Source organism: Neovison vison, chromosome 1, assembly GCF_020171115.1.
Source record: "Neovison vison isolate M4711 chromosome 1, ASM_NN_V1, whole genome shotgun sequence".
In the NCBI taxonomy this organism is placed as follows: domain Eukaryota; kingdom Metazoa; phylum Chordata; class Mammalia; order Carnivora; family Mustelidae; genus Neogale; species Neogale vison.
Window position 1 is genome coordinate 275,003,404 of NC_058091.1, and position 69,303 is coordinate 275,072,706.

Below are 69,303 nucleotides of genomic sequence, written 5' to 3' on the forward strand. Positions count from 1 at the left end.
ATGGCGCTATGAACATTTGTATACAAGTTTTTGTGTGGGGGTGTATGTTTTCATTTCTCTTGTGTAGATATCTAGGAGCAGAATTAATGGGTCACATGGTAACTCAGTGTTTACCTTTTTGAGAAATTATCAAATTGTTTTTCAAAGTTGTTGAACTATATTATTTTTTTAAAGTGAACTCTGTCCCCAGCATGGTGCTCGAACTCACGGCCCTGAGATCAAGAGTCTCATGCTCTACGGACTGAACCAGCCAGGCACTCGGCTGCACCATTTTACATTCCCACCAGCAATAATGACAGTTCCACTTTTTCCACAGCTTGGTAACACGTGTTATTATCTTTTTGATGATAGCCATCATAGTGGGTATGAAGTGGCCCTTCACTGAAGCCTTGATTTGCTTTTTCCTGGTGACTAGCAATGGGGAGCATCTTCCCACGCACTTATTGGCCATTTCCACATCTTTGGAGAAAAATCTGAAATCCTTCGCCCGTTTGGAATTAAGTTGTCTTGTGACTCTTGAGTTCCAACACCTCTTTCTATATTCTGGACATTAGATCCTTATCAGATATGTAACTTGTAAGTATTTTCTTCTATTTTATGTGCTGACTTTTCACTTTCTTAATAGTGATCTTTGAAGCACACACACTATTTTTCTTTGGCACTTATCTTTTAAGAAACGTCTTTCAAGGGATGCCTGGGTGGCTCAGTAGGTTAAGCGGCTGCCTTCAGCTCAGGTCATGATCTCAGGGTCCTGGGATAGAGCACCGCATCGGGCTCTCTGCTCAGTGGGGAGCCTGCTTCTCCCTCTCCCTCTGCCTGCTGCTCTGCCTACTTGTGCTCTCTCTCCATTTCTCTAAAAAATAAATAAAATCTTAAAAAAAAAAAAGAAATGAAACAAGATGGGATCTGGAGGGAGAAAAACCATAAGTAACTCTTTTTTTTTTTAAAGATTTTATTTATTTATTTGCCAGAGACAGAGGGAGAGAGAGCGAGTGAGCACAGGCAGACAGAGCGTCAGGCAGAGGCAGAGGGAGAAGCAGGCTCCCTGCTGAGCAAGGAGCCCGATGTGGGACTCGATCCTAGGACCCTGGGATCATGACCTGAGCCGAAGGCAGCTGCTTAACCAACTGAGCCACCCAGGCGTCCCCATAAGTAACTCTTAATCTCACAAAAAAAACTGAGGGTTGCTGGGGGCAGGGGAGGGAGAGGGGGATGGGCTTATGGACATTGGGGAGGGTATGTGCTATGGTGAGTGCTGTGAAGTGTGTAAACCTGGCAATTCACAGACCTGTACCTCTGGGGATAAAAATATATTATGTGTTTATAAAAATTTTTTTTAAAAATTAAAAAAAAGGAAATAAAAAAAGAAATGTCTTTCAAAAGTCTTACTTTAAAAATAGCTTTATTGAGTTATAATTGACACATACTAAATTTTACATATTAGTGTGCACAATCTGGCAAGCTTTGACATATGCATACATCATGAAAATAGCTCTACAATCAAGATAATGCCCCACAGTTTCTTTCTGCCCCTTAGTCCTCCTTCCTTTTTGTCCCTTCCTGTGCCATCCGACCTCCATCCTCATCTCTTTTCTTACTGTATATTAGTTTGCATTTCCTAGAATTTTATCTAAATGGAATCACATAGTATATACTCTTTTGTTCTGGCTTCTTTCGTATAGCATAATTATTTTGAGATTCATCCAGGTAGTAAGAGTATCAATAGTTCATTCCTTTTTATTGCTAAGCAGTATGCCATTGTATGGATAAATCACAGTTTATCTAGTCACCTGTGGATGGACATTTGGGTTGTTTCCAGTTTGGGGCTGTTATGAACATTTGTGCTGAAGTTTGTTTGGATACATGATTTCACTGGTCTTGGTTATCTAGAAAATACCTGCTAAATATTTGAGTAACAGTTTCATTTCTTGAGCATCTCTGGTAGTACCAGGCTCTGGGCTAAATGCTTATTTAATCTAACATCTCTGCAAGGTTAGTGTTAATAGTCCTTCCTTTCCAAAGACTATAACCAGTACAGACAGGTCAAGGGGCTGGCTCAGGTCATGGGTCTAGGGTCTTTCTGACTTGGGATTTGAACTCGGATCTGGTGCTTTGAAGGCCATGTCTGCTTTTTCCCCCTCCCCTCAAAATATTTACACCATCTCCCTTTATTCTTGAAATCTAAGACTCATTGAATCTTCGAACCACAAAGTTTTTTTTTTTTAATTTTTTAAAAAAGATTTAATTTACTCATTCACGAGAGACAGAAAGAGAGAGGCAGAGGCAGAGAGAGAAGCAGACTCCTCTTGCAGCAGGAGCCTGATGCAGGACTCAATCCTAGGACCTGGGGCCACCACCCGAGCTGAACGCAGATGCCCAACCAACTGAGCCACCCAGGTGCCCAAACTACAACGTTTTTAAATTAAAAACTACTATAAATTACTAAAAACAATTAATGTAAATTTTGAAATACACAAAAGACATAAAGATTAATAAAACAAATATGGTAGGTAAGCCACAAGATAGTAAGAAATGAAACCTTGCCAACGTTAAATCTTCCTCGGGTACCCTTCCCGGGCCCTCTGCAGAGGCCCCCACTGCCCTGAATTTGAACCACATGGTTTGGACTTCATGCGTAAGAGTAGAGTGGTTAAAACCAGGGATTCCCCACTTCTTGGATGCCTGATCCTGAGCAAGCACAGAGCCTCTCAAAGCCGCGGTATCCCTACCTATAAATGTCCCTACCTATATATATGAAATATAAACGGCCTCAAAGGGTCACTGTAGAGATTCAATGAAACAAACCATGTAAAACAATTAATACGGTGCCTGGCACAAAGGAAGGTTTAGTAAGTGGCAGCAAATGTCAGTACCAGAGCCTTAGAACCGTGGACGTGGGTTCATAAAATCCTCAAGTTAGAAGGGAGCATGGGGAACATGGAGCTCATCACCCCCCCCAACACTTCTGCACCCACTCATCAGTGGGGGAGCAGGGGAGACAAAGGCATTTTCTGTTTCAAAGTGATTTCCTGTCTAGGGAGTGAATGTTTGCCTATTTCTCACAATATCCAAAGTGCCTTGTGAATCCACAGGTCTGCCCAGAAACAAGTGATGAGGGCCCTGAGCAGCCAATGGAAGTATGCTGGCCTTTCTACCTGTCTGGGGAGCCCCCGCCTCCCCATCCTGCCCTGTTTAAGGCAGCTTTGCCCAAGTGGGGGGTATTTCCAGCTTTGTGGTTTTCACTTCCACTTTTACCAGGTGGGCGGAGTAGCCTCCGGTGGACAAATCAGATTCCTCCTCAGCTCCAGCTTCAAGAGGTAAGCTAGGCATTCAGGGTCCCAGACACCCAGGCAGCGGTGGAGGCAGCAGCAGCAGCAGGAGCAGCAGGAAGTGTGGGGAAGTCCAGAGGCCAGAACCATGGAAGACCAGCGCGACCTCATCTCCAACCATGAGCAGCTGCCCATGCTGGGCCAGCGCCCCAGTGCCCCAGAGAGGTACGTGTGAGCTGCAGGAGAGAGCACACAAATCCTGGACCACACAGACAGGCCTGGGTGCTGCAGGGGGAGCACTGGACAGGGAGCCATGGGGGATGGGTCCAGGCCCTGACTCTGGGTGGTTTTCAGCAAGTCTCTGGCCTGCTCTGGGCTTTTGTCCTCCCTTCTGTAAAATGGGGGCGCTTCTCCAGGGCAGGGGTTTTAAATTTCTTTGCATGATACACTTTTGTTCTCAAAATCTCAAGACAGCCGCAAATTCTCCCCCTAGACTTTCACACAGTATCAGCGGCTTCACAAACTGCCTGAAGGTGAACTGTGAATCCTGGGTTAGAAACCTTGGACTAGATTTGGAAAATGTTATGGATCCAGAGTTTCTCAAAGAGGATGGTAGAAGCTGCTCATCACAGTGGAGTTTCTCCCTAATCACCACAGATAGGTGTATGCGTTTGTATCAGGGAAGTGTAGTTGCCGGTGTTTGTAGAGTAGATGGACATGTCTGCCATTACCGGAGAGATGCTGGGAGGAGGCAGGAAAAGACAAGGGTGGGGGAGGGCTTCTGGCTATATTTTTAGAAGGGACTGAAGGTTGACATGGGTCATGCCCTGCCTGTGTCCCTCTCCCTTGTAGCAAGGGGCCAGCGCAACCATCCAGGGGACCCCAGGACCCCTTTCCCAGCCCCAGCATTGTTTCAGCCAGGTGTTTCCCTGAAAAAGAAAGAAAGGAAGGAAGAAAAGAAGAAAGAAGAAAGAAAGAAAAGAAAAGAAAAAGAAAGAAAGAAAGAAAGAAAGTTAGAATGCAGCTATGCAGCTACCCCATAGCCCTACTCTCCCCAGTCTTCAAAAAGTAATTTGCAAATTCGGGTAATTGGCTGTCTCAGTCTGTAGAGCATGTGACTCTTAATCTCAGGGTTGTGAGTTTGAGCCCCATGTTGGACGTAGAGATGACTTAAACATCTTAAAAAAAAAAAAAGTAGTTTACAAATTATAGGGACTCAGAGCTGTGATGTCAGCTGTTGCCAGGCAGAAAGGGCTTTGGGAGAGACACTCAGAGATATCATGAGGAACTGCATTCTAGGGGACAGGGGTGACCAGATATAGACCATAGAGCATGGCTGTGAAAATCCCAAAGAATCCCAGGGCTAGGAGGGCTGACTCTCCTGTGAGGGCTAGATTCTGGTCTAAGTTCTGCTGTTGTCATATGTGACTTAGACAAATTGCTACTTCTCTTTGGGTCTCAGTAATAGTAAAAGCAATGATGATACTAGACATGATAATAGTTCCCTTTCACTGACCACCTATCCCCAGTCCTCAGCCAGGGTAATTTCTATGATGAGTTATGTGCTAAATCCAACCCTAACTCTTATAAGTCCAGTACTTTTATTAGCCCCTTTTTACATAAGAGAAAATTGAGACGTTGTTAGGCTTTATTAGTTAGCAGCTTACCGAGTTATGACAGCTAGTGAGTATTGGAGTCAGAATTTGAATCCAGGACTAGCCTGATTTCAAAGTGTGAGCTGGCTCTGCCGTCTGGCCTCCTTGTAGAGGCAGGACTTGCAGAGAGGGCTGGGAGGGCCACCCAGTAAGTTGCAGACCTTGCAAGCTCAGTGTACAGAGAGGGTGCCCCCTCCTCAAATCCTTGCCTGGTTTCCCTTTCCTTCAGGGACTGCTTCTAAAAATGGCCCCGGTCCTGTGTGCTTGGTCCATTCCAGCTTGAGGTCTGTTCCTCAGACCCCTTTGTGAACTCTTCTGCCTCGCAACATTTGTATCATGGTTCCTGCTAGCTCTGGTTGGCTCCTGATTTCAGCCAATTATTATTATTATTTTTCATTCAAGAAGGAGGCAATGGAAAGAAGGAAATGAAGAGAGTGGTGGCAAGAGTTGGCAGTCAGCCAGAACCAGGGTATCCACATTCAAGAGGCAAAAAGAGGAAGAAAACCAGATGCTAAAGTTAACTATTAACTCCTCTGAGAATACTCAGTGCTAATTGTCCCTAGGTATGGAGCCAAGAGCTTTACTCTCATGATTTCTTTTTTTTTTTGTCTTGCGACTTTATTTATTTGAGAGAGAGAGAGTGCGTGACAGAGAGAAAAGGAGAACAGGCTCAGGGAACCCTACGACAACATGGGACTCAATCCCACTACCCTGGGATCATGACCTGAGCCAAAGACAGAGCCTTAACCTGCTGAGCCACCCAGGTGCTCCTACTCTCATGATCTTATTTTATGTAGCAAGTCTTTAAGTAGCTATTCCTTCCTCAGGTTCCTCAGAGGGGTTGACTTGCCCCTGCTCCCTGAACTAAGGGGGTGGCAGAGCCAGGATTCTACGCCGGGTCTCATCTCCAACATGACCCTGTAGATTCTTTGGCCTTCGGAGAAACTGAGGTTCAGAGAAGGTACAGTGGAAGGAAGAACTGGGACTGGATTGCGTGTGGGGTTGTGGAAGGGGTGAGCATGGAGACGAGCTGGAGAACTTGAACCAGGCAAGACCCAGCCTTGGGTGGACGTTCACAGAAGCCAGGCCACCCCTGTATCTGGTAAAGGCCAAGAAGCAGTACTTGTTTTCCACTCCTGTCTGGTCTCCTCCTTTTCCCCACGCGGGGTTTTTGCTTTCTCCTAACAGAACAGCAATCTTTTGGGCTGGACCTTGGCCCAGAACATGCAGAGGACTGGCAAGCAAAGAGCCAATGAAAATGAACTATATATGTGATGTCATGAGTTACTAGGCAGAAGGGTCTCCTGGAGTTTCCTAAACTGTCCTTGTTGGTTCCCAGAGTAAGCAGGGTACAGTGACAGACTGACAGTTTCTAGTGGGGTTCTGGTAGTCCCACCCAGTGAGGTGGGAGAAAACGGGCCAGGAGCTCTCAGGGTCCTGAGGCAGAATCCTTACGTTCCCTAAACTGTGACATGTTCATGTGCTCCCAAAACGAAGCCCAACAGCTCCAAGGACTATCTGAGGTCTGGCCACCCCGCCCTGTGCAGCCAATTCATTTAGAGAATGTGAGACACTCTCCCAGTCACACAGGCTCAGGCACCGTACTCCTACTGAAATCTATCCTGGTGGATAGTGCCATCTGAAATATGTAGGTGGTCACAGCTCTTACCTCAAAGAAGAAACCACCAAATCCTAGAATTGTGCAGGTGAGAGGCACCCACATGGCAAGCCCAGACAATGGCAGAGACTTGCTTAAAGCCAAGGAGAGTGTGGGGCAGAGGATGTGGCCCCAGAGGGGGTGGTCTGACTCTGCTCCTGTCTGACTTCGTCCACTGGCCCCAGCCTGCTCCTAAAATGTCAAGGCTTTGGGGCGCCTGGGTGGCTCAGTGGGTTAAGCCACTGCCTTCAGCTCAGGTCATGGTCTCAGGGTCTTGCGATGGAGCCCCACATCGGGCTCTCTGCTCAGCGGGGAGCCTGCTTCCTCCTCTCTCTCTGGGCCTGCCTCTCTGCCTACTTGTGATCTCTCTCTGTCAAATAAATAATAAAAAAAAAAAATCTTTAAATAAATAAATAAAATGTCAAGGCTTCACTTCTCGTTTTCAGGTGGGCCACATGCTCTGCTGTCCAGGGCCCACTTCCTTCCCTTTTCTCTGATTTCACTGCAGGGGTTGGGTAGGTAGGGGGGTGAAAACCCCCTTCCCCTTGAGGGCAGTCCTGATCATCAGGAGACCCCCTCAGAAAGAACCCAGGGAGACCCTCTATGGTAAGTCCTTGTTGCACAGGTGGGACTGAGGCCCAGAAAGGACAAGGCACTTGCCTCTGGCTCTTCCCCAGTCATCCTAGGTCCAGAGGCAGTGCTAGGATTTCTGCAGGGCTGTAGGAGGAGCAAAGGTAGGAACTGTGGGGCCGGGGCATGTCTTCAAGCTGGACAAGTGTCCATAGGCACTTGTTGTTTGTGCTTAACGTGTGTTAGGGGTAGCTGAGGGGGTGGCAGAGCTAACGGAAATGGGGGGCATTCCCCTGCTCTCAGTCAGTCCTTGGGCCAGCCACCTCTGTGGACCCTGCCCTGACCTATCTCCTTCCCCCCAACAGCAAGTGCAGTCGAGGAGCTCTGTACACAGGCTTTTCTGTCCTGGTGGCTCTGCTCCTGGCTGGCCAGGCCACCACTGCCTACTTCCTGTACCAGCAGCAGGGCCGGCTGGACAAGCTGACCGTCACCTCACAGAACCTGCAGCTGGAGAATCTGCGCATGAAGCTTCCCAAACGTGCGTGCGCCACCTCCATCCTGACCTCTCCCACCCACCATCCTTCCCTCAAGACCCCATCCCTGCCCCCAGCTGGGCCCACTCTCTTCTCCTTCGGGTCTGGGATTCGAGCCCCTTCTCGCTAGGTTGGAGATCTCAGTCCCCAAGACGAGTATCCTCTTCCCTGGGCACCGGGACCACACCCATACTCTACCTCCTGTCCCCACAGCTCCCAAGCCTTTGCACAAGATGAGGGTTGCCACCCCCATGCTGATGCAGGCGCTGCCCATGCCAGACCTGCTCCAGGAGGTAAGGACGACCTTAGGGCAGTAGAACAGGGAGGTGTCATCTAGCATGGGGAGGGCAGTGCTGAGGGACAGGGGCCGACAGCTGAGCAGCAAAAGCCCAGTCAAGGGGGAGGAAAGAGCCTCATCAATCCATCCCTGGGATGTTTACGAAAGGCTTCTTGTTTCCCAGCGCATCTCACAGCCGCCTCCCTTTTGTCATAAGTGGGTGATGTTTCTGTCACAAAAAAATCCGCTGCCCACAGTGCCCTGGGCAGAAAAGCTTATGCAGATCCGACCACTAAGGACGTTGATGCAGTGAAGTGACTTGTTTGAGCTCTCCTACTTGGGCTCCTACTCGTGGGGTGGTGGAGACAGGCCTGTTCCTGTGGGGCACCTGGAACTCCCGCCTCTTACCCAGACCTGGAGCGTTGGCTCTGTTTCAGGGCCCCTCCTCTGTGGGTCAGTACTGGTGACTCCCTTTTCTTTCCTTCCACAGCCCTTGCAGAATGCCACCAAGTATGGCAATATGACACAGGACCACGTGATGCATGTGCTTCTGGTGAGTGCCTGGCCATGGCCCTGCCTCCCCACCCAGGTTCCCCTGACACTGTGATCCAGGGCCTGCACCATTCTGGACTCACTGGACTAGCGAAAGAATGCCAGTGTGGCCCTTCAGCATCATCTGTAGTCTAGCCCTGCCGTCCACTTTTTTGAGTGTTTGAGATGGAGGATCGATCTGAGGCCCAAAGCCCGGAAGTGACTTGCTCAAGATGCCCGTTTTTCCTTCCCAAGTTTCTGCTGCATGTCTACTCTGTACCAGGCACTATGCAAGGCTCTGGGCTCACACTGGGAAGAAATCAGACTCTGCTTTCGACCCCACAGGGGTCCCAGGCTAACATGGCAGATAGACAAGTGACTAGGTGATAAGGGACAGGCAGGAGAAAGCAGCAGAGGACCCAAATGAGTCGGGGGAGTGGAGGGGAGTGTTGAGGAAGGGAGACCTGGAGGATGGGTAGGGGTCTGCAAGGAGTGGAAGACTGGGGGTTATGGGTAGGACCAGGCCTGGAACCGGGGTCTCTGAACTCCCGGCCCTGGGCTCGTACAGCTGTGCAGCTGGAAGGCCCTTGCTGCCTCCCCTGTCCTTGGCTCCATTATGGCAGAGGTCCAGGGAGGTGGGTGGCATGTTTCACCTTGTCTGCCAGAGAGCTTTTTAGACCTTCCTTCCTGTCTTGCTACCCCACAGGAGACCGACCCCCTGAAGGTATACCCGAAGCTGAAGGGGAGCTTCCCAGAGAACCTGAAACACCTTAAGAACACCATGGGGCCCCTGGACTGGAAGGTCAGCAGCCACCCCCTGCGCTGGCTCCCTCCTCATCCCTGACATCTAGGACAGGGCTGGGAGAGGCTCCACGAGGGCTGGGCCGGGGAGGCCAACCTTAGAAGCTAGAGGTAGGGCGCCAGCACCAACAAAGCCATAGCCATGAAGAGGGCTTGGAGCTGAGGAACCACCTTGACCAAACTCCATGGGTCTCTAAGCAGGAACTCAGCTACAGCTGGACTCGGCTGCTGGGTCCCTCTTGGACCTTCCACATCTGTCCCCAGGGGCAAAGTCGGGCAGGGTTGGAGGAAGCTATGGAGCTTGACCCCTTGCCTCGATCCTGTCAGGTCTTTGAGAGCTGGATGTATCAGTGGCTCCTATTCGAAATGAGCAAGAACTCCCTGGAGAATAAGCCTGAGGTTCCACTAAAAGGTATGCAGAGCGCGAGCCTTGGGATGCCAGGGCTTCTGGAAGCTCCCTCGATGCTCTCTGGGAGCTGCAGAGGTTAGGACCTAGAGCACTCCCAGATCCAAGCCCTGGCACTCTCCCAGTCTCTAACTCCCCCTCCTGTCTCTCCTGCCTATTCCTTCTGGGCTTGGCTGCTCCTCTGCACTCCCCTTAGAGGATGACCTCCGTCGTGGGGGACGGCACTGCACACATGGGCCTGGAGCAAAATGACTCGACACATCCCATCACGTATCGTCACAGTGACCTTCTCCACTCGACCCTGCACAGGCTCTCATGAGGGGGCTGGGGCAGGGCTCATGAGCCCAGCTGCAGAGAGGCCTCCCCGAGCTCACACAGCCAGTATGGGCCGGACGATTTTCTAAACCTAGATTTGTAGAAGGCACCTTTGATGCCATTGTGACCAATTCCCAGCTGATGTCTGAAGCCCTCTACAACGTGCTCAAAGAAAGCCCCATTTGCACTCAGATAACTCAGTAACAGAGGCTCAGACTTCCCGAGATGCCCATTGCTTTTCTCAGAAATAAGAATCATAGGAGCAATTCCAAACTTTAATAGGCATTGAGTGTCCGAAGAAATCACCAAGTTCTAGGATAAGTGTGCCACATGGCCATTCACATCCTCTTCGATCTCACACCTTGTTGGTTCAGGCCTCAGTTTCCCCCAACGGTGCCAGGGGTAGAGTGAGCACAGCCACCTGGGCAGAAGGCATTAGGCCCACAGCAGCGGTATGTGGATTCTGCTGAGACTCTGGCCCAGGGTCTGCTCACTTACTGTGTCTTCATCATGCCTGTCGCTTCAGCACTGACCCAGTGCCAGGAGGAGGTCAGCCGCGTCCCCGCCGTCCACCCTGGCACATTCAGGCCCCAGTGCGACAAGAACGGCAACTATAAGCCGCTCCAGTGCTATGGGAGCACCGGCTACTGCTGGTGTGTCTTCCCCAACGGCACCGAGGTCCCCCACACCAGGAGCCGTGGGCACCGTAACTGCAGGGGTAAGCAGTGCCCACTCAGCCAGGGAGTGCCCAAGGAGCAGAAGGGCCGAGAAGGCTGAGCGTGAGAAGGGCCTCCTGGCACACCTGGGACAGCCCCCCAGCTGCCCCCTTATCCACCTACCATGCACTCCTCAGCTGTTTGTCCATTGGTCCTTCCTTTCCTTACATCCACTCATCTACTCACTCACCTGTCCTTCTGTCCTTCTTCTGTGAATGTCACACAGCTGGCCATGGCCCATGGTGCACCCAGGGGTCCTACAGGTCTGCCCATCTCATGTCATCTCTCCCTTCCTGGGCCTGCCCTGAGCACACCCAGCAACAGTCCTGCCTCCACCAGGCATGAGGCCGGTGGCCGGGCTGGGAAGGAGGACCCTGGCCCCTCGCCAATGGGTGTGGGAGGCTGGACTGTCAAGTGACACATGGCCTTGCTGCTCCCTTGCAGAGCCACTGGACATGGAAGACCTGTCATCCGGGCTGGGTATGACCAAGCAGGACCTGGGTCAAGGTAAGGGCCCCTGTAGGGGTCACCCGGGCTCCAGCAGCTTATCCCCCTGGAGGCCGAATCCCTCAGGGCCGGCGGGTCGGCATAGCAGAACCGTGGGCTGTCCTCCAACCTCCCCGGGACATCCTTTTCACACCTGACGATCACCGTTAGGGCCCGTAGGGGTGGAGACTCCTCAGCTCTGAGATCCCAGGATGCTGAGAAGGGGCAGGGACGACAGGGGACCCCAAACCTAACCTGCTGCTTCTTCTCTGTAGTGGCCGTGTGAGAAGAGCAGATGCTGACGCCAGCACACAGCCCGCCCTGCATGGCCACTGCCTCCTTGCTCCCCTCCATCCCCCAACCCTAGCCCCTCTTCTCCTTCTCTCACGCACTGCTCCCACACTCACTGTCTCCCACTCTGCGCTGCCTTGCGGGACACCCTGGCTCCTGGCTCTCCATCATCCTTAGATACCAGTCACGTCAGGGAACACAGATTTAATGATGCAGGAGGGCCCTGTGGCCCAACCCCCCATCAATCAGCAGGAACATGTGGCCCAAGGCGGTAGACTAGGAGGTACGTGCTATGGGAGCTTCAGCCTCCAACATGGGAGCCCCAAGATCCAGGCGCACGGATGACATGGAGGGTGCACGGAGAAGAGACAGTGCTCCCCCACACCCAACATGTCTGCCCTTTTGACCTTGCCTTTCTAGCCTGTTTAGCTGGGGGAAAGAGCCACCCTTCCCCTCTCCAGCAGCACACCCAGAAGAACCAGCCTCTTTACAACACCCCCACCCTGCCCACCCCTTCCCTGTGTGCAGCCAAGCTTATCACTGGCCCTCAAGGCCACAGCTCTGAGAATAAAAGGTAGTAAGTAGGACACTTCTGGCTCCTGATTGTTGTTGGGATCTGGCTCATGGACTCCAAGGAGGTAACCGAGACCTTGAATCCAGTGTTCTGGATGGGAGGGCATAGCCCAGGGAGCCCAACCCCAGATGCCCGTAGGGCCTGGCCAGGCTGCGGGCATGCACTTTGGACACATACGCTCTTGGTTTCCATGGTAACACACAGGCATACTCTACTTCCAAAAAAAAAAAAAAAAAGGCTCTTACCCAGAGTTGTTTAAGTTCAAGTTCCTCTTGGTCCAGCTTCCATTTTTCCCCAGCTCTGTTTTCACTTCCCTACTAAGGACCACGTGAGTGAGGATGGACGGCAGTGACACAGGTGCCAGTGTTGGGACTGCCAGGAAGCAGGGGCTGTGGGGAACCAGGAGCTCATGCCCTATGTAGACCAGACCCCTGTTCTAGGCCAACACACTTAGCAGGGGAGAAAAGCTAATACGGGGCAGGGCCCTGAGAGAAGGGTGCAGACGGATGCCAACCCAAGTCTCTAAGATCTCTGCCCAGCTCTCTCCTCTCCTGCATATCTTCTTCCTCTCATTGGCAGAAGGCTCAAAGCCCTGGAGAGAAAGCTCCCTGTCCCCTGGGGCTCCACACTGCTCTGGGCAACGGCACAGCTGCCCTCACCACATCCTGGAGATGCGTCACCCTGATGTAGCTATGGAGTTCATACATTTCTTGCCTTTGTCATTCTAGAACCTTCGTTACCTGAACACAAGGGTGACTCAATCCTAACTGGTTTACCTGTTCCTACTCTGCCCACGGTCCTACCTCTGGGGACCTGCCTCCTGCTCACACCTGAACTTCCAAAGGTGGTCATCCCCTACTGCCCCTCTTCTACTTCCTGCCTCTGGATCTTGGCCTGCCCCTAACCCAACAACCGTGATGACGTGCGAGGTCCCGCTCAGCAGAGAGGCCACTTTGGAGAGTCTCGTTCTCTGGCGACCTGTCCATTCCACTCACCACAGTGTCCCAGAGCCCTGGTGTGTAGTCAAGAGCCAACCCTGTGCTGTGGTTTGTTCACCTCCAAGTGTCAGCCAGACTCTCCCTTCTAGGAGTAAGTCAACTGCAAAACAGTTGTCGCGGATGCACTGGGAACTCACACCTTTCCTTTAAGCCTTTTATTTTCTGAGTTGTTACAAAAAACCACAAACAAACAGGGAAAACTGACAGAGGACAAAGCCTCTGCATCAGCCAGAGACCAGAGACGTGGAAGGAGCTGTAGGCTGGGCCTTGCTAGGTCTGCAGGGCCCAGAGGTGGAAAGTCCAAGGCCTCTGGGCCTGTTGGGTTTGAAGGGAGAGGGGCAGGTCACTTAAAAAAATATATATATACTGTACACATCTCTAGGAAGCGATCTGTGTCAGGACAGAAGTCAGACGCGGAGTCAGTGAGTGCAAGTCCCCAGAGCTGGACGCTTAGCCGCCACCCCCTCGGACGAGCCTCCCCTCAGGGCTCACTGATCCTCAGGGCTCACTGCTCCGCCAGCGCGGACACAGTGGCTGGCGGGCTTCTTCTGGGGAGGAAGGGGAGTTAAAGATTTAGTTCCAGCCCATGGTGGGCAGAGGGCTGAGGCACGGGGCTGGTCGCCACTTGGCTAGGAAATACCTGGGTGAAGAAAACACATCCAGACGTGAGATTTCCCGACCATTTTTTCCAAAGGGAAAAAAATAAAATCAAAACCTGCAGGGGAGAAGCCTGAGCCACAGCGGGCACTTGCACGGACTGGGTCCCAGGAACGCAGCCAAGTGCTCTGGTGCCCCGCCTCACTCAATCCTCACTGCCAGCCAGGCGGGCTCTGGGTCCCTGCCATTTCCGGGAGGCTGGTGGCTGCTGGGGTCCCATCAGCCCATTCCCCACCACCTGGAAGCACAGCTCCATCGGAATGGCTTATCCTGAGGAAACTGTCTTCCTCCCAATGAGGAATGCTCTCAAATGACAAGAACACAAGGAAGAGGAAGTGGACAGTGGTGGGGAGATTCCGAGCTGTACTTGACCTCAAGCCTTACCCTCCTCTGCAAAGCAGCACTACCCCAGTGCCCATACCCAGGGAGGGTTGTGTTGGTCGCTGCCATCACTATTCTGGATCCTTCTGATTCTGCAGCTCTGATTCCCGGCACCGCCTCACTGGCCCCACTGACCTTGAGGTCCCCGCTCCTTCCCTCTGCCTGGGCCCTGCGACCAGGCCAGATGCTAGAGCTACGCTCCCACCCTCACCAGGAGGGGAGGTCAGCAGGGATCCCTGGGCCCCAAAGCATACCTGTCGCCGCGGGCCCCTCAGACTGTCTGCTCTGCCGTCTTCTTCTGTGAAGAGACAAGCATGAGAGGCTCCTGTGCTTGAAGCAGCGCCCCGCCCACCCCAGAAGCAGATGTGATGGTTCTTTCTTGAGGACTCGCAGCTCTCCCCAGAACAGATACTGGGTATACAGGGGTCCCCAAGGGCAGGGATGGGGCCCCATTTGCCCAGGAGGCTGAAGCCAACAAATGCTCAGCTTTTCTGAACACAGCTGAGGCTCCACTGACCACAGCGAGAACGGACCCGTGTGAGGTGTGGAGGGCCCTCTATTCGGTGATCAGCCTTTGGAACCCATAAAGTGGAGAGGTGTATTTCTGCAGCGGGGACACGATCCTGGCTGGGGGACACGACCCTGGCTGGGATACACAAATCCTGGGGAATGTCTCCTTCCCCTCAGCCTACCTGGCTGGCCTCCCTGCCCCCGACCTCGAGGCTCTCCTTTATCTGTCCCAAGAACATCCTTCTACCTCACAGAAAAAGACGGGACTCCCATGGCTTCTATACACACACACACACACACACACACACACACACACACAAGTCCCTTCCCCTCAGGGTGGCACCTGCCTTCCACCCATCTTCAGTGTGTCACAATTCATAAGCCCCCAACCCCTGGACCCTGAGAACGGCCATGGAGTGGGGACCAGGTCTGGCACACACGAGATGGGGCTGATCACATTCACCCTGGGGACTAGGTCTGGGTCCTTCTCCTGGCTGGAGACCGCTCAATAACTCACGCTACCTTTTTCTTCTTTTTCTTCTGGAATGGCGAGTCAGGGTCTTTGGTTGAGGCCTTTTTTACTTTCTTCTTCTTTTCCTTTTTTTCCTTGTCTTTCTTTTCTAAAGAAACAAAGTAAACCCCCTAAGTAACAGAAGCACTGGTGGTGGGGGGAGGTCAATGTCAAGAGATAGGGCTGGTCTCAAGGGATCCTAGAACCACTCTTTCCAATGCCAGGTCCCCAGTGCTGCCCACACTCTGGGGACCCATCAAAACACAGGCCCCAGGCCTGCAACCACCTGCACTGGTCCGAGTGGCCATGGGCCCGCCTTATGGTTTCGGCCCCATACACGGACCACCTGGACTATTACGATTTTTCTTTTACTCACGTTTTAAAACTTGTACACATTTACTTTAAGAAGTGACATTCTACCGTAACGGGAATATCACCTATGGAGGAGACAAGGCTGGATGAAAGGAGGTTCCACAGCACACAGGGTTTAGCGTGGAGCTCAGGAAGGGCTGGTGACCGTGACTTCCAAGGGGAACCTGCTATCCAGGTGCCTGGGCCACGGAAGCAGGAAGCAGAAGCGCACGGCAAGCCAGCATTGGGGGGTCTGCAAGTAGGCCATGCCCTGTGGCGGACTCTCTGCGTCTCCGGGCGGGCCAGCCCAGGAGCTCCGGGATCCAGCTCTGGCTCTGCCACTACCATCCCCTGGCCCCACACAAACCAGTCGGCAGTCTTTCCCTTCGGTGCTCGCTGCACCCCTGCCCCCGCCCCCCCACGGCATGCTGACTGGAGGCTCTTAGCCTGGGCCCAGGAGTCTGCTCTGGGCTGCGGCTGGCTGGCCACTTACTCTTGTCAGATTTCTTCTCCTTCTTGCTTTTTGGGTTGCCTTGGTCTCCAACCTCAACCTTCAGTGTCCCTGGCTCCCCTTCTGGCTTCTCCTTGGCTCCTCGGGAGCCGGGAGCCTCTTTCTCCTTCTCCTTGATGTTACCACTTGCTCCATCTTTCTTGGCTTTCCCCTTGGGAGTCCTGAGGGCCTTTTCTGGCGAGCCAGCACCCTCCCCACCTCCCCCAGCCACCAGCTGCTTCTTCTTCTTGCTCTTGGGGGCTCTGGCGGCCGTCTGGTCCCCCGACAGCTTCCTCTTGCGGCCCACCCGGCCCTTCCTGCCGGTCTCCTTGGCAGCATCCGCAGCCTTCTTCCTCTCCTGCTCCAGCAGCTCCGTCAGGACCTTCACCACCGAGGCCTGCACCTGGGCCTCATTCAGGGGCCAAGGTTCGCTCAGGAGGCGCCGGCTGATGTCACTCTGCAGTGCCAGCACTGAGGCCTGGGGGTTCCCGGCCTCCTTCTTGGCCTTCCGGGGCTTCTGAGGCGTGGAATTAGCCTCTTTTCTGCCTGTGGAGAAAGGACATGGGGTCACCATCAGGGAGAGCCAGGAAACAGGCTACCGTACAAGGGCCAAGGAGGGGATCTAGGGACACAGTCCACCTCCTCTGACAATGGTACGGACAGGGAAAGGGCGGCCCAACAGTCACTCTGCCCAACCTCTGGCCTCACACCTTTCCAGCAGCCTCTAACTTAGCTTTTTTAACTTAGCTCTTTCGTCTCCTTGCATTCAAGTCAGGCTAGAGATGGAAAAGGACTCCAGAATCTTAAGGAGGGGGCGTGAACTCTATCAACAAAAATGAAAACTCAGATAGGAGGGAGACGGTATTGTCCAGTCAGAAGTCCAGAGATGGGAGACAAGAGACTTGGATTCCAGGTTTGCCTATCACCAGCGCGCTGGGGAACCATGCTCCTCCCACAGCCTCGGTGTCCCCATTTGTAAGATAAGGGCTTAGATGAACAGTGAGGCCTCTGTTCCAAGTCACAGATTCATGGTAAAAGCTGGTCAGAGGACAAGGCAGCTTAGGGGGTGACAGGCATGGTGTATACACACGTGGCAGCTGACTAAGCAGGTTTGCTGCCTGCCAGAGTGACTTCTGGTGCAGCCTTTGTTTAGAATTTTCCACGCCTCTGCTCTCCTTTGATAATTGTGTGCTGACTACACGTGTGAAAAAAACCGACCACAGCCCCCTCTAAAATGTCTCCCTGTAGCACCCGCCTCTCACCAAGAAGGCTGGGGAAGAAAGTGAGCAATGACTCTTCTGCTGACCCAGCAGCGGCGAGCTGCGGCTAAAGCCAAGGCTGGGGCAGTGGGTGCAGGGTGACATGAGCGGTGTCCCACTGCTGCCCCTACCTCCCCAGGTGCCTCAGCAGGTTTCTGCTCCTTCTGGGCCTCACAGACACAAGAGTGCCTATACGCAGGCTCTGAAAGACGCCCGGGGGCTGTGCCCAGGGGCTCGGCCCGGCTCCCCGTCACGGGGCTGGGGGCTGTTCCCAGCAGCAGACAGTGGGCCCCCATCGGGAGCTCACTCAGCTCTGGCCCCAGTGCTGTGGTGGGCTAGGGGAGGTGAAGACGGCAGGAGGCGGAAGGGTCCCCAAGGCAGACGGAGACCCGATTCAGTTGTTTAGTGCTTTTTGGCAAGGACAGGGGGTGCGGGGAGAGGGAAGCTGAGGAGGGCACGGTTCGCGCTGGCAACCTCCTTCCCCACAGCCCACTTCTCAGCTGCCTGTCTGCAAACACCGCAGAACACCCAAGCTGGGGAATGCCCAGGGCTGTCGCAGGCATGCCCATCACAGCTACCTGTTTCTCAGCGCTGGCGAAGTCAGAGTTGGCTGATGTCCCTGGCTGGGGGACCTCAGCAACTCCGGTCTGCCCTCTCAACGCTATGTGACGATTCTGTGTGCCATGCTTTGACACTCCTTGGATGGCTCTACTGTGCCCTGTGTGACTAGACAGAGGTCCAGTGTGGCCAAGGTCCTGTCTAAGGCTTCACAAGAAGTCAGCCCATTACCAGAGGTCTCTGCCATGTGCTAGAGACTTCTCCAAAAGTGGCTCTTGCCTTCTGTCTGAGCTGCCCTGAGTTCCTAGCCCCCATACCACAAGCCCCTTTGTTAGGAAGCAAAGTTAATGGAGACAGAGAACCAAGACCATTTAGGGCAAGGGTCACCCTACGGCTACACCAGAATCCCACAGAGATGGAAACCTGACTTCCAGGCCGTTCCATATCATAGAAGCCAGACACCTGGGTGTGGGGCACCAGGCCTTGGTTGGAGATGCCCCCGCGACAGACAGGACCTTATCGGTAGGCCTGTTCCTAAGGCAGGGAAAGAAGGGGCCCACTGCCTTGTCCCTCCGGGTCCCACTGTCTCTCTCCTGTGGCCCTTGACTCACTTGTTTTAGGGGATACGGCACCTGCTACATGTTGGGGTTCCACTTCCTGCTTGCCGTCTGGGGCATCTTTGGTGGCAGAAGTAGAAGAAGCCGAAGGGTTGAGGTCTGGCTTAGGAGTGGCCTTTGAAGCTTGGGAATTGGCCAGAGTCGGCCCAGGGGTCACATAACCTGAGAGGAGAGACTGAAGAAACCCAGTTTGAACGAGTGAACCAGGCAGAACCCTGCTCCACCCGAGGGCAGAACCTGCCGTGCGGAAGCCATCCCAGGAGCCCTGAAGATCAGGCTGGCTCTCAGGCCCAGGGAGGGGGCGTGTTAGCCCTTTGAATGTACCTCCTGCACTATTTTAATTAATACAGACTTTCACCGGGTACATTTAAGAAGACAATCTCTTACTACTAACGAGAATGGAAAATCACTAGTGCTTGCCGTGTACAAAAGATAACCTTAAAGAAATCCCATCTGTTCTGAAATGTCTTTTTTTCTGGGACTCAGCTAAAACCAAGGCAAGCCTTTTCCACAGGTTCTCGGAGTCCACCCCTCATGGCATGCTAAAACAGAGCCTTGGGGGAGAGAGGGCCCCGCTGTGGGGGACGGCCTCGGCATCACACTGTAGCAGGTGGCCTTCAGCGCCCGCCCCCAGGCCCCCAAGGGGCCAATTCCCTCCCTCACCATTACCTGAGAGGGTGCCACCACCTCGTCCTCGCTGGACTCTGCTGTGGTCTCCTCCACCAAGGTCTCTGTCGTGGAGGGGGCTGGACCTACTGGGGGAGCACAGGCCACCTGTTGGGAGGACCTGGGATGGCCTGAGCCTTCCACTGGTCCCTTACCCTCCTGCCCAGGCTTTACCTGCTCCTATGACTCCCTCCAAGGTCAACGGCTATTTGCAGCCTTCTAAGCAAGACATCTGAATGACAAAACCTTCCGTTCTAATTCCCAACGCCCAACTTATGCTTCCCTGCTTTTCCGTGGGGGAAGCACAATCCTGGGATTTTAGGGGGCCAGCTATGGGAGCCTGATGGTAAAAAGCTGGCAGCAGTCCAACAGTAGGGCTGGAAAGTCTCTGGTATCATCTGGACCAACCACCTCGTATGGCTGTATAGGTGGGGAAACTGAGGCCCAGCATGGGGATGACAGGGCCCAGGCCACAGAACAGCTGGAGATACAGAGCTGAGACCTGAGCCTTGTACTCCACCAGGCCGCCACTCCCCTGCTCTGGGCCCACCTAGCCTTCTCCTCCTGGGTCCCTCACCTAGCCTGGGGGCCGAGGGAGCCATCCGGGGCCCGTTAGCATCCTCCTCGCTCCCTGAGGAGCTGCCGCTGCTGTCATTGCTGTCACTGGAGGTGTCAGAGGCCTTGGCTTTGGTGCGTCCAGTGGGAGTGGCTGTGGCACGCTGGAGCGCAGGGACCTCAGGCTTTCTGACCTTGTTGGTCCCCTTGGCTGGCACAGGGAGTGTTCCCAGAGCATTATCAACCTGATTTGGTAAGAAAAAAAAAGGAAAGAGAAGATAAACTGAAGGGAAATAAACTCGGTGCCTACCGAACACCCCAGTTACCTCCGACATAGGCGCCTGTTAGCTGCTGTGCACCAAGGCCTCACTTAGCACCCCTCCCACAAACGCTCAGCTTGGCAGCAGAGGTCAGGGTGTGTGTGCTAGTCACAGGGCGGGTAAGTGCTGCTGCTGGGATTTGGGCCCCTGTCTGTGCCCTCCCTTCTGTGCTCTGTCATCCAGGGTGACGCCTGGTCCCACCACCACCACCAGGCTCCCAGCTCACCCCACTGGAAGACAGGGTCCTGGCAGCAGGAGGCTGGGCCTCACTGGCTTTCTGGGCAAGGACTTTCAGGGCGGCCTGGGTCAGCGGGAGGTGAGCAGGGCTCCTCTTTGTCACCTGTGGACAGCCACAGGCAGCCCTGAGACTTGCTAGTCCCCAGGATGCCATCTGTGCTAGGCCCAGGTCAGATCCTGGCTGGGGGAGGAGGGGACCTGTACTTGTACAAAGAGCTGCGGGACTGGAGGACGAGACTGAGGGATAGTCAAGACTGATGCCACCATTGGGGCAGGAAACGGGGCCAGGCTTCAGTTATCAGCTGATCATACCGTTCTCAGGGGATCCCCCCAGGGGAGGGAAGCAGCCCGGGTCCTACCCGAGGCCCCCAACTCAATCTGCGCTCGCACTGGGGAACAGTCCCCAGCCTGGTGGCTGCAGCCTCCCCACAGGCCTTCCTGGGGCCCTCCTGCCCCCACACAGACCCCTCCTCAGGGAGACGGACTGGAAAGGAGCTGGGTGGGCTCTCCCCACCCTGGAAACTTCCAGCCCCACCCCCGCATCTCTGCTGCTGTGTGGCCCACAGGGCCCGCACCATGGCCTGTCTGGCCTGACCCCACTCGCCTTACTGCTTCCTCCAGCTCTCCCTGCCCACGCGCTTCCCCAGGGGGCCCCAGCCCGGGTTCCCCGCCTGGAGTACTGGCTTGCCCTGGCCTGGCTGCTTCTCTAGTGTCGATATTGCTGCCTCAGGGAGGCTGCTCCCCCTGTCCTTCCTAAAGCCACTCACCGCCTTATTCTCTAGTTTATACCCAGTTTCTCTTAAAGTACCCACTAGTTGGCGAGTGCTTTACTTTCTGGCTTCCTTGTTTCCTGTCCGGCCCATGAAGGAAGGGACTTTCCCCCATTGCTGTCCCCACCATGGTGTCTCCAGTGCCCGGCGTGCAGACGCACTCGGCAACCCCGCTGGCTGAACGGCGGTGGGCTGCCGGCTGCAGTGACCAGTGACCAGTGTGCAGCTATCCAGCTCCCATGCTCCCAGGAAGCCTCTCTCGGGCCTGAGCTCGAGATGAGCCCCTCTGGGCTAAGGGTGCCCAGCTCCTTCCTGTCCTCTTTGGGGGGTGACATGCAATGGGCTGGGAAAGCTGATCCGCAAGGCCCAGGAGTACAGTGAGGAGTGAAGAGGCCTGGGCCCGGGCCCTGCCTCATCCTGGACGGGCCTCTGCGGTCCTGTCGAGGGGCAGCCCTCAGCTCGTGCGCCACGAGCTGCTAACTCCACCCTGCTCAGGCGGCAGGCTCAGGCCAAGACCCAACAGAAACGCACCGCAAATGGTGAAGGCCAGGAAATCACTGTTATGCCCACTAAGAACAGGCAAGATTTGTTCACAGCACTTCCACACCGGGAGGGAAAAAGAAAACAAACCAGAACTGCAAGGGTGCTGGAAGGGCTGCCGCGGGGCGTGAGCTGCACCCTGGCTCTGCCTGGAGGCCATGCTCCCATGCTACTCCTCCTCCTCAGCCCAGGGGTCTCCAGGAGCCCAGTTGGCAGTGCAGCCAAGCTGGGGAAGGTGCTGGTGGCGAGGGGCGGCTCCTTGCATGGGGCTGGAGGAGAGCAACGGCAGTCCCACCCAGCAGTACCCGTGGAGTGAGGGAGCCCCCCTCGCCCCTGCCAGCTCGCACGGACCACCCCTGCCCACCCAGTACCTGAGCAACGGGTGCCTCCTGTTTCTTGCCTTCTGACATCCGACTAGACACCGCGCCACTGCCGGCCCCCACGGCGTTGGCTCTGACGGCTGGCCTTGGCTGGGCCGTGAGCACACTTGTGCTGGTTCTACTGGCTGAAACAGAGCGGGACGGGGTGCAAGTCAGGGTACACGTCATAATCCCCAATTATCAGCCCTTCCTGGGGACACGGCCCAGTGCTCACGGCACCTGCAGCAGAAGCCTGTCTAATGCCCTCCCCCTCTGGGCGCCTGGGTGGCTCAGTACGTTAAACGTCTGCCTAAGGCTCGGGTTACAATCCTGGGGTCCTGAGATCGAGTCCTGCATTGGGCTCCCTGCTTGGTGGGGAGTCTGCTCCTCCCTCTGTCCCCAGATTCCCCTGCTCATGTTCTCTCTTTCTCTCACAAAAATAAATTTAAAAAAAAGAAAAAAAAAAAGCTCCCTCCCTGAGCCTCACAGGCAGGAGCCATCGCTGGCTCCGTGTTGCAAGCTCAGGGGAATCAGCTGTGGCAGTGACCCCAGGACTTCACCCCGGCTCTTCCCACCCTTCAGTCCTCCACGCCACCGCCCCTCAGCTGGCCGGGCCACCACTCTGAGCAACGCTGGGGAGCCCTGCTACAGAGTGGGACTCTGCATTTAGAAGAGTCTCCGTAAGAATATCATTGTGATCTACAAAGGCTCAGTTCTGTGTGTTCTAGTGCTGCGTGTATGCCCCAAAGCCCACGAACGAAGCCCATAGCTTCCTCCAGCATGGCACTGCCCACGTGAACTATGCTAAGCCCACCCAAAGGACAGCTCTATGGCCAGCAGGAATAACATGGTAAACGCGTAATGTCACCGTCGGTCAGGTAAAAACTATGGCGCATGCATGCACAGTAGGAGCTCACTAAAAACACAGATACAGCCGCAGTTCCTATAAAGTGAACAGTTCTAAAACGGCAGTAATTATTCCAGACAGTGGAATTATAGTGACATCTTTTCCTCGGTGCTATTCTGTACTTAATGAACCTACCCAAACCAAGTCTTATCATCCTTGTGGAGTGTCATAATAACAACATTAGCCATTTTCCTGATGGCAACGGGAGTATCACAGATTCTCAGTCATAGAAACCTCAGACAGGGTCCTGTCTCCCACCGAGAGATGGGATCTTTGCCTATGATGTCTCCTTTGGGATTACCTAACCCTTTGTACATGCCACCAGGACTGGGAGGCTCACTACCACCTCACAGCCCTCTCCCTGTTCATGCAGTCAGTCGTTACGAAGCTTTTCCTCCATTACGTAGAAATCTGCTACCTGTAGCTTCTGGCCACTGGCGTGGGTTCTAGCCCTTGGAGCTGGTACAGAGAAGTCCCGGCAAACTGTCTCTGGAAACAGAGATCAGGACGAACCAATGTCGGGTGCAGAGACCTGGCCTCAGGCCCCTCTGGACCCACAACTGTGTGCCGTGTGACTCAGCCAGCAGCCTCCCCTTTCCGGCCGTGGTGAGGTCTGTGTGTGTGCTGCATGCGTGCACACGTGTGCGTGTGTGCGTGCATGCATGAGCCGGCAGCTCCTGCCCAGTGAGCCTGGCGGCCGCAGCACACAACTCAGCCCTGCATGGGACTCAGCCCTGCACGGCAGGCCTGTGCTCACCAGGAGTGGAACACTGCGTCGCGGGGATCACATCCTCATCCTCACTCCCAGAGGAGGAGCTCCTGGCAGTGCTCTCCGAGGCCCGGGCCTTCCTTGGGGTGTTTATAGCTGGGGCGTGCGTGGCGGTAGCAGCCGGGCCAGCTGGACTACGGTTAGGGTCGACAAAAATCAGAGGGGGTTTAATCACCTTGAAAAACAAAAACAAAACATATCCCCCCAGTGAGTAAAGGCTTGGCCAGGCAAAGGGGAGGGCAGGTGGGGGGCTGCCAATGCAAAGGGTCCAGAGCACTCCGGGCCACCGGGCAGGCGGAGGCCACCCCAGCCGCCCATAGCGCTCTTCGCACGCCCCCGGCCCATGCACCTGCTAAGACCAACATAGCACCTCACAGCCCCTGAGGGGCTGAGCCTGAGCCCCTGAGCCCACAGACCTGGAGCCCTTGAGGTCAGCAGTGCTAGCACTACTGCACAGCTGGGAGAACTAGAAGTCCAGAGAGGAGAGAAGAGTTGCCCAAGGCTGCACACCTTCCCTGAACTAGAGCCAAGCGCAGAAGAGCCATTTCAGCCTGCCTTCCCCTGGCTGACTCCAGGGCCAGACGCTGGCCGAGCCGGGTGCTCTAAGCAGCGTGCCCCCAGCAGCCTGGTTGTCATCCAAGATGCCCCTGCGGAGCTGCGCACAACCAAGCTGCCCCTGCCCCAGGGACACTGGAGTGGCCCACTAAGTTGTGGCCCGGGGTGCCACAAGCCATCTACTCTGAGCCCACATCTTTGGCAAACCAACTGCACAGAGGAAAAGCCAAGGCGAAGATATTAAGGGACCGAACACCATGTGCAGCCCTGTGTGAACTCTTATCCGAACACACCAGAGATAAAGACCGCTGTTCGTGAGACACTCTGGGAAGCGGGAATGCCCAGCGCGCAGGCCAGTTTCTTGGGGTGATGTTGTATGTACGGCGGCTGTCTTCTCAAAGAAAGGAACCTGGGGGTGTTGGGGAAGGAGTGGAGGGTTTGCACAAAGTGGGCCTGGTCACGAGGGCAGCCCTGCTGAGGCTGGGGAAGGCTCGTGGGGGTTCTTCACGCTGTTCTATCTTTGGGCAGGCTTTACAGCCTCCAGCGAGGCAGCACAATAGAGAGAAAGAGGCTGCTCCCTGGGATCCTGTGACCCAGGCCGGGGTCACAGCTCCAGTGGATATGCCCACGGGATGCGAAGTCACTTCACATATTTGGAGCCAGCGAGCCGGATGAGCCCACACCTTCCACCCCCAGAGATCAGAGTCTGTCTGAATTCCATGCCCTCTTTGGCCTGGGAGGCAACACAAGGCAGCCGGAGGAAGCTGCCCAAGGCCAAGGCCTGGGACCCCATCTCACCCATTCATTACCTTTGGGGCCCAGGGTGCGGTGGGAGAGGCACCATGAAAAGTCAAGCAGAGAGGGGCCCGCCCGAGGGTGGGAGTTCTGCTGGGCTGGGGCCCTTCCCACCCTTGCCAAACAGCCTCCCCCGCGGCTGCTCTGATCTGCCACTTCCAGAGCCTGCCTTCCCACATGATGAAAGAGAGAAGGATGGAAAGTGGGAGAAGGCTTACAGTTGAGGGAGGGGGGATCTATATATATGTGAGAAGACAGAGGAACAGATTGTCGGGGACGAAGAGAGGCACCGAACCCACCGAGGCAAACAATAGCGTCTGGGATGTTAAAAGCAGCTCAGCAGCAAAGCCTCCTCCTCCCTGTTGCACCTGCCCACACGGCCTTGGCGCCGTGGGCGGAGCAGGGGGCGTGGCGCTGGAGGGCAGGGACAGGAGGGGTCGGGGCTGAGCCCAGGACCCGACAGCAGTGCAGTGCCAGCGCACCGTTCCAAAGGTGGGCCGTGGGACCCAGGGAATTGAGGAAACCCATCTCTGATCCTACCTCTGCTGGACCTCACCATGTGCGGAGGCCCGTGAGCATTGAAGGCCTCAGTTTCCCACCTGGTAACAGGGCTATTAGTAATCCCAGGCTGGGCTCGCTCACCGAGGGGCTCTGATGTGCTTTGAAACTGCACAGCACAGCACACAGAGGTGACAGATTCACAGGAAGCTGATGCAGCCAGACACTGGCTGAGCCTCCCTGCAGGTGCCGGGTAGCAAGGGCCTCCAGGGGAGGCAGGGACTCCCTTCCTACCACAGAACCAAAGTTGGGGGCCTTTTGTCACAGCTGGGCTCCCCAGCTGTGCCCTCATTCCAGTCTGGGGCCGACTGGGGTTGGGGGGCTGACCAGCCCCGGCTGTTAACTATGGGAATAAGGGACAGAGCTGAGAAGGCACCCAGGAGCTCCTCACAGAACTGCCCGGGGGCTAGTCAGCAGGTCCTGGGCCAGCCCCACACGAAAGGGCTGGGAAATCCCAGTCTCCAGGGGTGGGCCTGGAGCCTCGTGGTTCTCCAGCCCCCAGGGAATGTCACCCCACAGGATGAGAAGGCTGAGGCTCAAGAGAGGGCAAGCGGCCTCACCCAGGGTGACCAGCAAACTCTGCCAGAGCTACACTGGAAGTCCTGGAGCACCAGACAGGAACTCCTTCTGGGACCAACCATGCTGAGGCTCTGACTTAACACTCTAATTCAGTTTTTACGGTCTTTATCTCAGACTGATCCAAAATGTTGAGGGAAGAGCTCAGGTCTTTTTAATATGGTACATACCCTAGCACAGACCCTGGCCTGGGGTTCATTATGCCAGCCCAAGAGGGCGGAGCCACAGACCATCCCCTCTGAGGTCTCTCTCAGCAAAAAAGGCTGGGGTCCATCCGTGCAGGTGGGGAGACTGGGCACAGTGAGGGAGCCTGGGAATGGAGCCACAATAGCCCGCCTCCCAGCCTGAGGCTCTGCCCTCCATGGACACTGATCCCTTTTCTCCAGACCGGACAGTAACAAAAATAGAGGGAAACGTGTAAATGGAGAAGTCCTGACAAATGCATAATAGTGAGACTAATCATGCTCTGCGAGCTGGGGATGAAGGAGCTAAGCAGCCCCTGGCAGGGAGGAGAGGCTGCAGCTTCCTCAGGCTGTGCCGTCTGCCCTGAATCCTCCGAGGGAAACACATGAAATGCCAACTTTTTTCCTGCTTCTTTTTTAACAGGGACTCCAGAACCTTCAGGACTAACACACCAATTAAATGGTTGAGCTTAAGCATGATGTTCATTTTAATTGTGTGGGCCCCCGCATTGCAGGGCGCAGCAGCCCCCTCCCTCCCAGCTGTCCCGATCTGCTCAGAGAAGGAGGTGGCCTCCTAAGGGCGCTGGGACTGCCGGACAGCAAGGCCTGATGGCCCTGCTCTTTCTCTGGTGAAAGGCCAGCGCACGCAGTGCCAGGCCATGGGCATAGTATGGACGGCCTGGATTCAAACGCCAGGTCTGTCCACTTGTTCTGGCCATGGGACACCGGGGTAGGTCACTCAACTTCTCTGAGCCTCACTCCTTCCTCCTTCAAACAGTAATAAAAGGACTACTCTCAGAAGGCTGCGGTGGGGACTGAGCAGGATAACGGAGGATGGAGTTTGGCCCCCAGAAAGTGACCGGTAATGGCAGGTGTAGCTGTTCATCAGGATTCCTGTCACCTGTGCTACAGAGCAGGGAACGGAGCGAGCACCCTGTCACTGGGGGTGGCACGTGGCATCTGACCTCCCTGGTGGGCCAATCAGCACATGGTACGGCAGGTGTACGAGGGAGTGGTTGAGGAGAGGGTCTGGTAACTGTAGGACTCCAGGGACCCTGAGGGGACCTGGTGGAGGCGTCCAGGCAGCTGGGGCTAAAGGACAGGGCACTGCCATCTTCTGGGAGGGCTGGGCTTACACAGAGGCCTGGACTCAGCAAGCTGGGGAGACAAAGTGGGCCTGGTCCCAACCTTTGGGGGTGAGTCTGGGGAAGCTGGCGGGTGCAGCAGAGAATGTGAACGTGCACCACGGGCACCGGAGTGAGATCCCAGATGTGCCCATCGGTTTCCAACAAGCCCCATGGTGAAGGCTTTTGATTCCAAGGAGCAAGCAGGGATATACGGGGAGCAGGGGGCCAGCATCGCCCCTGCCCTGGCTTCTTACAGATCATGAGAATGTGGGGAATGGATTTCACCTCATTGGGCTCTGAGTCCCGATGCCTCCAGTGGGCCACAGCATGGGCCCTCCTGGAACCGGCATGCCCCATCAGGCAGCACGCTGTGATGGACGCCGAAGGGAGGTCTGCCACCCTGCCTGCTGCCAGGGCAGACACCTCGGCCTCAAACGGGGAGGGTGTGCCCGGGGTCATGGAACTGGCAGCTAGGAAAGCCAGCCCGGTTTGGCTCTGAAGCCTGGATGTTCAATGACGTTCTGCGGCCTACCTCCCGGGGTCACCGTGAAGATGAACCGATCAACCAGGAGACTGTGAGGTGCTGTTTAAATGGCAAAGGTCTGCCCTCACTCTCCCCCCACCCCCGGCGCCTGCTACCCTGAGTCTGTGGTGTCCAAAGCGAAGAAGGGCCTACCTGGCTGGATGGCAACTCCTCGTCACTGCTCTCCGAGGACTCCTCTGTGTTCTTCTCTGGGGCTACTGGTGCCAGGGGCTTGCTTCTGGCAGCTTTGGAGATGCCCTCCTTCTGGGGGAACAAGCACGCAGGCAGGGGAGAGGGGGTGTTAGCCAATGGGGAATGCAACTGAGGGACTGGGGTGGGGAAACCCCGGCCAGGGAGCAAGGACTTTCCCATATGCTGGCCGTCCACGGGTGGCAGCATGGCCCCCCTACTACATGCACGGGAGGATAGCGGCTAGCTTGGCATGCCCCGAGGCCCCTGGAAACCCAGGCCTGCACTCTGCCGATGCCCCCTCCAAGGCTGACTCTGAACTTGAAAGGGACGTAGGAGTCAGACCCCACTAAGACCTGAGGACTGGAGTGCTACTGGCCAGGTGTCCAGAGGAGAGGAGACAGCAGTCCAGGACAAGGTTGCAGAGGTGAGCCAGTGGTCCCAGCACGTTCTATCTGTCTGTAACACCCCCAGGTAAAAAAAAAAAAGCAGGAGCCAGCCAGAAGTGTCCCGAGGCTCACCCCCTCCTGCCAGACCAGGCATTAAGGAGAGGGGCTGGCTGGGCAGGAGCCACAGTCGGGGGGCCAGAGGAGGAGAGCACGGAGCAGCAGGCACCAGTGGTGACCAGCTCAGGGGAGCCCAGGGCAGGGGCCAGAGTCCCCCACCCCCTTCGCTACTCAGTCCAGCCAGGCAAAGCGGCAGAGCCACCTACACTGTCCGAGTCCGGTTTCTCAAGAGCAGCTACGAGATCCTGAATTGTATCATCTCCTTTTTAAATGGGTCGACAACACCGCACACAGCAACAGCTGTGCCCCATGCCTTCCTCACTATCAGAAACCCAACTCTGCTCTCCTAGGGCTGGTGGCCCCCTCTCCCAGCCAATCATAGAACCATAGGCCCCTCATCACTGAGCAGGGGAAGCCCATGTCTTAGATCTGGACAAGGGGGTGAGGGGAAGGGAGGTCAGCTAGTGGACGTCCTAGCTCTTCTGGGGACGCTGCGGCCCTGCCATGACAGCAAGTGGAAGATGGAAGAAATCTGGGTCACCCATGAGCCCGAGCTGAAGGAACCACCTCTGGAGCAGCTTTCCCCCAAAGCCTTGTGCTCTGTGAGGTAACCAATCCCCTTTAAGCTCTTGGAATTAGGTTTTCTCTCCCAAATTAGGATGTCCTGATTCAGGAGCACACTTAAAACTTTAAAAACAAACCAAAATACTGCCGTGTTTGAACAGGCCTGGGACCCTTGTGTCTCAGTCTGGCACTTAGGCCCCCACAGACATGGCAAGCAACTAGAAGTGACTACTGCCTACAGGACGGCTGGCCCTGGTGGATCCCGCCTGGCTTCACATTGCCTCCCCTTGGCAAACCCCTGCCCTGGAGTGCCTGGCTCTACTTTTTTGTCTGGTGAACCCCTGGTCTTCCTTTAAGCTCTGCTCAATCATCTCTTCTAGCTGCTAAACACCTGTTCTCCCAGCTCCATTGGACAGAGCACTACCAGAATACTCTCCAATAATCCAGCTACTTCATCTTGCCCCACTGACTATAGGCCCCGTGAGGGCAGGGCCAACACCTTTCATCCCTTTATCTCTGCCAGTGAGAAAGAGTGTTCGTAGTTGGTCTGATGCACTGAAGACAGTGGTCAGTGCTAGAAGCATTTAACAGACTTCTTGGTGCTTGTTTACCTCCTGAAAAAAAAAAAAAAAACCAAACAAACCCAGAAACCTAAGAGAGGAGGAGCTCGGCCTGGCACAGGGATTTCCAGCTTCCCTTAAGAAACAGAGATGTGGCCACACAGAGGTACATTTCCACAAGGTCATAATCGGCTGCTGCAGTTGACAGGGACCATCTTTCTAGTTGGGACCAGAGCTCTCCAGTTTGCCCTGTCTGCCACCACCTTCTACTGCCTCTTTGGACACCAACACTCAATGTCGGCTACGAGGCCATCACACGCACGAGCCCTCTCTGTCCTGGAGTCTGTTTCCCTGAACTTTGGCAGGACGAGGCTACTCCTGCTGCCTTCTGCACAGACAGAAGGGAAACCATCCACAGCAAAGTCGGTTCCTCATTCCCTCCCTCTCCCCACTCCCCAGGCTTCATCCGGCTAAACTTTCCCTGGTATCCCAGGTAAGGGAGGGGACTCCTCTAGCTCCCTGGTGCCTCCTGGTACTTGCATCACAGCCCAAGCCTCAAGATACCCTGTGACATCCTGGTATTCTCAAGCTCATTTACCTTGGCAGGAATTGCTGGTCTCGCCTTCTGTGGGGCTGGCGTGTCTCGGGCTACGGAGGCCTCAGTGGATACAGGAGTGCCCGGGACACCTTTCATCAGGGAGGCCTTGGTTTGGGGGTGCTTTATAGCAGGTTTTGCCTAAAGAGACACAGAGGACGGCTGCTGGGGTAAGGGTCCGGGAGTCATGGCTTTCATCTGGTCTTCTTTCCTCACCTGGCCCTGAACCCAAGTCCTGAGTGTGGAGAGGGCGGTGGCAGCTCAGAGGCCTGGTGTTGCAGCGGCTTCCTCGTTAGGCCTCACCTGGGCTGGCGCCTCCTCCTCGCTGTCAGACTCCTCCTCACTGCTGCTTTCCGAGTCCTCCTCCGGCTTCCCTGCCTGGGTGGCTATGGCTCCTGTCTTCTTGGGAGGGGCCGTTGCAGCCCCTTTCCTGGAGAGCTCCTTGCTGGGGGCTGAGGCAGTTCTGACCTGGGGGCTCTTCCCTGCAGGCTTCACCAGGAGTGAGAGAAACAATTAGGGGAAAGAGCCAAAGGAACTGCAAGAGCTGCTCTCTACTCTCCCCGGGCCTCACCTGAGTGGGGACCTCTCCATCACTGTCCGACTCCTCCTCGCTGCTCTCGGAGTCCTCCTCCTGTGGGCTCTTGACTGGCCCTGGCTGTGCCGGGGCTGCTGTGGCCACTGCCTTTCCCACAGCTGGCATGGACCCCTGGCTCCTGCCTGAGACAGCATTGCTCTGGGGAGTTCTCGCTGGTGGCTTTACCTGCATCGTGAGAAGGTAACGGCATTAGGGAAGGAAGCAGACAGCACAGCTCCATTTAGTAACCACTCACGGTGTGACTGTGCAGAAGTCTGTCCCGCCTGTGCAGAGCCCTGGCTAGGCTGAGCCAACTGCGTGGTCCTCCTTTCCACCCCACCTCTGGCGCCTCCTGGGCTTCTGGACCCACTTGCCTTGGCTGGGGACTCCTGCTTGGCTTGAGCAGCTGCCATGACCCCTTTTCCTAGAGCTGATGCTGCCCCTTTGGCTGAAGCTGCTCTGGTGGGAGCTGGGTTGGCTTTGTTCTGAGGAGTTTTCATAGAGGCCTTCATCTGGAAAGAGAAATGAGAATTACAGAAGGAAGAAGATGAGATGCAGTTAACCAAGAACTCTGATTCTGGAGTCAGATGCTGGACTTTGGATTCTTGCTCCTCCATTTAATAGCTGTGCGAACCTGGGCAAATCACTAACCTATGTGGCCTCAGCTTCCTCCTCTGTAAAATGGGGCTAACAACAATGCCCACCCACAAGGTTATCATGAGGATTAAGTGGGAGAGTCACAATGTTTAGCATGGTTCCTGGCACATAAACTCGTTATTGTGAGCACTTTTCTTAGTGTTAGCTAAGCACAAGCCTACCCAGAGCAGATGTACTTTTCCAGGCTCCCTTTTCAGCTAGGTGGCCGCGAGTTTAACTTCTGACTAACAGAATAGAAGTCAAGTATACAATTCAACTTCTTACACAGTTGAAAACGTGGTCTTCTTCTTTTTTTTTTTTTTAAGATTTTATTTACTTATTTGACAGAGAGAGAGATATCACAAGTAGGCGGAGAGGCAGGCAGAGAGAGAAAGGAGGAAGCAGGCCCTCTGCTGAGCAGACAGCCCGATGTGGGGCTCGATCCCAGGACTCTGGGATCACGACCCTAGCCAAAAGCAGAGGCCTTAACCCACTGAGCCACCCAGCACCCCGAAAACATGGTCTTCTACCTTCCAGCTGGAAGAAATGCTGAGGTAACAGCTGGAGCTCTAGCAGCCATAATAGCATATGAGGCAGGAGCCAGGTACTCAAGATGGCAGAAGAAGATAGAAAATCATGGCTGTCTGAGGTTTTCTTCAGTTTAACCTAATCTTAACTGATATCCAAGGGATCCCCCCAAACTCTCTCGGGGTATCCAAGCAAACACAGACCTAGAAAGATGAGGGCAACAAAGAGTAAAACCTTTGATGGTTAGATTGCAGACAGGACTGTGAAAGCAAACTGGGCTAATGTGAGGTAGAATGAGGAATCTAAGTGTCTCTAGGCCCCTGACTCATTCAGAGATGTCATCTGATCAGTGACTTCCGCATCCACACGAGACCAAGTGAAACTAAGAATCAGTACTTCAAGAAAGAAAGCCCTCTCAAGCACAGACTGTGTCTGGCAAAGGTCAAGGTGCTCATCAGCACAGAAAAGTCATCCAGAGAGGAGCAAGGTCTTTTACATTCACTTAAGAAAACAGACACCAGCACTAAGGTGACCTCACAAGTGTTAATACAGTACGAACTATGACTCAAGAAGCAAAATAAAAAAAACCCTGAATAGACCCATAATAGTTTTTGATATTGACTTAATAATTAAAAAATCTTCCACACACAAAAAATCCAGGCCCACGTATCCTTCCTGGTGAATGCTACTAAGGAAGAAGTAATACCAATCCAACATAAACCCTCAGGAAACAAAGGAGAGAATACTACCAAACCCATTTCACGAGGCCAGTGTCACCCGGATACCAAACCCAGGCCAACACATCACACAAAATCTACAGACTAATATTCCTGACAGATACAGACGCAAAAACTGTAGCAAACCAAATCCAACAACAAAAAAGGAGCAGACAGCATGTCCCAGTGGGATTTATCGCAAGAACGAAGGGTTGATTTAATACCTAAAAATCACATTTATATATTACATTAACAGACGGGAAAAACAAAACAAAACAAAACAAAACAAAACAAAACAGTAAGATCACTTCAAGAGAAGAAAAGCATTTGACAAAAATTCAACTCCAAACCTCATAATAAAAACTCAACAAACTAAGAGCAGAAAAGAACTTCCTTGGGGGCACCTGGCTGGCTCAGTCAGTGGAGCATGGGACTCTCGATCTTGTGGTTGTGAGTTTAAGCCCCACGTTGGGTGTAGAATGTACTAAAAAATAAAATCTTAAAAAGAAAAGAAAAAAGAACTTCCTCATCCTGATAAAAGGCATCTCTGAAAAACTTGGAGCTAAAAAGCTAAAATCATACTAACCAGTGAAAACACTGAATGCTATACCCTAAATGAGAAACAAGGCCAGGCTGGCTGGTCCCACCATTGCTATTCAACATTGTACCTGAGGGTCTAGCCAGTGCAGTAAGGCAAGAAAAAGAAATACACGCTGTCTAGACTGAAGAGGAAAAAGTAAAATTGCCCTTGTTCACAGACAACATACTTTGTATATAGAAAATCCCAAGGAATCTACAAAAGCCAAGAAAACAGGTAAGCAAATGTAATGTCGAAAGATGTAGTATCAACAAGGACGCCTGCGTGACTTAGTTGGTTAAGTGTCTGCCTTCACTTCAGGTCAGGATCCCAGGGTCCTGGGATCGAGTCCTGCATCAGGCTCCTTGCTTAGTAGAGAAGCCCGCTTCTCCCTCTGTCTGCTGCTCCCCCCACTTGTGCTGATGAATAAATAAATAAAATCTTAAAAAAAAGAAAAGAAAAGAAGAAAAAGATGTACAGTTAACATACAACACAAGGTCAGGCCCTAAAGGCATCCTCTCACTTATTCAGCCAATCATCACAGGCCAGCTGGCCATTTCTCCCACCCCTTTCACACAAGGGCTCTCTTCCTACGGCATTTCAATGGCGAATCACCTCCTTTTCTGTCTCTGACACATCTGGTTTTCCAGAACCACTCCTCTCTTTGTTACTTTGTTCTGAACCTCAGCTCTCACATGGACAGCTTCCTTTGAGCTGGCTAGGGTCTCTGAGCAGACCAGAGACTGTGTGACTCACTTGACCCCAGCAGTACTGAGCGTGCAGGACGCACTTGGGGTGCACAGATGGCATTCTGCGAGGGAAGCCATACAAGGATTCTCAGTTCATCCCCACCAGAACCCCGCAACAGAGGCTTGATTATCCTTATCCTTCAGACAAGACTCCTAGCAGAGCTGCCTGTCTCCGCAGAGGCAAGGCAGGCCTCCTGAAGCTAGGGGTAAGGCACCATCTTCTGACAGGGCGTCAGGCTATAAAGTTGGGCCCCTAGAAAGGGATTAGCCGTTTTATTTTGTGCAATGGAAGAAAGTAAGGCCCCAGAACATAATCATGTCTGTGGTTGGAAAAGTCTGGGCCAAGATGCAGCAGAAGGATGTATGAAAGTCAAAGGCTTTTGAGGCAGGCACGCTGGGGCCTAGGCCCAGCTTGGACCCTCCCTGGCTGGGCTGAAGCAGGCCAGCAACTAACTCTTCTAAGCTCTAATTTCCTCCTCCAGAAACCAAAGCGAGCAAACACCCGTCTAATGGTACTGGTGGGAGGCTCAGACACTGAAGCAATGAGCACAGCGAAACTTTCCAGGCACTGGGACGTGTCTGTAGCTTACAAACTGGATAGGAGCTGTTGGGCTCGGACTCCAACAGGGCCTGTACACAGGTCAAAACCTCCCTAGCGGAATCACAGGAACCTGCGTTCCACAAAGCAAAAGGGAGAGGGAAACAAACAAACGAACAAAAATTATAGAAAATGTGTGCTTTGATATAGGGAAAAAAAAGAAATGACTAAAGAGCGACAATTACAAATAATAAGATGGTGAGTGAGAACAGGGCATGAGTGATCTTCACTTTCCCCAACTTCTCTTTTCCAGGCTGGGAGAGACTCCTGAGTCTGCTCCCCATCAGCCTGGCCCCCTCCCAGGGCCGATGAACGAGCCTGCAGTGCGCAGGCCCCCTGCTGGGTGTGCAGGTGAGACCCCATTACCTTCTCAATCCTGCAAAGGCAGATTTCCAATTTGCAGATGAGTAAAACCAAGGTCCTGCGTGGATTCCTCACTTGCTAGGGCATGTTGCTAGGACCTGAACCCAGGCAGTCTGGCTCCAAACCCCCTGCCGTCTGCCCCTGCCCGACCTGCTCCCTCAGGGATCCCACCAAATGCTCTGCTTGGGCAGTTCACTCAGGCCAAGTGCCCTCCCACCCTCTGGGCCTTCATACAGGCTAGTTTCTTTGCCTAGGACACTCTGCTTCACCCGGTCGGCTCTTTCAGTCCACAGTTCCCAATGCCACTTCCTCGGGAGGCCCTCCTTCCTGGAAACCCCTAGATGCCATCACCTGCCATGCTGTTAGCCCACGTACAAGCTCTACTCTCAACCTTGGCACACCATGCTGGAGTAACCTGGGCACACGTCCATGCCCCCACCTACACTGGGCACTCCCGGAGGGAGACAGGACAGTGTCTGGCAGATGGGCTGCTCAACAGAGCCTGTGGAAGGCATAAGGACTCTCAACAGGAGCTCAAAAGGCCACGGGCAAGACCCTGTTGCCTGACAGGTGCAGGAGACAGAGTGAAAAGTGGGGAAGGAGGCTGGGCTGAGGCTGCCCTTGAGGTTTCTGCACACACAGGGGGCGGGGGTGGGGACAAGAACAGCCCAGAAAAGCCTCTCCTCAGCCCCAGGTTCTGGTGTGGGTGGAATGGCCTGGCTCTTCCTTGACCTCACCTGGGCGGGAGCTTTGGTCGCCTCCTCACTGTCGGAGTCCTCCTCACTGCTCTCCGAGGAGTCTTCCGGCAGCTCAGCTTTGACTTTGACTGGGGCCACTGTGAGCCCTGCCTTCCCAGGGGGTGCTGCGGCAGTCCCTTGGCCTGAGGGCCCTTTGGTGGGTGTAGAGGCAGTTTTCACGGTGACACCTTTCCCCACAGGCTTTGCCTGGAATGACAGGGGACAGCAGCGGGTCACAGGTGCCCCAGGGGCCACGTGAGCACTGGCCCTGAGTCAGCTGAATAAACTTGGCCTCACCTGTCCCACGGCTGGGGCAGGAGCGAGGTCCTCCGCACTGTCGGACTCCTCGCTGCTTGAAGAGTCCTCTGGCCCCTGGACGCCCCTGGCCATAGCTGGGGATGAGGCACAGGCTGGAGAAGTTGCTGCTCCCACCTTCCAAGGAGCTGGCGTGCCCACTCGCACTGGGGGGACCTTGGCAGTTGTTGGGGTAATGGGGGTGCCCTTCTTTGGGGAGGCCTTGATCTGGGGTGTTTTCATAGCTGGTTTTGCCTGAGAGGAAGCAGAAGTCAGAAGCTAGAGAAGGAGCCTGAATTCGGAGGCCCCATCTGCTCTGGGGTGGAGCCCCGCTGCCATCCTTCCCCTCTGCTCCCTGGGGAGCTGACTGGTGGGGGTGGTCGGGCTGCACCGAGGCCTCTCCTGAGCCCCACCTGGGCTGGAGCCGGGGCTGCAGGCACCTTCTCATCACTGTCGGACTCCTCACTGCTCTCCGAGTCATCCTTGGACACCTTGGCCTTGCCCTGGGTGGTCACAGACCCTGCCTTCTGAGGGGGCCCCTTGGCAGGACCTGAGGCAGGTCTGACCTGGATCTTCCCAGAGGATTTTGCCTGTAGTGAGACACACATGATCAGGGGAGGGGGCAGACAGCATGGCTATGTGCAAAGACACAGACCGAAAGGGCAAGCAGAGTCAGTGTGTGTGTATGTGGTCTGGGGAAGATGGCTCTTGGCCCTGAGTGGGAGAGAAGAGCCTTATAGGCAGGCGCCTCACCTGGGCCGGCGCCTCTGCCTCGCTGTCTGATTCCTCCTCGCTGCTGCTCTCTGAGTCCTCCTCCTGTTTCCCTACTGGGGTGGCTGACGGCCCCACCTTCTGAGGGGGCCCCTTGACAGGACCCGAGGCAGCTCTGAATTGGGAGTTTTGCCCCAAAGGTTTTGCCTGGGAGTAACAAAAGACGAGATCAGGGCAGGGGCCCACAGGGGACTGTGTGTGAGGGGAGACAGGAGGAGAGGAAGGCAAATGCAGGGCGCAGGGCCCCAGGCAAGGAGCAGGGGACAAGCCAACGGATGGGCTCTCCGAGCGCGGCACCTGTCTCCTCACCTGAGCAGGACTCTTGGCTGGGGGCACAGCTGCTGGGGCCTCCTCCTCGCTGTCAGACTCCTCAGTGCTACTCTCTGCGTCTTCCCCCTTCCCCTTCCCCACCTGGGCGGCTACAGGCCCTGCCTTGCCAGGGGGCAATGCAGGGGCCGCTTTCCTAGGGGACTCCTTGGCAGAAGCTGAGGCACCTTTGACCTGGGGGGTCTTCCCTGAAGACTTCGCCTGGAGGGAGACAAATGGAATCAGGGAAGGGAGTCCAGAGAGTGGACATGAGGAGAAACAAGAGACCAGACAGGGCAGAGGACGCCACACAAACCTGAGGTGAGCTGGGGTGGGGCTCTGAGCATGTCTAGGGCTCTTGCAGATGGCAGAGCAAGTCCTCAGAGGGCCTTCAGGGGAGGGGCTCGGGCTGCATGGACCCTCCCCTCCCAGGCCTCACCTGAAGTGGGGTCTTGGCAGCCGGTGCTTCCTCCTCGCTGTCAGACTCCTCCTCACTGCTGCTGTCTGAGTCCTCCTCTGGCTTCCCGGCCGTGGCCTGTGCAGCTGCAGGACCTGCCTTCCCAGGGGGTGCTGGGGCGGCCCCTTTCCCAGAGGTCCCCTTGACAGGACCCGACGCAGCTCTGACCTGAACAACTGTGTCTGAGGCCTTCGCCTAGTAAAAGAGAAGGGGTGGTTTGTTCCTCTCCTCCTCACCCGCTGGTGGGGACCTCAGGACAAAGTGGAGGCCTTAGCTGGGGCTCAGAAGACGCCGCCACTACTCTCCTCACTCTCTACCTTGACTGGTGCTCAGGGCTGGCCTTATTAGCTTCACTCTCACTTCTGGGGCCTTCCCAGCCCTGCCCGTCCCACTTGGCCACCACTGCCTCCTCCTCTGGGTCCGAGACAGACACCAGTTCCTTCGGCAGTCTTCCCGGATGCCCACACAGGGGTCAGAGCTGCCCTCGGCTGGACTCCTCCATCAGCGGGAGAAGCACAGGCACCAGGTATGGCCTGGCCCACTGCTGCACCCTGTGTGTAACAATTCTCACTCCCATTGCTGCCTCAGGGCCTTGGCACGTGCTGTGCTCCCCACCAGAATGACTTCTGTCTAAATGTCCATGTGCATGCCCCTGCCCCAGCCCTGCTTCAGGTCCTCAAAGTCTCTGTAAGGCTTTCCCTGAGGACTCTATTTTAATTGCCATTCCTACAGCACAGCCCACCTCACCCTCCTCTTAAACACCCAGCTAAGTGAACCTTATTTACTACATCTCCCCAGACCTGCGTGGGGACCGGGACCTCCCCTCCTGGGCCTCACCTGGCCAGCCAAGGGTTGCGGGGCCTTTTCTCACCACTGTCTGATGCTTCCTCCTCCTGGCTCTCCAACCCCATCAGCCTCCCAGCACCCCCTGCTTTCCCTCAGACGATCCAGGAGCCCATGTCCACCTACCCAGGGGAGGGGATGCCAGCAGATGGAAGTTAAAAGGATTCCTGTTAGCTAACAAACCATGATTTGGCCAGAAAAACCAGATGACCAAGCGATTAAAACTTAAATCCCTTCACAACAAGACCAGCTGGCCACATCCATTCATTAGACAGGGAAACTGAGGTAAAGCGGAGTTACTGATAGAGCGGGGTTTAGGACCACCCCCTGGGAAGCAGCCCTTCTAAGCTGCCACTCGGGCAAGACGTGCAATTTCCACGGATGGATGAAGCAAGCCCAACTGTCCTTGCCCCTCAATTTTCACACCCCCACCTCCTGCCCCCCAAACACCAAGGTGAGGCTCATTTGGTGGAGGGGCTGGTCATGCAGCCGTCTGGCCAGCCTCTGGGGGCCATGGAAGAGTCTCTGGCTGCAGGGGGCCCGGGATGCCGAGGGGTAGTCCGCCCCAGGCCTCACCTGACAGGGCGGCTCTGCAGGGGCGCCCTCCTCACTCTCAGACTCCTCTTCGCTGCTCTCGGAGTCCTCTTCTGGCACCTTGGCCTTGGATGGGGTCAGGGCACCTCCTCTGACTTGGGGGGTCACATCCCCTGCTTTCCCAGGTGTTGGGGCTGCTCCTCTTCCGAGAGAGTCCTTGGCAGGCACTGGTGAGGCTTTGACCTGGGGTGGTTTTACTGAAGGTTTCATCTGGAACAAGAAAACGCAATTAGGGAGGAATTACTCCTCTTTGCCTCTGAGGGGTAGGAGAGGCTCTATGGTTTATCAAGATCTTTCCTTGTATCCTCCCATTCTCAACTCCCTGAGACAGACGCCATCTTTACACTCACGTTCCAGAAAAGGACAAGAAGCTCAGGAAGGTTAAGTCATTCAAGATCAAAATGAAGGGCAAAATCATGACTAGCACCATGACTGTGTGGCCTTGGGGGCAGAACCCTCTAACACTATGCTTCCCTGCTGCCTGGCATGCACAGTCCACCCAGCCCAGAGGGGCAGTCTCTCTCCACCGAGAGGCTTACCCCGTCACCCCTTCAACTACAGGATCTGATCATGGTGGCCATCCCAAGGGCCAGGAGGCTAGGATTTGAACTCTGGTCTTGCCAGTCGCTTCCTGGGGCACGTTTCTTTCCACTATGGGCTTTCTTATACTTCTAAAACCCTGACATTTTCAAGGCAGGCAGTACCCTACCTCCACCTCCGTCAACAGAGTTCACCTGACCTTGGGTTCCTGGGGCAGCCATCTCCTCAAGTTGCCATGGCCTCTGGCCTACCAAAGCTGTGAGTCTGGCTGCTGGCTTTCCAGGGCCAGAAGTGGTCCCCTTTCCCGTGGCAGGGCTGGGAGGGATGGGAGCCTGAGGAGCCCTGATGGCTGTATCCAGGTGGCAATGGGATGTGGGGAGCGGCCTTCGGCCAGGCCTGGAGTAGACAGGAGGAAGGTCTCCACCTTCTCTGGGTGAGGCGGGAGACAAGGGAGAAGTACTCTGGGCACCAAACCAACTCGCCCCGCCCAAAATCCTGCTGGTTCTCCCTCCACACGCCCTTTCTAATAGGCGCCCTGGGGCCTGCCATCAGCCTCACAAGCTCACCAGCTGCTTCAACAGTCTTGCTGCTTTCCCTCTGCCCTGTCCTCCAACCCAGGCCACAACCAGCAACCTCCCTCCAACATAAATCAGACCATCTTACCTCCACTCCTGAAACCTTGCAATGGCTTCTCATAGAGCCCAGAGTACAAGCCAACCTCCTCCTGCCCATCCTCCTGGCCTGGCAGCGGACTGTGGCCCCGCCTACTCTGACCCCTCTTCTGTCCCTTGCACCTCATCCACAGTGTCACAGCCTTGTTGCTGCCCCTCGCGGCTCTCTACGTTTCCCCTAGCGACCTGTGACACTGTAGTCAAACTTCCCAGGATGCCTCCATGTACTCTCCATGTCTCTCCTGCCTACCCCTATATCCCCAAGGTGTGGATGCCCCATCAAGAGTGACTTCCTGGTCACAGCTACAAGAGGGGTTAACGCCATAGACCAACACCTGACCATCACTGACCACACACCTAGGCCTGGCATTCACCAGCGGGCCCAGAACCCCTCACCCAACTCACCTGACCATACCACCTGATGGCCGCCCTCCTACCCTGGCCCTTGGCTCGTGCAGCTATTCCTGCTGAAACACTCTTTTTCCTCCCCCACATCCCTTCCTGGTGAGTCCCCTATGCATCAAGGCCCTGCTCCAGTGCCACCTCTCCCAGGAAGCCTCCCTTGTCTCAGACAGGTTGGCGTCTCTCCCTGCCAATCTGAGACCTCTCTCATGCCCAACGTATGACAAGCAGCACCTGGCTCCCCTCCCCAGGCCTCGGCCTTTCCAGCTCCCAGTACATCCAGCTCCCTGATATCATTAATATCAGATATAAGTCAGTATGAAATTGACCAGTTTTTGTGTTTCACAGCACGGAGCTATGGATGTATGCACATACGGACAGCTCTCTGTAGGCTCAGATGCAAAGGGGACAGCTGGAAAGCCACCCGCTAGGATACATATGGGGGAGAAGGGAACCAGGATAGGAGATCAGAAACACTAGAACTGATTTGGCCCCACTGGTGTGTGAAGCTCCGGCCAGGCTGCTGGGAGGGTTAGAGGTTAGACAGCAGCTCCTGAGGACAGTGGCAATTACCTCCACGTAGGTCTCATCGCTCGAGCTGGAGGTCTCCTCGCTGGAGCTGTCAACCTGGTTGGCTGAGGCCAATCCTGAGGGAGGAAGAGGGAGAGGACTGAGGAACTGCCCTTCCAGACTGCCCTCCCCTCGCCAGCGCTCTGCCACGTCAGCCAATGAGAGGCAGGGGCCCTGTGCTCGCTTCTTGCGTGCGGAGCTTCAGCCCCACCTATCCTGAAGCCCCACAGCTGAGGCGCGGGCCACCTATCTCCCCGTGTTCCCACACACTGTGGCCCTGGGAAGGGTCAGAGACCAGGTCCTACTACACACACACCAGCGTCTGATGGCTCGGAGATCTCCTGCCATCATCACACTGAGGCAGGCAGGCAAATGCCTATTGGACATGAGACTTAGGCAAATCCAGACTCTCACTTGAGTCTCAGCCTCTACAGTGGGCCCCAGACCCACCTGAGAACAGTAAACCAGAAAATGCTCCATCACCACCCAGGGCTGCTCCAACTCCCTTGGCAAAGCCTGACCTGTCCCTGTAGTAGACCCTCCCTCATCGAGGTGTGGAGCCCTTACTGCCAAGGAGACACACCTTTAAATTCCAGAAGGTCCCACAGCCTGATAAAGCAGTGCCCGGGGCCTGCTTCCCCAGCCCAAACTCAGGGGGCTAGTTGTCTAGAGGTCAGCACCACTCACCAGGCTTGGCTGTGGTTCCAAGGGCTGGGACGCCACCCTCCTCTTCAGTTTCTGAAACCAGAACGGTATTTGCCGAGGGCTCTGCTGACTTCCTGGGGGACCTCCCAGACAGAAGGTGGGCCACTGCCTTTCCAGAGGCCGGATGTGGTGTGGAGTTCACCATCTTGCTGGCTTTCTTGGTCTTCGCCTACAAAGGACGGGGTGACAGACACGCTGGGTACAGCCTGGTGAATGACGAGCACAGACCTCTTCCCAGCCATGCGACTTTGGGCAAATTCCCTCTCTCCGTCCCTTACTTCATCTCTAAGGTGGGGCTGACAGTGGTACCCGCCCTCATGGAGGCTTGGAGAATGCCCAGTGGCAGTTCCTGGGACACCGGAATTACTTGCTAAGCGGTACTGAGTGGTCTGCTGTGGTTCCTAGCACTACTTGGCATGGCTGAGAGTGCACCCGGCAGTCGGGGACGCGTCCTCAGTTCTCTAACGCTGCCTCCTCCACTACCAGCGCATGGTCTTCCACTCTGAGTGGTTTCAGTCTAGAAAATGAGCTTCGTGCTTTCAGAACCACAGGCGTCTCATTCACTGTGGTGCCCCCCACTGCCTTCCACGGTGCCCGGAAAATAACTGGATGGGTCACGAGTTGTTGGCTGAACAGGCGACTGCAGATATGACGGGGAAAGAAGCTGTTACAGGTGCATGCTGTGCCCATGGGCCCGGAGCAGTGTGCAATGTTTCCACCTTACAGGAAAGGAAACTGAGGCCCAGAGAGGTGAAGGGATGTGCTAGGGTCACACGACTAGTGATAAAGGCTGACATCTGAATCCAAGTCAGACTGTTATCCACAACCCTATCTTTCCCTGACACAGGGGACTGTCCCCTGTAGGGCACTTCACTCCCACAGGCCACAGCTTCAGAGGTGGTCCTACTCACCTTGGCTTTCTCCTTTGCACCCGAAGGCAAAACCGGCCCCGCCGCTGAGGAGTTGGTAGCCGCTGGTCTTGGGGCTGCAAGACAGAAACACCCTCGGGCTGAGCCAGGTGAGCTTTTTCTCACTGAGAACAGACAACAGGTCTCAGCTCACCGGATGGTTCAACTGGTATGGCTGCCTGGTGCTGGCACGAGGACCTGAGGCTGAGCCCAGACTTGTGGGAAAGAGCTCTGGGGTGCAGGAGCCACAGCCAGAAGGAGCAAGAGGGCAGGGGGACATGAAAGCCACAGATCTGCGTCCCCCAGGGAGCCCTGGCTGGCATGAGACACTGGAGCCCCCAGAGCAAAGGGCTGGCTCACACGCGTGCTGCATACTACCTCGACGGCAAGGCCCCACTTCAGGGTGGGCCAGCCCCGCAGGCGACCACGCTATAGCCCGGGTCACTCAGCAGGACAGGGACGGTGGTCAGCCCACCCTTCCTTGGGCCACACAGAAAGCTGCTCAGGATTTCAAGGGTTTCTAGTGGAAAGGCAGCTGAACATGGGCCCAGGAACTGGTCAGATGTTAAGACTTAGAGATTCCTGGTGCTCTTACACCAGGGGGCTGTCTCCCTAGAGCTCAGACAGGACAAGATTTCTAGAGCATGCTGTGAATGCCAGAGGACACTGCGGAGATAAACGACATGGTCTAACTCCCTTCCTGACATTTAACTCCATCTCCCTCTCTTTTTAATTTTAGATGCATTTGTAAGTGGAGAGGAAGTAGAGAGAACCACACAGTACCAACCATTACCAACTTGTGGCCAATGTGATGTCAACCAGCCTCTCTGGCACCCTTCCCCATCAAGTATGATTCTGAAGAGAATGCCAGACATGTACCACGCTGCCCACAAATATTTCCATATGCTTCTCTCAAAGGGACTCGATTACGATTCCGTTATCACAGGAAAATTAATAAAATATCACTAAATAAGACTCACTAAATAAAAATTCATTAATATCAGATATAAGTCGGTATGAAATTGACCAGTTTTTGTGTTTCACAGCACGGAGCTATGGATGTATGCACATACGGACAGCTCTCTGTAGGCTCAGATGCAAAGGGGACAGCTGGAAAGCCACCCGCTAGGATACATATGGGGGAGAAGGGAACCAGGATAGGAGATCAGAAAACCACTCATTTTTCTTCCACATGCTTTTGTATGATTCAAAGTGAACCTGTTCTGCATTTATAATTTTAGAAGATTAAGAAAGATATAAGATATATTCAATACGATCTTGAATATTTTTTAAAACATGCTCAGGAAAAATAAATGGAAGAATAATTTGCCAAATTGTAGGCGGTAGAGTATGGGTAATTTTTTCCCCGTCTTTTTAACCATTTTCATAAATCCTATAACGAACAGTCCACAGTGAATCCTGGATTTCTTTTACAATCGGAAAATATACCTAAAATCAAGAAATTACCTTCTTTGTAAGCAAAACCCAATAACCTTGCAGAGAAAAAGGACGATTCCTCTGTGGAGTTCAGCTATGTTGGTTAAAGCACGAACCGTCCTGAGGACTTGGGGAGAAGGGGCTGGGCAGGCCTCACCGGGTCACCCTGTGAAAGCTCTGAGACCAGAGTGCCCAGGAGAGCCTCCCTGTGCTACCTTGTACTCTTTCAGAATGACAGGAAGCACAGCCCCTCCCCTGGCAGCCCATAGGCCAAACAGAAGGGATGCCTGTCAGCTGCCCTCTGAGATCCTTCTAGCAGCTCTTCTACAAATGTGGGCTTCTTTCCATCTTCATCAGAATCACCCGGGGGGGGGGGGGGCTTGCAACAATGTAGCTGTTGTACCTCAAATGAGACTGTAAGGGCCCAGCTCAGTTTTTGTTCACCACTGGATTCCCGGTATCCGGGACACAATGTTTGGCACGAGAAAGGGCTCAACTAAATACTGCAAGAGGTATGTGAGATGCTTCCAATCTTCTCTCTAAAAGGTCCTGGTCTTCCCAGGGCTCATTGGAGGGGAAGCTGGAGGTGGGCTCTCTCCCCAGAATAACCCAATATTCAAATGCCTGCCCCCCGAAACTGCAGGGCCCTGGGCTGAGCCCCTACAAACACACCGGCCGGAGCTCTCCCAGTGGGCAGGGTGCTTACTGGCTTTGGCGGCTTCAGCTTCTGCCTCCTCCTCCTCCTCCTCTTCCGAGCTCTCCGAGCTGCTAATGGGGTCTGACACTCGGGTTTTCTTAGCCTGCAGCGCTGCATCCTCCTCCGCCTTCCGCTTCTGGCCAACCTCTGAGGTTCTGCAGGACCAAGTGACTGGCTGTACCAACCAGGTGGCAAGGGCACTTCCAGGAGATTTGAAAAGAAAGACATGCCCCCGCCCCACCACCCCCCTGCTCCCCAAGGAAATGTGCACGGAGGGTTTCAGAACATGGTGTAATACACTTGTATTCTGCATTTTTACACATTTCATAAACTATTAGTCTTCAAAATAACCAGGAAAGGTCAATAACATTACATAACAATGGCCAACCATCACTGAGTGTGATGGGCCAGCACCTGTAGGCTGTTCCTAGGACCATCCAGACCCCCCGACTCCTCCAGAACTTGCAGCACCAGCACTGCCCTCTTTCTGGAAGACCCTGCTCAGCTCCTTCCTGTGCTTCAGGCCTCAGCGCCAATATAGACTCCTCAAAGGCCCGCCCCCACCAGTCTCTGCCCTGCCATCCTGTTTCGTTTTCTTCAGAGCACTTTTCTCCCTCCTGCTATTCTCCTGACTTCCTGCCTGACTCCCCAGCTACATCATCAAACCCTGGGGCGGGGAGGGGGTGCCGGAAGGAACCTCTGCTGGCTCACTATGTATCTTCGGCACGTCAGCTTACAGCTAAAAAAGAGGAACAACTGACTTACTCAGGGTCAGAGAGGAGGAATTTTGGAAGTCTGGGGCATGGGCAGGACATGCACCCAGATGGCTGAGCCCCTGCAGTGTACAAGGACCAACTCCTTTGACCTCACCCTCCCATCCCGACAGTGTCACTGTCTGTGCCCTGTGTTCTCCAGCTGGGCTAGCTGTGCTGTCACAGTTTGTGGTCCCCTGTTCCCAGGAAGGCCACTTGTTGGGACTCCCCTGAAATACAGGTTTCACTTATACTTATCAATTCATTCTGCTCCTCTCGCCCCAACAGAATGTAAGTTTCATAAGGGTGGGGATTCTTCTCTAGTTTGTCCCAGGTATATTAAGAACAGTTCTGGTTCATAGTAGCTGCCACTCAATAAATACTGGGCATGGGGGAGGATAAACCTCCAATGGTCAGGTTTGGCACCTTACTTACTATTATTGTATTTTACAGATGAAGACATAGACTCGAGGAAGCCAAGTTTGCCCAAGGTCATACAGCTAGTTCTTGGGTTTGAACTCTGCTGAGAACCATTAGACTAGGCTGCCTCTGGTGGGTGTAAGGTCCTCATTCAGTACCCCTCACCCACAGAAGGGACCAGTGACAACAGGTTCACTGAAGCGGTTCTCTAGGGAAGTGCCAGACACCTGCACACGCCGAAGGGGGTAAGGGAGAGGAAGTGCAGGGAGGGAACTGCACTCTGACCTTACCTTACAGCAGAGGGTAGCTGAGAACCGAGAGCTGACAGGGTCTTCACAGACCTTAGCTCTCCACTGGAAGCTGGGATCTCTTCCACATCATTCTCGCCCTTGCTTACACACCTCTGATGACAGGTAGCCTACCTCATTTCTGGATAGCTCTGATGACCAAGCTCTGATGACCAAGTATTCAGAAGCTGAAGCTTGTCTCCCTAAAGCAGTACCTCTGGGTCGCACTTCAGTCTCTCAGGACCCCAGACAACAGCCCACTTCCTTTGTCCTCAGAGATGTGCATACCTATCACCTGCCCCTTTGCCATCTCTTGTCCATCCTGGACAGTTCAGTATTTTCTATTCATTCAACATGGGACATGACTGCAGGTCCTTCACTCCCCTGGATGACTGTGGTCAGGCCAGTTCACAGAAAGGATGATTACCCCTTCCCTCTCTCTCAAACCATTCCTCTGTTGATATGCCTTTGGATTACCCCTCGCCTTTCCTGTTTCTGCATGTTTCACAGACATTTCACATGCAACATGTCCTTCCTCTCCCTCCAAACTGGGCTTGCTTCTTGCTCCATGCAAGTGCACAGGCCAGGCACCAGGGAGTCAACGAGCCCACCCCTCCAGACCATCCATAGCGCTCGGTCTCATCCCCTAATATTCCTGGAACTGACTGTCTGACTCTACACCCGCTCTGTTATTCCTGTCTCAAGCCCCATCAGCTCTTGCCTGGATGATGGTGTCTACAGCCCAACCAGCCATGCCGTCCTGCAGAGTTATCTCACCACTCTCCACTGCACACTTTCACAGCCCCCACTGCTCTTGGGGCAAACACACCGGCCGGAGACGCAACTTCTCACCACGGACGATGAGGCCTTGCATGGGTCAACTCTGAGAGCCATCCAGCCTCCTCTGCCCTGTGGCTGCAGCCACAGGCCTCAGCCCAGGCAGTTCCTTCTGCCAGGCCCACTCTACCTGCCTCTCCAGACCTACTGCCTCATTCCCTCCCCCACTCTCTGCAGCCCTTACACCAAAGGTCATCACAGGGAAACCTCCCTGAGACCCCTAAATGAGGCCCAGTTAACCTGTTTATGGGGTCTTGGCACCAGGTCCTTTTTCATAATTGTTACTGCCATTTTAATTTTATATTTATTTGTTTCATTCTTTGAGGCCTACATGATTCCAGTGTCAGCTCCAGGAAAGAAGGAACCATGTCTGTCTCACTCACAACAGTTATCTCCATACTTAGAACGGGACCTGGCATTTAGCAGGTAGGTCCTCATGGGACCTTTTGTGCTGGGAAGTATGTCTGCTTGCCCCAGTCAGTACCACTCAAACCTTTCAGAGACAAGGAGGGCAAGTACTTCCAGCTAAAAACTTAAGACAATGTTGTTAGCGAGAGGTAGGTACTCCATAAATGTTTGGTGACTGAATGAGTAACAAGCTGCTGAGAAGCTGTGGTCCTTGGAAGCACTGAACACAGCTCTCAATGTCCTCTCTCACTGTCAGACACCCATAGCTGTGACCTGGCTTCTCAGAGGCAAAGCCAGTGTCCACAGTGGGCCATGTAGACAGACTGCAGATCAGATTAGAAACCTAGCTTATTTCAAGCTGATGGCTTGGGGTGTCCCTAATCCACTCTTCCACCCCGTCAGACTTACTGTTGCCAGTGAGTATAGATGTCCATAAGGGTTACAGGCTGAGTCAGGAAACTTTTCTGCAGAGAAGTAAAGAGAAAGCAGCAATTAACTCCCAGCACAGTATGAGTCCTCCTTGGGCCCAACTCTCCACGACCTCATGGGAGACCTTTTGTGCTGGGAAGTATGTCTGCTTGCCCCAGTCAGTACCACTCAAACCTTTCAGAGACAAGGAGGGCAAGTACTTCCAGCTAAAAACTTAAGACAATGTTGTTAGCGAGAGGTACCTCTGAAAGACTGGAGTAAGAATGTTCCAGGCTAGCATCTATCCAGCAGCCCCGAACCTTCCAGGCACTCTCCAAGCTTAGAGGTCACAAGACAGAGTTTTTTCCACCCCCAGCCTTTCAAGAGTCTCTGAAAGGCCAGGTGGGTCAACGTTCCCAGGGCAGTACAAACCACAGCCCAGACATCCAAGGTGTCCTGTGGCATTTCCGCGGTCCACTCCTCTGCTGGGAAGAGACTGATGCCAGTCCTTGGTAGAAGCAGAGGGAACCGGGTGGAATCCAGCCCTCTGGAGCCAAGGCCAGATGGCCCACTCTGTAAATGTCAAGAACCCAGGGTGTCAAGTGCCCCAGAGAGGTCAAGTGAGCAATGTGAGGTGAGGGAAGCATCAGGAATCCGGGCAGAATGGCCAAGAGGCTGCATCTAGAGTCAGGTAGAGCTCCTCCACTAATTGGCTGAGCTAATCTCTTCACCTCATCAGACTCTGGGCTACTTCTTTATAACACAGGGATAAGAGCAGAATCCCCCTAGCAGGACGCTATCAGGCCTGAACAAGATATTCTAGTCAGTGTCCAGCACAGGGGCTGGTAACACACAGACTCCAATTGTCAATTTCACTCTGCTCTGCCCAAGGCACACTTGTCTCCTTACTGGCCCTCAAAAGTGCTGCTATTCTTTCTGCCTGGAATGCTCTTTCCTGATAACTACATAGCTCAGTCCCTCACTTCCTTAAGGTCTCTGTCCTCTCAGAGGTGAAATGTCACCTTCCCAGTGGGGCTTCCTGATCACCCTATTTATAACTGAGCCCTGATATTCCTTATCCTCCTTGCCTGCCTTAGTTTTATAGTTAATACCTATGATCACTGAACACACTGTATCATTAACTTTTTTTTTTTCAAATATTTGTCATCTGTCTGCTCCTGCTACATTGAGCTACATTGTATGCTCAGGATACTTTGGCCTAGACAAATGCCCCAGTGAAGATGGGTACTATCTCTTACCCCACTTACCTGTTAAGTGATCTACATGGAGTAGAAAGGCAATCAAGGTCCAAAGAGGGTTGAGAAAAGCTTGGATAAAGTCTTGGCCCATCACTCTTTAGGGAGATCCCAGAAGCAAGCATCAGAACCAGAGCCCACACCACAGCCAAAGGCAAGACTAATCAGGCCAATATCCACCAGCTTAAAAAGCTCCAGTGACTTACCACTGATCTTCAGATGAAGACCAAACCAACTACAGCAGGGCTCTAGCCGGCTCCCTACCCCCTCTGTCACCTTGCACTTCACACTTCAGCCACAGCGGACTTTCCAGAGGCCAGTACAAATGCAAAAAGTTCCCTCCCACCACAGGGCATTAGCACCTCTGCCTGGAATATCCACCTCCCTTCTCTCAGGTCTCAAATCAACTTCCACATTCCGGCAAAAGCAGTCCTGAATATCCCTGACATTGGCAATTTGCCATCCCTGTCTTACCACCCTACACCTCTCATTCTTGGCACCTAACGTGTTACTTTTGTGATTCTTGATTTATGTCCACCTCTCCTACCAGATTTAGATTATAAACCCTAGGAGGGCTGGGGGACCTTGCTCAACATTCTATCAACAGCACCCTAAGTACCAGAGTGAATTGCTGAAAAAAATGAATGAAGTAAGCAATGACTCCATCACAAGCTCGCATTCCAAAGCTGTCTGACTCAGTACCGGTGGGATGAGGGCCAGAGTTTCACCTCAAGTAAGGGGCCACAAGCCCCTTTCCTCGGCGCTCTGTGTCCTCCTCACCCTTCCCGGGGTCTGCTCGCAATTCACCCCTCAGACTCTGAGCAACCCTCTAGCCCTCCCGGGCCGCGCTGAGCCACGTGGCCCGAGACTTCGGAAACTTTAAACCGCCACTACCGGGAAGGCGGTGGAGGTAAGGGGCGCGGGAATTACAAAGCCCTGAGCGTCGGATCTCACATCGGGGCCCGCCCACTGCACAGCTGGAGAAACTGAGGCCCAGAAGGACAGGGAGCCGCAGCGAGGGCAGAGGCTGTGGCTCCTTCACTAGCCCCGGCCGCCTCCTAGAGCACCGCACGGTCCGGCTCTAGGCGCCCGCCAGGCCGCTAGGGGAGGGGGCACAGGCAGTCGCTCTCCAAATGTTGCACGCGGCCCAGACACACGGCCCGCGCACGCTTACCTGGCCACTCTGCTCCTTCACTTCCCGCGCCGCGCGCACATAGCCCGCCTGTAACAGATGCTGGTAGATCAGGGGAAGCAACTCCCGGCGTTTCCTGGCCTCGGCCATGCCGGCGAAACCGGGCAGTCCGCTCACCTGCACGCCCCCCTCAGTCCCCGCCCGCCACTTCCCTCGTGCCCTTAGACCTCGCGCGCCCCACTTCCGGCTCCTCTTTCGCCCGCGTCGCGCGGCGAACCGGGAAATGTAGTCTTATTTCCTGGAGTGGCCGGCTCCGCCCCGGTGGGTGAAAGGGGCGGAGGCTTAGAGGATAATGAGGCCTCCCATTGGCAGGGAGGGCGTGGTCAAACCTAGTCCCGCCTACTGGCCTTGATCTGAATGACTCCTTAAGCCCTCCAGACTTGCTCACCGCCGGCATTTGTCTTCCCTGTTCGCTGTGACGTCTGCGATAGCGTTTTGCTCATCTCTGTACATCTTAATCTGCATGTCTCTAGTCCCGAACTTCCAGTTACCCATTTATTCACTTCACAGAGTTTTTAGGACCCATGACTATTTGTCATTATTCATTCATTGCCTAAATAGTTTTTTGAGCACTATACTTCAGGCTAGTGCTCACCTGAAATGGAGGGATAAAAAGATGGATAAAAAACGGTGACTACCCTCAAAGCTCACAAGGAGATTTGGTAACCAAACAACGATGGTTCAAGGTCTTGAGTGCACTGTCGGGGACAGACACAGCCTATGGGAGCCGGGAGGAGGGGTGCCTAACCCCAAAGAGACGTCTAATTTCAGGCTTAAAGATGGAACAGGGATTTCTAGGTGCAGAAGAGAGGACTGGCATTCCAGACAGAGGACACTGCCTGTACACAGAGAGGAGAAACCACCGCTATAAGCTGGGAAGCCCAAACATAGAACCCAGTCTGTGCTGGTGGGCTGTGGTTGTGGGAAAGAGGGGATGAGTAAGGACACGGGAGGATGGAGAAGTAAACAGGCCCTGCAGCACCCTCTCCTGCCGAGCAGAGCTTGCACTTTGTTGCAAGGGTGATAGATAATCTCTGACTTGTTTTATGTAGGAGGGTGACCTGGGTTTGTATTTTTAAGAGATTGCTATCACCAGAATGTGGAGGACGGATTTGTGGAGAGCAAACTAGATGTGAGGCTGTTGTACTTGTTGAAGGGAGGCTGGCAGGGAGAGGATGAGGTAGGCTGGGGAATATTTGAATCAGCTCTTTTTAACTTCACGGACCCATTGAGAAACTGAAGATAGCAAGAACCACCTAGACTTTGTTGCCGAAAATTTTGAATGTGCACAGACGCATAACGTTTTCACACTGATTTTAGGACGTGGATAAGCACATAACTGAACCTCCTAGAGTGAGGAACTACTGCTCCAGAAGAAGCAGGGGTAGGACCTGGTGACTAAAAGCAGCAAGTGAGGAAGAGGGAGGAGAGTAATCTGCATTCCGCTATTTAGTGAAATATTTTTTGAGTACCTACTATTGGGATAAAGTAGTGTCCACCCCAGTAGAGTTTGAAGTCTAAAGGGGGAGACACATGCTAAAAAGTTATACGAACACTTTGTTACAAACAGTGAGGTCATGCAGAAAGGAAAAGAATAGAGTTTTCTTATGGAACAGTAAACACCGTGTGGGAGTCACACAGCTAGGGTTCAAATCCTGCCTTTGCTTCTTGTTAACTAAGGAAACTTGGATAAGTTCCATACATAACTTCTCTGTGCCTTGGCTTCTTCATCTGTAAAATAGAAATAATTGTAATATCTACCTCACAGGCTTGTCATGAGGAATAACTGAGGTCTAAGCAGAAATGCTCAGAAGCTTCTAGCAAGAGTGCTGTGCCTAGATGTATGTTAGCCATTATTGTGAAAGCACTTAACAGGAAGGAGGGATCTATGCTTTCCTGGGGGTTAGGGAAGGAGCCCCTGAGAAAGTGACGTTTGTGAGGAAATCTGAACTGTGTGTAGGTGAGGATGGGGTGGGGGGGTATTCCTGGGAAGAGGGAAGAACCTGTGCAAAGGGCCTGAGGCAGAAGGTGCAGCTGAGAGGAGAGATGAAAAAAGGCCTTGGGAGCAGGCCATAGGGGGAGAGCAAGGAGATTGGGGAATGTGGAAGGTGGGCACGACAGATTCCACATTAAGGAATCTTTGTTTTCATCTTAAGCATGATAGGAAGCCACTGACAGTGTAGGCCCAAGAAGGATAGGATGGCTTTTCATTTTAATGTGGTTTGTGTGAATGCCCAGTGGAGAGTGGAGTAGGGTGTGTATGTGCCCATGCTAGATGACAAGTTAAGCTTAGGAACGCAGGCAGGCGTTTAGGGAGAATATAATGGGGCAATGCTGGTTGCAGCAGAGGTGGAGAGTGCTGGAAGATTCCAGGGTTGTCGAGAAGTAAAATCGTCATAGGAATGTGTTGGAATGGAGGGCAAGGCAAAGGGAGTGTCCGGATGAACTGTGAGGTTTCTGGGCAGCCCAGCAGGCAGCGACTTTCCCTGAGAAAGGGAAGCCTGGAGACGACAGGGATGGGGGCAGAGTGGGAAGGGAAGGATGATGAGGTGGGCCATAAAAAGTGCAAGTTCTGCTTTAGGCGGTTGGAGCTTGAAATGCCTTTGAGACACAGAGAGCAGGTGTCCGGTAGGCACTTGGGGGCCTAGGTTTCGAGGCTGTGGCTGAGGGCCAGGTTGTCTGGGGAGCAGAACACAGACAGAGGAGAGAAGGTGGCCCAGCAGGGAGACCTAAGGCATACCCACAGGGTAGAACTGCACAGAGGAGGACATGCTTGGCAAGGCAGAGAAGGAGGGAAGAGAGAGGCAGGAGAAGACCCAGGAGGGTGGGTGTAGGGAAGGAAAGCAAGGGACGAGTTTCAGGAAAGTGTAGTGAGCCCATGGGCAATGCTCCAAGAAGTCAGATGGGGGGCGCCTGGGTGGCTCAGTGGGTTAAGCCGCTGCCTTCAGCTCAGGTCATGATCTCAGGGTCCTGGGATCGAGTCCCGCGTCGGGCTCTCTGCACAGTAGGGAGCCTGCTTCCTTCTCTTTCTGCCTGCCTCTCTGCCTATTTGTGATCTCTCTCTGTCAAATAAGTAAATGAAATCTTAAAAAAAAAAAAAAAAAAAGAAGTCAGATGGGATGAGCATGGAACCGTGAGTTTTGGCTTAATGACAGCTGTGGTGACTGTTGAGGGCTTTTGGGAGCGCTACTTCCGTGGAGTGATGGAGAAGGTCAGGTGGCCGTGGTCTGATGATGAAGGAGGGAAGCAGGAGGCAGTGTGTCTTTGGAGAAGTTTCTGTGCAAAGGGGAGGAGAGAGACAGTGTGGCAGGGTCGGTGTGTGTGTGCTGGGGGAGGTGTGTTATAAGGTGCAAGAGAGCTGGGTTTGTTTAAAGGCAGATCAAGGGGAGAGAGCTTAATTAGGGGTGTAGGGAACGGGGAGATAATCAGCAAGTGACGTTCAGGAGCATATGCAAGAGGGAATGGGTTCAGGCATGTGGGTGGAGGGGTTGGTCTCAGAGAGGAGGAGGGATGACTTCTCTAGAACCAAAAGAAGGAACAAAGAGAGGATGGGTGCAGATGTAGATGTAGGTTTGTAGTGGGATGTTAAGGGAGATTTCATCTTGAGCTTCTATTTTTTCTGCAAAGTGGGAGGCAAGGTCCTCTGCTGAGAGCGAGGAAGAGGTGGTGAGGAGTCTGGAGGAAGGAGGAGAATGAGCATTCCGACTTGGGAAGCAAACTTGCCCACAAAATCCCCAATTGCCTGATAGTGTCGACAACCCAGTTAGAGGCTGGTGATCGTTAATTGACGCGTGCCCTTCCTGTCCCACCGAGAGATTTCCCCCTTTGTAGCTCACCTACCCAGGAGCAGGCCAGGGGAAAGTACTTAGTGGGGTTTATCTAGAGGCCTCAGGTTTTGCCAGATGCGTGAGGGAAAGAGGCACAGGGATTTAAAGTGTTGGCAAGAGAGGTGCTCAGTCTCTGAGCTCTGGGATCTACACTGGGCAGGGAGGGAAGTGGAGACAGAGGGAGCCAATGTTCAGGGAAAGAGTGGAAGCCTCCGGGGACTGGGCCACCATGAGGATGATTAGCCAGCAGCCTGTGCTGTAAGACAGTTGGCAACTCCACCTGACGGCAATGCCCGGGTTCCTGACTGGGGGCAAGGTGGGGGCCTGGATGGGCCACTGACTGAGTTAAGTCAATAGGCCGATGAGCATAAAATCTCTGGGTAAATCAAAGCTCTTTTTCACTCCTCCAAGCTCTTATTTTCACCCCCATGGGGTATTATCATCCTCGTTGAGTGAACACTTTTGTAGATATAAATTTCCTGAGGGCTGATCTGGGGTTGTCTTGCTGGCTATGATATCCCCAACCCCAGTCAACAAATATTGGTAAATGAAGGGGTGGTTATAGCCTGACTCCTGAGGAAGAAAGGAGGGCAGAGCAGGCAGGGCAAACGTTGTGAGTACAAGCCTAAAAGCAGAAATGTGGAAGCTTCTAGAAGTCAGTGGAGAGGATACTAGGGCATGAGTCTTTGGCTGACCCTGGGAAAAAGGAAGAACTGATAAAAACAAAACAAAACAAAACAAAACCAGGATGGTCTAATACCTTCTGTCTGGCAACAGGTTGTTTTTGTTTTGTTCCTAATAAAATTCATTTTAAGCACTTAAGCACTTATGCTTTGTCCTTGGCTCCTGGGAGGCTGCCTCTTGTGTGGACATTTTTTTTTTTTTAATTTCCTTGATTTTCTAAATCATACCCTTCACTGAATTGCCTCAGGGCCCAAGCACAAAATTAAAACATTAAACTGATAAAATACAACGTGGCAACAATTAAGACAGCAGCAAACAAAACAGTGCATTAAAAAAAAATTAGCCTCAGAGCAATTTTTTTTTAACAGTTAGAAAAAGATGTCTTTGTTAGCGGTAGAAGCCAGAAGCTTCCAGACCACTCGACTGTGAGTGCCTCTTGGGTAAGCAGCACGCCTTAGTCATCTTGAATTCTCAAGCAGGGCACAGTGAGGGCACTCAGGAAATGAGTGAAGGAGGGACTGTCAGCAGAGGGGAACGAAGTTAAGCAGGTGGGACACTATACCCTTCTTTTCCCAGCAGGAGGACTCCTGCACAGAGTTGGAAGGTAGCACGATATAGGGGAGCGGTTACTGAGCCAGGAGTCAGGAAACTGCTTTTTGGCCAGGCTTTGCTATGTGACCTTGGGCCAGTCTCTTGACCTCTCTGATCCTCAACACCTCTACTGGTTGGACAAAAGCCCCTCTGGCCTTGGAACTCTAGAGAGGGCCCTATCTGGAAAGGCTGCCTTTGCCCCTGGAACCCAAAGATGGCCTCATCATCTACTGTAACAATGGGTTCTCCCTGGACTAAGTCACTTGGGCCTGTAGGTTTCCCACAGTCTCCTTCGCGCTCCCAGGATAATAATTTCTCGCTTTCTTTTCTCTTCAGTCTTGGAGATTTTAAAGATTTACAAAAGGTTTAAAAGTGATTACGGCAGTCAGCAGTCAAACAATTCAGGGATGTACAAAGATAAAGCTAGACCTTCCCTCCAGGTCATCCACTCCCAGCTCCCTTCCCCACCCTCCAGCACCACCAGTCCTGCACCTCCACCCCCAGCAACCCCTAGGGGGCTTGGTGTCAGGTCCCTTCACGTCATTCCTCTGGACTCAGATCAACACAGATGACCTGCACCAGGTTTTATAAGGTCTTAATCCTCCCTTCCCATTTCCTTATTTTCATCTCTCTTTTCTTTCTTTTTTTGCAAAAGGAGATCATCCTAAACACACACTCAGCAACTGGCTTTTTTCACCGAGGGTCAGATCAGAGCCTTTTCTCCAGATGTTGGTATCCCAGCAACGTTCTTGGTAAGCGTGGCAGCTCATCTACCAGGAGCCCCCCACAGTTGTGCTGTGAGGCAAACCAGTGTTTATGGCGTTAGCCCTCGAGCCCCCTATGGAGCATGTCCCTGGTTCTCTGCCCCTTTCATAGAGGAATACGTCGAGCTCAGCGAGGTAAGGCCCCAAGCCATGAGCTTTGAGCTGGTGGGATTGAGGGCCAGCTGCAGGGGTGGTGCGAGGAGGGGGGACTCCTGCTGACAGAGGTGGAAGATAGCTTGGGACAGCTTATTTACTTCTTTTTTTCTGGCTAATAGGACAGCGCTGCTCTCAACGCCCTGGCAAATACATCCTTGCGGACTGGAGCTTTAATTTTTGTAGAATGGAATGAAAGTGGGCCAGAGGGGATGCTCTGGTTTATGTTAATAGCTAAAGCCGGATTAACTGCCAAAAAGGGTGTAGCAATTCACAACTTCATCAGCATAATTTCCTATTTATGTGGTTTTATTTCTCAGAGCTGGAAGTGTCCTTGGAGAGCAAGAAGCCTGGCTCTCTCTCTTCTCACTGATAAGGAAGCAGGCTCCGATCAGAGGCAGGAATCAGCTTGGTGAGGTCCCAGCCAGTTCAAGGCCGAGGTAGGCGCCCTCCAGCCTCACACCTGCCTTCCTTCCAGCTGTGTCTGTCCCATTCTCTCCTCCCCTGTACACCGCATTCCGCATAACTTCTCTCCCCAGCTTATCAAACCTCCCCCCGGAAGTCAACCACTGACCAGGAGAACGAATCACAGCTTCCTTACAGGCATTCAAGCTCAGCCCTGTCCAGTCACACTTCAGACCCAAATGCAAATACCACCTCTTCCGTGGTGTCTTCCCTGACTGCCTCAGCTTCTCAACAGAGCACAGTAGTCTGCTCTGCAAGGAGCCCCTCTCTTCTGGCCACTCCTGCTGGAAGGAGCCACATCACAGAAGGGCCTACCAGAAGGGGGCAGTGCACCACCAAAGAAAGGTCTCCCTAAAGGTCAAGGTCACCCGGGGACCAGAGGCCGGGCACAAGCCCTTTGGTGTGCCCTCCCTCATCTCCAATGTGCATGCCTGTAGGAATACGGGGTTCCACCCCAGTGGTGTGGCCTTTGGCAGCACCCCCCCACCCACCCCGCCTCAGTTTGCATTTCTCAATAGAGAGGGTTGGACCAGCTCTGCGTTTCTGAAAGCGCCGTGAAGCACAAAGTGACTTCAGGAGATAAATAGAGGGACATTTTAAAATGGAAATCATTATGTATTTATTTTAATGTGTATTAGACAAAAAATAACTAGCACATCAAACCTGTTATTTCACAGATATTACTGCTTAGGATGGGGCTAAAGTAGGCATTCAAGTAAAAAAAAACAGTGAGTCAATGTAAAAGAAAGTAGCAATTAAATAATAGTACAGGTGGTAAGACGGCAGTGAATGGCTTCCGTCGAGAAAACATTGGTCTGCTTTTGATGTTCTAGAATTCTGTGATTTGTGGTGATCCATGCCAAGGATGGGGGCAGGGAGGAAGGCGCTGCCTCCAGGAGCTGGGGCACTGGGCCTTAGAGCCGAGGGGTAGGAATCCAGCAGATGGGCCATGTCCCCACCACCAGACCCTCCTCCACCTGTGGAGGGGTGCATGGGCCCGCTCCTCCTCCCCGCCTTCTTTCTCAGCTTCCCTGCGGTTACTAAGGAGTGGGAGGCTGAGAGGGGCCGCATTCTGGAAGCTCATCTGCTCCCTCATTCTCACCCAGCACCCTGCTTGGCATCAGCTCTTCAGGGTGATGATTAACAAAGATTCAGGAAGGCACTGGGGGTGGGGAGAGAAAAGAAGGCGACGTGGACCGAGTTCTTGGACATATGTGAATGTCCGACCTGGAATGACCGTCTGATCCCCAAACGTGCCGTGCAGTGCGATCACCTGGCAATTCAATAGAAATGCGATTCTCGGGTCCCACCTCAGGCAATTCTGGTTATGGAGCCCCAGCATCGACCCTTTAAAAACCTTGCCGCTTGATTCTGATGCTTCTAGGTCCGGAACCGCCACGGTGGACCACACATTTTAATCGGTGCACCTGGGGAGAGACCGGGGCTCAGAGAGGTTTGTCGCTTACCCAGAGTCACCCAGCATATCAACAGCAGATGTCCTGACACCCCGCTCCGTGCTTCTCACTGAGCATCCCTTGTTGAGCCTAGTCCCTGGTTAGCAGAGAGAGCTCCACTGACAAATGTGGTGGGATTTCTTTGAGCCTCCTTTGCGTCTGGGCTTCTCAAGGACTTTCCACAGAAAAGAACATGCTGTGTGAAGAGCCATCTGCTTTAAAGACTGGAAGGGGTGGCGAGGGGCGGAGGGGGTGGCGATGGAGGGGGTGGCTGGGTGATGCAGCCTCCTCTCTGCTTTTGCCAGCCTGCACAGTCACACAGGATCCTCAAGGAACAGAATTAGGAGTCCTGACTAGGGGGTAAATTCCAGATAGAGTTTTCCAATAGTGATCAGTGACCTGGGAGACAATTGACCTTGGAGCCGTTGTCTGGTTCCCTGCTTTTTTCTTTTTTTAAAGAAATTAAACATTCAATGTATGAAAAACATAGGGACACGTGCATACAGCTTCCATGTTCCTGGGCCAAGGTTGTGAAATAAGACATCACAAATAAGTAGCAGCCTCTCAGCCTATTTCCCTCCCTCCTGCCCAGAGACAGTCACCACCGTGTTCCTTGACGTTGGCGTGAATCTTTCTTGTACATATTTTTATGTTTATGCTATATATGTATACATCCATAAAACATGTAAAGTATTGCGCTGCAGATTTTTAAAGTTTTTGTCGGCACTATAACATTGCACATAGCCTTCTGCAACTTGCTTGTTTCCTTTCAACATTTTGTTTGGAATTTATCTGCCTTGTATACGGAACTCAGGACAGGCCGTTGCCACTGTTCTAATATGTTTCATCGTAACTGTGTGCTGCAACTTACTAATCTATTCTCCAAGTCTTGGGCATCAGAGCTAGTTGCCGTTTTTCACAACCCAAGCCTCACAGCCAGGAAGGTCCTTGCACAAGTTTCCCATGTGTGCCTGAGAAGGGGTCGCCGGGCACACGAGCGTCTCCCAGCCCGCCATCGCCTGGCTGCATCTGAAGGGCTGGCTGGTTTCTGTAGCTCCCCATCCAGACTCACACTTGCAGTTGTCAGACTGGAATTTATGCTGTTCTGATGGGGGCCAAATGCCTCTCATTGGTGTTTTTAATTTGTATGTCTCTGATCAGTGGGGCTGAAATGTTTTCATCATTTGTCTGGTCGCTTGCATTTCCTCTCCTGCGAATTGCCTTTGTATCCCTGGCCCATGTTTCCAGTGCACTGTCTGGTCATTTTTCCTGATTTGTGGGAGCTCAAAACCTGGGCCTGTTCCTACTACCTCCTGCCAGTCGGTGGCTGTCTTCGTACTTTATTTATGGCGTCTTTTGATGCACAAAGATTTTACATTTTAGTACAATTACAGTGTCAATCTCTCCCTCTGTGGCCTGGGTGGCTGCGGTCTGCGGAAAGCAGAGGCCGTTTCGCCGCCATAGCGCCCTCCGTAGGAGGCCTGGCGCTGCAGTGGGAAGAGCGTGGGCTCCCGGGCTGGGCTAGCTTGGACTGAGTCCTTCCTGAGAGATGGACAAGTGAGGTGAACTTGGGAGTAATTTGTTTTACCTCTGGGTTCCAGCTTCCTCTCTTGTAAAACGGGGATCAGGACAGTCTGGAGCTTCAGGGATGCTGCGAGGCTGGAAGGAGGAGGGCAGAGGCAGAAGGTGGGGGAGGACTCACTGACGAGTCTCCAGAGAGGCTGTCATCCGAGGCCCATCTAGCATGGATGGCCCAGTGGTGTTTGGTCCAAAGGGATGGATATATTCTCTTTGAATCTAACCACATCTCAGAACACGGCTAGGTCTCTGGAGGAACCGGATGTGTGGAACCCAGCCTTACCATCCCTCCTCTCCCACTCAGGACCTGGGTCCTGAGCCCTAAATTTAGGTGACTCCGGAGGCAGGGAAGGGTATGGAGTCGCATTCCTGATCTTGCAGGAGAGCTGGGAGGGTGCATGCCATGACAGCTGCAAGTCAGTCATCCATAGGGGCATCTGATGGCTCCAAGGAGAGTATTTGGGGAAAGAAAAGTGAAGGTCAGTGAAAGAAAGAAAAGTGAAAAGTGACGTGCCCGGTCACCTTCACTCACATGTGACCCCATGCCAGCCCACACAAACAGGTCTCTTGAGGCTACAACAGGGGGCTACCCCCATTGCCTCCCAGCAATTCATCCCAGCATCCTGGGCACAGCACCCCGTTGGAGCAGGATCAAGCCTGGGGGGAGGTGGGCAGAGGCCTCTGGGGTGAGCAGTCATTTGGACCAGACCATGGAGCCCATGGACAGGAGGACCAAAAGATGCTTATTGTCCTCTCTGCTGACCCTAGATCACTCCTCCACCCCTCCCACCATCACAGAGGGGTCACCTGCTCAAGTGACTGGAGCACCGGGACAGTGGTCAGGAGCGTTATTTACAACTGAAACTTATTTCTGGAGTAGGCAATACACACACATGATGTGAAAACCAGAGAGGTGTAAAAAGGGTGTGGAGAAAAGTCTCCCCGCTTCCCACCCTTCTCCCCAGCTTCCCAGGAGGAAGCGCTGTGACTGGAGGGTACATACATACACGCATTTATATAACATTGAGAGTAGCACATTATACACATTTGGGTAAACTTTGCTTATTTTTTTCCACCCCATCTTCTCTGTCCCAAATTTAGGACCTAGAATATAACGGGCAGGAGTGAATATTTGAAGAACAGGATGGGTTCGTGGATGGGGTGGTGGATAAATGAATGAGGTTCATCCTGGTTTAGGCTTTCTGGACTCGGTATTTAGAGACTCACCCCTGACCTTGGGAGAGTCCCTCTTCTTTTCGCCTGTCACTGCAGGTGGGTACATTCAGGCCTTCTTGACCCTGGCACAGAGCCATAATGGGGGAACTAAGTGAACCAGGCAGCTGAGCAGCTTAATTGTCATTTCCACCAGCAGATGGTTACCAGGGAAACTCAAAGAATGTTCGAACTGGGAGGGGTTTTCAGGCAATGTGGAGGCAGCCTGACAGAATCTCAGATTGGGGGGTGGGGTTCCCCACAAGTTCTTTTAGACTTTAGTTTTTTGGTGTTCATTCCAGTGATAATCTAAAACAATTAAAGATAATATTTTTGGACTGTCGGGATGTCTGCCTGATAATGTCACACGGCCGCGTGACTGTACCCGTGTTGGTGTGTTTGTAATTACGATCGCATCGGCGCTGGGATGATCAAGGACTCCACGGCCTCCTAAACAAACCAAGATGTTCAAAAAGATCAAACTGAGCAGGTTCTTATATTTTGTGTTTGCAGACCACAAAGATCCCAGGTCAGTGAGAATTTTTTAAGGCATGTGTCTGTCTCCCAAATTTGAGAAACCTTGGGAAAGACCAAAGCATTCCAGACAGGGGCTGGGAGCCTGGACTGAGGTCCCATCTCCAGTGCTGAGTGGCTGAGTCCCCTGGATTCTTCTGACACTTCTGCTTTCATTTCTCTGCCAATCAAATAGGGATCAAAAAGGCTTCCTCCCAGGGTATCATGACGGCAAAATGAGGTAGCGAATGTGAAAGTTCTACCTTTACAAACATGTTTGACTCTCTCATTTCCTAAAAAAGGGAAACAGGACTGAAGAGGCCAAATGACTTTTCCAACATCAGTTCCTGGCAGAGCTCTGCTGGGGGACTTGGGATCCTAACCCACCTGGCACTTCCCCCACTGTCCAGGGCACCGAGGCCATTAGCTGCACTGGTGGGATTTTCATTCCCCGAGTGTCCTCATGACATCTCAGGTGGAGCCTGTCACTATTTGGGCAAACACACTATCTTTATTTTTATTTGCAAAAGAGATTAAATTAAGAAACCAAACAAATAAACGAGCACATTGAACTTTCCACAGAAAAAACAAATTCTTGCTCAGGCAGAAGGTCGGACAGGAGGCACACGAGGACAGAACATTCAATGTCACTGCAATGTCCGGCCATTTTTACCACTTTGACCAGTTGAAGGGCCCCTGAGCCAAGCACGTGGGCTTTATTTCGGCACCCACTCTTCTGAAGGATGTGGTTTTCAGGGTTGGGGTCACCTGAGGCCAGCAGAGGGCTTCTGAAAGCAAGGACGATTTCTGGTCCGTGCTGTTTCTCCCCCTCAGAGCTCTGCACCTGATGTGATAGGTGCTCAATCGATGTTTAGAGAATAAAGGAATTTGTGAGTAGAGTCACGTTCTTTGTGTTTAAAGATTTGGAAGGGCCTCTCAGAGACGTGTCTGACAAGCCCAGGTTCAAAATCAGGCCATCAGGAAGCAAGGGAATTGGGGGGAGAAACGGCCTTCTGGCCTGGGATTTCAGAGACCAGGCAGGAGTAAGGCCGGTCCAGAGGCTGAAGTCAGACCCAACAGGCTGATTGACTACTTTGTGGTATGAAGTCTCCGTTTGCTGAGCATCTCCTGTAACCCAGGCTCCGAGCTAGAAGCTGGGGATCCTGAGCAGAGAAGGTCCTGCACCCCAGAAACCTCTACTCTGTGGCAATGAGCCCACAGTGGTGAAGAAGGTCTCCCATACTGGGCTTGGGAATCCCAGATGTGACCTCAAACTCTGGCTCTGCAACGTGTGACCTTGGGCAAGCCACTTTATGTCTCTACCTTTCAGCTTCCTTCCCTATGAAATGGATGAACCACGGTCATTGCCTCCTCGGCTGGGAAATAAGATACTAGCCTAATGAATGTAGCACCTGGCACGGAAATGAGGGCTCAGTACTTGCTATCCAGCACGATATCTGATGGGTCTTGGACCCCGTTGGAAGACTGGCCTTCATCTGCCCAGAGCCCCTGAACAGCTTCTCTGACCCAACAGAAGGAGACGGCTTACACGGGCAACTTCCGTCCGCGCACATTGAGTTATTTATAGTTGATTTGTTATTGTGGTTGTTGCACTCGCTGTTGTGTCTACTAATAACACTGATGCTATGAATAAACTTGTACATTTCTCTTGTTACATGTGAACAAGGGTTTCTCTAGGGTGTACATACTAACAACAACAAACAGCCGGAAAGGTAAGGGGCACTGAGGAATTGGAATGAATGCTATACTGCTGGAACCTGGTCCGGGACGTCAAGGAGAGGCCAGGTGTTAACCTTACAGTTGCTGGATCCTGGGAATGTTGCAAGGGCCCCCAGAAGAGGAGCTGGAGCAGCCAGAGCACAGGGAAGTCACACGGTGAAGGGGCTGGGTAGAGAGAGAAATGGAGTAGCGGCTATTTACCCACAGGCCTGAAATTAAATCAAAGTTTTTATTTTTTAAGATTTTATTTATTTATTTGACATTTATTTATTTATTTGACATTTATTTAACCCACTGAGCCACCCAGGTGCCCCTGAAATTAAATCAAAGTTTTCATAACCAGTGTGGTCCGAATGGTCTGCCCTCGTGTATACATACCTGGAAATATACATGCCCACCAGTGGAACTGCCATGTTGTAGGGAAAGTGAATGATCAACTTTATAAGATAATAGCAGATGGTTTTCTGAATCACTTATCCCCGCAGACACTCCCGTTAGCAGCACCCATATCCTTGCCAACACTTGGTATTGTCAGGCTCCTTATCTTTTTGCCAATCTCGTGGGCGTAAAATGGTATCTCATAATGGTCTTAATTTGTAACTCTCTGAATTTCCATGAGGTTGAACATCTTTTCATATGTTTTGGGGCCTAGAGCTATTTGCTTAACTTGTCCAGGCCTAGAGCTATTTGCTTAACTTGGGTGGCTCAGTGGGTTCAAGCCTCTGCCTTTGGCTCAGGTCATGATCTCAGGGTCCTGGGATGGAGCCCCGCACCGGGTTCTCTGCTCAGCAGGGGCCTGCTTCCTCTTCTCCCTCTCTGCCTGCCTCTCCACCTACTTGTGATCTCTGTCAAAGAAATAAATAAATTCTTTTTAAAAAAATTGTATAGCCCTCTCAGAGCACGGGGAACATTCTGCTGGCTACTCACCTTGAATGTCAGCCAGGTAAGGGTACTGGGTGGGAAGCCAGGAGACCCGGGCTCTAGCCTCAGCATGGTTACACCCCCACTCTGCAGCCTTGGGCAAGGCATTTGTCTCTACTAAGCCTCAAATTCACCATCAGCCAAGTTGGGGAGAGCCTTACTCTGCCCATAGGGTGGGCAGCTAAGAGACCAAGTGAGCTCATGGAAGTCAATATGCTTCGGGAACTGAAAAGTCCTGTACAAGGCAAAGATTAGTACTCGCTCTTTGAAGACAATTTAAGAAGGCTTTGAAGCTCAGAGGAGCAGGAATAGCCAGCCACGCTCCCAGAAGCAGAGAACACCAATGAATGTCTCCTTCCTCCCCAACCCTCTCCAGGCCCCTCTAAATCTTCATCAGGCAGAGAAGGAACAAAGTCCATTAACTCCTGATAAAAAACATGCCTTAGGCACCCTGAGGGGTAGTGGAACCCAAAGCAGGTGCCTGGACTGCTCTAATGTGAAGACAGCCAGCCCCTTGGTACTAGTCTTTCCCTGGGAGGCCAGACATGGCAGGCTGTAGGGCAGCACGTGCCAATAAGCAGAGAATGACAGTGCCTACCCCTTAGGTTCATGGCTTTTTCCTCTACTCTTCTGACTTCCATGCCTTACCATCCAGTAGCAGGGGGGTTAGCCCAGACAGCTGTTTCTCAAAGCAGGTGCTGTGGAGAGACAGCTATCATGGGTAGTGGTTAATGGGGAGGCAGGGACGGGTGAGAGATTCTCTTTTGAATCACAATGTTGAAAGTTATCTTTGCAGCTCACATTTGCTGAATATGTCGGGCACCGGGCTAGGCATTTTGTAAGCGTTATCTCGTTGACTTCTAACGACCATGTTACGAGGTAGGCACTATGGTTGGCTCTGTTTCACAGGTGGGGAAACTGAGGTTTTTCAAGATGAAGTGACTTACCCACGGTCTGCTGGTAAGTGGCAGAACCATGATTCAAACCGACATCTCCAGATCTCCTGTTCTGAACCAGCTTGAATTAACAGAACTTGGTGATTGATCAGATCATGGAGGTCTGGGGAAGAGAAAAAAAATTCATATGCCCTTTCTTTGCTTTAGTTCCATGTCATAGAGTGTCCCTGTGGCTGGTGGAGAAACACAATGGGAAAAAAAGTTGTCACTCTACCCTCTTAGAACTTCAGGTGAGGGGGTACACTCAGCAGAGTGTGAAAGCACTTTGAGGTGGGTGTGGGGAGCAAGGCTTCCTGATCTCTTGAAGGCTAAGATGTAAGGGACGATTAACATGGGAAGGCATGGGTGGAAAGGAGCCCCAGGCAGAGGGAATAGTATAGGTCAAGGCCAGGATCTCAGGGAGGGCATGCTGGCACAGACACAGTGGATAGAAGGACTGGGGGCACAGAAGATGAGGCCTGGATGTCAGCAAGGGGCAGTCACCCAAGGACTTGACCTCGAGGGTTCTAGATTGGGGCTGGGACAAAGGAAGGGGAGACTGTCAAGGAGGCAGTACTCGGGAAGGAATGGAGCCTTTGGCTGGAGCTGGGAACATGGGAGGAGGCGGGAGGGAGGGGGCAGAGAGGATGGTGATAATGAGCTCAGCTTTGTCCTCCCCAGTGCTGAGGGGGGGGGGTCACCACTAAGATCTCTTCCTGCGCTGACCTTCTCAACTTCCCTGGAAGGAAGGAACATCTCCCTGCGGCCCCTCCAGCCCCAAATATTCCCGGCAGGAAGGAGCGGGATCTGTTTTGTCAACGCAGCTTGCAAATAAAGAGTCTCATTCAGGGAGGCAAACAGCTGCTTGACTATTAATAGGCAGGGGCCTCAGCCGCAGCCTGCTGGGAGGGCCTCAGCATGTAGTTCTGGAAAGGTGAATCAGTTCCTTCTGCCTGTCTGGGTTTTTCACCCTGTGGTGGGACGATAGGCCAGGTGCTTATTGCTCAGAAGGTCACTTGCCCTGAGCCTTCCTGGGGCAACCCAGAAGGGGGCGTAGCCCTGTCAGGATGCTGACCCTCCCCCTTCATGCTGGACCCAGAGCTGGCCAGAGAGGTAGATGCCCTCTGGATGGGGGAGTGTCTGGCTGGGGTCTCCACAGCCACTCTCATAGAAGATCAGGCACTTGCCCTTCAGGAGGTCATGGAGAGATCAGGTTGGTCAGTCCAGAAATGAGAGGACTGATGAAAGGAAATGGGGGACAGAGAGGGTGGAGGTTAAGTCTGGGGTCAGGGAGAACCCACGCAGGGTCAAGAGCCAGACCAGGGCTTGAGGGAGACCCAAGTCCAATCCTGAGAGGTCCAATCCTAAGGAAGGCCACAGGCTCCTGGCTGCCGCCATCATGGTGCATGAGCTCATTTGTGGCCAGCCAAATCACCCATCCGTACACGCCTGTGGAGAGGGTGGCTGAGATGGAGCTAATGGAAACCCGGCGGGCGCCCTGGGCCACACCGAGGCCGGGTCTTACCGCGCTAGCAGCCCCGTGGCGCCCGCCCAAGTGGGTGCGGGGCTCACAGGCTGGCTTTGTTCCCGCCCTCTCAGGTGGCTGCTTCAGGTGGTGGCCACTTCAAAGGGGCCCCATTTAAAGCAAGGCCTTGCCTCAAGTTTCCTAAGGGCCCTGTCCGGGCTAATGAGATCATTAAGAGGCTCCTTGTTAAATGGGTTTAAATAGAGTTTGCCTGTACGGCCTCTGGCTGAGCCCGGTGCCCGGGGTGCAGCTTTTTTTTTTTTTTTTTTTTAAATTTCAAGTATGTATATTAGTGTCTGTGTATGTACTTAACAACGTGCTGGAGAGTGTAAGCTCCGGCCTTAGACTGCTGGGACGGAATCCTGGCCCTGCCACTTTGTGGTGGTGTGACCTCAGACTGGTTACCTACGGCTCCTCGGTGCCTCAGTTTCCCCATCCAGAAAAGGGGACTAATCATTCACTGTACTGCTGCATTGTACCGTAGAACCCTCCACTGCCCTCAGAAGAGCCCCCAAGTCCCTTAGAGACGTCAGCCTTCCCTGGCCTGCCCTTCGCCTTTTTCCTTGCCCATTTTCACACTTGCCGTTCTGACCGTACAGACCAGCCCTCTGGATCTGGTCTTCACGGGAGCTGTTTAGCCATCTTAGAACACTCTTGACCTTCATCTTCCCTGCCTGGCCTTCCTTCTCTTGTGGGTCTCCGCTGAGGTCCTGACTCAGGGAAAGGGCTGCTGATGTCCGAGCCCACCTGCGCCCACTGCCCCAAACCAGAAGGCCAACACTTCAGCTTTCTTTGCTAGACTGTAAGCTCCCTGAGGACAGGGGCTCAGCCCTGATCCTCACGTGCCCAAGGACTAGCACTGTCCATGATGGTTTCATAAGAAGCCCCTGTCACTTGCCGTTCACTTGAAGGTTGGGGCTGCCTATGGGTCTCCAGTCATTAGCTGTTCCTTGAAATATACCCCCCATCCATGCCTTCTCTCTGGCCTTGACTCAGGACCCCACTGCAGCAAAGCCTGTACCAGGAAAAAGGCAAAGGGAGGCCCAGACCCAGGCGTCCAGGCCAAGCCCACCCGGAAGCAGGCTGTCATTCTTCCTTCTGAGAACTCCAGCCTCTGAATTAAGCCCATCCCGGCCCAGCTAGGTCTTTGCTTGAGGATGCTATGTCGATTTGGAGAGCAGGCCAAGTCTTTCTGACTTTCTCCCCTGCATCGAGCCACAACATCATTGTTTGCTCAGTGTCTGGATTGATTGACTGGTAGGGCCCCATGGTCAGGAGGGGAGGGAGGCCCCTCGGGGTGGTGCCCAGCTCGGAGTGGGAGGTCTCCAGACTGTCTGGCTGGCAGTGTAGCAATCTTTCCTGAGGTCGGGCGGGCGGGGGTGGGGGCGATGTGCAGGGACGGCATTTTTCAAGTCAAAGGGAGTAAGGGAAGGGTACATAGATGGGAGGCAGAGTAAGAAAAGTGCAGTTGGGCTGGGACAGTCCAGCCAGACTCAGTGCCAGCTTGGAGAAGTGAGCCGAGGCTGGTGGCCAGGACCAAACGTGTGAACAGACAGAAATCACGTTGACGTGTGCCGCTGCTGAGAGCCAGGCGGCATTCTGGGGCCACAGAGGCCACAGAGCCATTTTCCCGCTAAGAGCAGGAGCTCCTCAAGGAGAGGGACTGCGTACCCTGGGCATATCTGCGTATCTGGGCCCCCTGGTTTGCAGAATGAATCCCAAATTCTCTAAGCCGTCAGCACGTAACAGGAGAGTTCTTTCCCCTGGGTGCTTAAAATGGATGAAACTCCTCCCCCTCCTAATAAAAATAGATAACATTTGTTGCGTTCTTACCATGTACCAGGCACTGGGCTGATGACTCCACATCCATTATCTCTGGGCTTGTCAGGCACCGGGTCTGCACTGGCTCACCACTGCTTCCCCGGGGCCTTCCACAAGCCTGACACAGAGTCGACGCTATATACTTTTCTGTAGAATGAGCAAATAATCCTGCCTCTAATTCACATTTTACACGTAAGGAGCTGAGTCTCAAGGAGGCTAAGAAGCTGAGGTTAGCTAGCTAGTGGGATGGGCAAGTCAGGATTTGAACCCAGTTCTATCTGACTTCGAAGTGCATGAGCTTAGCCACGCTCTGCTGCCGTGGCCATGACCTTGAGGCTCACCACCAAAGTAGGGTCTGAGAACCCCAGTGTCAACAGCATTATCTGGGAGCTTGCTGGAACTGCAGATTGCCAGGGGCAGCCCAGACTTATTGAATCGGAACCTGCATTGTAATGAGAGGCTTCAGCAGTTTGGATATACATCAAAGTGCGAGAAGCCTGTTTTCAGTGGCCCCAACTTCCTCCCACCACCCCAGCCAGTCCACCCCCACCCTCACTCAGGGGTTCTGAGCCCTCGGCTGCCAGGCAGCCTCAATCAAACTGCACTTGGCTGCTGGGTCCT

The 69,303-nt window shown here is 53.5% G+C and overlaps 2 protein-coding genes across 11 annotated transcripts; one reads left to right on the forward strand and one right to left on the reverse strand.

Moving 5' to 3' along the window:
• The first annotated feature begins 3,219 nt into the window (after positions 1-3,219).
• On the forward strand, positions 3,220-12,094 carry CD74 (CD74 molecule). Of its 2 annotated transcripts, XM_044231385.1 has the most exons (9): positions 3,220-3,494; positions 7,517-7,689; positions 7,898-7,977; positions 8,452-8,514; positions 9,199-9,294; positions 9,621-9,705; positions 10,541-10,732; positions 11,175-11,237; positions 11,492-12,094. In XM_044231385.1, exons 1-9 carry the CDS (start codon positions 3,418-3,420, stop codon positions 11,500-11,502), a joined length of 840 nt encoding a protein of 279 aa, XP_044087320.1. In that variant the 5' UTR covers positions 3,220-3,417; the 3' UTR covers positions 11,503-12,094. The 2 variants fall into 2 exon arrangements, with proteins under 2 accessions (XP_044087320.1, XP_044087325.1); XM_044231390.1 differs by lacking the exon at positions 10,541-10,732 and having other exon boundaries at positions 3,221-3,494.
• Positions 12,095-13,219: 1,125 nt separating this feature from the next.
• TCOF1 (treacle ribosome biogenesis factor 1) lies at positions 13,220-50,640 on the reverse strand. Of its 9 annotated transcripts, none has more exons than XM_044231433.1 (28): positions 50,482-50,640; positions 48,052-48,107; positions 44,949-45,094; positions 42,809-42,882; positions 41,880-42,066; positions 41,196-41,269; positions 38,992-39,219; positions 37,555-37,767; positions 37,119-37,337; positions 36,792-36,956; positions 36,479-36,628; positions 36,042-36,293; positions 35,745-35,951; positions 31,215-31,352; positions 30,838-31,026; positions 30,570-30,755; positions 30,270-30,407; positions 28,006-28,116; positions 23,525-23,711; positions 21,873-22,006; positions 20,181-20,294; positions 19,657-19,879; positions 19,083-19,168; positions 18,408-18,588; positions 15,983-16,525; positions 15,150-15,247; positions 14,372-14,415; positions 13,220-13,719 (listed from the first exon to the last, which is right to left on the reverse strand). In XM_044231433.1, the coding sequence occupies exons 1-27, from the start codon at positions 50,587-50,589 to the stop codon at positions 14,389-14,391; spliced, it is 4,434 nt and encodes a 1,477-aa protein (XP_044087368.1). In that variant the 5' UTR covers positions 50,590-50,640; the 3' UTR covers positions 13,220-13,719; positions 14,372-14,388. The 9 variants fall into 9 exon arrangements, with proteins under 9 accessions (XP_044087368.1, XP_044087350.1, XP_044087359.1 ...); XM_044231415.1 differs by having other exon boundaries at positions 19,083-19,165; positions 36,452-36,628; XM_044231424.1 differs by having other exon boundaries at positions 18,429-18,588; positions 36,452-36,628.
• Between the last annotated feature and the right edge of the window lie 18,663 nt (positions 50,641-69,303).

Coding starts and splice junctions, on each gene's coding strand:
- CD74 (XM_044231385.1), top strand. CDS start 3,418: ATGGAAGACCAGCGCGACCTCATCTCCAACCATGAGCAGCTGCCCATG. Junction 7,978..8,451: donor TGCCAGACCTGCTCCAGGAG/GTAAGGACGACC, acceptor TTCCTTCCACAG/CCCTTGCAGAATGCCACCAA. Junction 10,733..11,174: donor TGGGCACCGTAACTGCAGGG/GTAAGCAGTGCC, acceptor GCTCCCTTGCAG/AGCCACTGGACATGGAAGAC.
- TCOF1 (XM_044231407.1), bottom strand. CDS start 50,589: ATGGCCGAGGCCAGGAAACGCCGGGAGTTGCTTCCCCTGATCTACCAG. Junction 37,338..37,554: donor CTGCCAAGACCCCACTTCAG/GTGAGGCCTGGG, acceptor GTCTCCCTCCAG/GCGAAGTCTTCAGGGAAGAC. Junction 16,526..18,407: donor TGCCGTATCCCCTAAAACAA/GTGAGTCAAGGG, acceptor CTTTCTCCACAG/GCAGAAAAGAGGCTAATTCC.